The 51785-nt window shown below is 38.1% G+C and overlaps 3 protein-coding genes across 9 annotated transcripts; 1 reads left to right on the top strand and 2 right to left on the bottom strand.

The window, feature by feature from the left end:
* Window positions 1–3044: 3044 nt before the first annotated feature.
* ubxn11 (UBX domain protein 11) lies at window positions 3045–9631 on the bottom strand. 2 transcript variants are annotated; one of them, XM_079468655.1, is made up of 14 exons: window positions 8237–9631; window positions 7834–7868; window positions 7505–7594; window positions 7329–7429; window positions 6865–6919; window positions 6618–6700; window positions 6311–6407; window positions 5733–5950; window positions 5560–5637; window positions 5315–5465; window positions 4467–4570; window positions 4293–4366; window positions 4071–4202; window positions 3045–3886 (listed from the first exon to the last, which is right to left on the bottom strand). In XM_079468655.1, the coding sequence occupies exons 1-14, from the start codon at window positions 8302–8304 to the stop codon at window positions 3718–3720; spliced, it is 1455 nt and encodes a 484-aa protein (XP_079324781.1). In that variant the 5' UTR covers window positions 8305–9631; the 3' UTR covers window positions 3045–3717. The 2 variants fall into 2 exon arrangements, with proteins under 2 accessions (XP_079324781.1, XP_079324782.1); XM_079468656.1 differs by having other exon boundaries at window positions 3046–3886; window positions 7505–7567; window positions 8237–8564.
* On the top strand, window positions 8917–33572 carry atp2c1 (ATPase secretory pathway Ca2+ transporting 1; the record flags this gene model as incomplete). 4 transcript variants are annotated; one of them, XM_079468653.1, is made up of 28 exons in its annotated part: window positions 8972–8988; window positions 12397–12501; window positions 15261–15365; window positions 18964–19080; window positions 21497–21586; window positions 21682–21717; window positions 21846–21907; window positions 22817–22925; window positions 23249–23404; window positions 23669–23737; window positions 23846–23921; window positions 24049–24115; window positions 24201–24325; window positions 25327–25424; window positions 26068–26163; window positions 26249–26338; window positions 27227–27331; window positions 27555–27711; window positions 28014–28184; window positions 28858–28955; window positions 29204–29254; window positions 29339–29505; window positions 29606–29674; window positions 30231–30347; window positions 30436–30583; window positions 31326–31421; window positions 31707–31848; window positions 31992–33572. In XM_079468653.1, the coding sequence occupies 27 exons, from the start codon at window positions 12496–12498 to the stop codon at window positions 32111–32113; spliced, it is 2745 nt and encodes a 914-aa protein (XP_079324779.1). In that variant the 3' UTR covers window positions 32114–33572. The 4 variants fall into 4 exon arrangements, with proteins under 4 accessions (XP_079324777.1, XP_079324779.1, XP_079324778.1 ...); XM_079468652.1 differs by lacking the exon at window positions 12397–12501 and adding an exon at window positions 14332–14374; XM_079468651.1 differs by lacking the exon at window positions 12397–12501 and having other exon boundaries at window positions 8917–8988.
* Window positions 33573–36587: 3015 nt separating this feature from the next.
* Window positions 36588–41071, bottom strand: aste1a (asteroid homolog 1a). 3 transcript variants are annotated; one of them, XM_079469664.1, is made up of 5 exons: window positions 40968–41071; window positions 38942–40166; window positions 38635–38848; window positions 37939–38083; window positions 36607–37783 (listed from the first exon to the last, which is right to left on the bottom strand). In XM_079469664.1, the coding sequence occupies exons 2-5, from the start codon at window positions 39881–39883 to the stop codon at window positions 37348–37350; spliced, it is 1737 nt and encodes a 578-aa protein (XP_079325790.1). In that variant the 5' UTR covers window positions 39884–40166; window positions 40968–41071; the 3' UTR covers window positions 36607–37347. The 3 variants fall into 3 exon arrangements, with proteins under 3 accessions (XP_079325788.1, XP_079325790.1, XP_079325789.1); XM_079469663.1 differs by having other exon boundaries at window positions 36608–37783; window positions 38942–40244; XM_079469662.1 differs by having other exon boundaries at window positions 36588–37783; window positions 38942–41065.
* Window positions 41072–51785: the final 10714 nt, after the last annotated feature.

The raw sequence follows: 51785 nt of genomic DNA on the forward strand, positions 1-51785 counted from the left end.
TTGACTGTCAAAAGTGGAAAAGAAGGGAGGGAGGTCATTCAACCCCAAGCCTTGATTTGAAGGTCACTACTGTGTTCTGTAGACTTAAGTGTAAATGTGTGGCATTTTACAAGTTCTAAATCTTTTTTTTAAATGAAATATGTATGTGGCTTGTTTAATTAAAAAAAATCCCCTATAATTTAGAGGTTTTGTCATTTTGTTGATAGTCATTGTTTCCAAGAAAATGAAAAAATAAAATGGACAAGCCACATACATATTTCATAAAAAAAGATTTAGAGCTTGTAAAATGCCACACATTTACACTCAAGTCATTGAGAATATAAATAAATGCACAAACCTAAATATATTATATACATATCTAAATGAATTGTTTATTTACCTCCATATTGTTCTAAACCTGTACACTTTTAAAGTCAGTCACGTTTGCGCTATGAAAAACATGTTTGGAAGGATAAGGACGAAATAACATGACTCCTTTAAAGTATGTTTACATACATAAAACTCTTTTATTTAAAAAAAAAACATGCTTGCCATGCCATAAAGAGGTGCAGATCTCTCAGGGGACTGCAGCAGTCAGGCTCTGCGAGAGGTGGTGACAGGGAAAGAGTGGAGTCTGTTGCAGTTAGGTATTTAAATATGGGATGAATTTCGACTCAAAATGATTAGCAAATGCACGCACAGTCATCCGTGAACGTGATACACGTTTCATTTGTATTTTACGATTCACAAACAAATGCCTTATGATTTGATTCTGTGAAATTTAGATTTGAATAAACACGAAGCGATTTGTACATATAGAGGCAGATTTGTGATTGCAATGTTTTATTTTGTGTTCATGTATATTGATTTTGCGCAAACCAATGAGAAGTTGTGCATTTGTGGATCCTGTGACGCGCGTTCATACATCCTGTTCGGTTCATTTGGATTTTGAGACTTTCTTTACGCGGTTTTGCATTGGACAATCCAAACACACGCAACTGCAGATCCATGCGCAACCGTGCAGAAAATAAGAACTACCACTAGATGGCAGGCTTACGGAAACCATAGGTGCTGGTCACATCATTAGAATATCATCAAAAAGTTGATGCATTTCACTATTTCCATTCAAAAAGTGAAACTTGTAAATTGTATGTATTCATTACACGCAGACTGATATATTTCAAATGTTTATTTATTTTAACTGTGATGATTATAACTGACAACTAATTAAAATACCAAATTGATAAGGCGTTTTAATCTCAAAGACAAAGCATTTTCTCATAAAGTTAATAGATGCAGTTATTACAGTTACAGTGCAGTAGATGCAGTACCAGTACACAGTTCTGTAGTGCAGATGATGCAGTGTGTGTATGTATATCTTGCCTGAATCAGAATTTAATCGAATATCATTTACTTTTTCTGTGCTGTGATGCTGACGGAAACCAGACTGATAATTGTCCAGATTGCCATTTGAGTTTAGGAATTTGTTCAGCTGATTGAAGACAACCTTTTCAATGATCTTGCCTATGAAGGAAGATTTGATGGTAGTTAGACGGTAAGTTTTTGTCTAGATTGCTCTTATTTTAGTAAAGGCTTGACAAATGCAGTTTTTAGGGACTCTGGGAAAGTTTCTGAGAGAAATAAAGTATTTATTATTTTTAAAAGATCTGCTTCTAAACAGTTAAACACTTTTTTGAAAAAGGATGTGGGGAGTGTGTCCAGGTTGCATGTTGAGGACTTAAGATGCCAAAGTTTTCTGATCAAACTTTACTAATTTCTTAGATTGTTGTAATAAAGTCAGACTAATGCAATAACTGCATTAACTCATCTACTGCACTGTAACTGTAATAACTGCATCTATTAACTTTATGAGAAAATGCTTTGTCTTTGAGATTAAAACGCCTTATCAATTTGGTATTTTAATTAGTTGTCAGTTATAATCATCACAGTTAAAATAAATAAACATTTGAAATATATCAGTCTGCGTGTAATGAATTCATATAATTTACAAGTTTCACTTTTTGAATGGAAATAGTGAAATGCATCAACTTTTTGATGATATTCTAATGATATGACCAGCACCTATGGTTTCCGTAAGCCTGCCATCTAGTGGTAGTTCTTATTTTCTGCACGGTTGCGCATGGATCTGCAGTTGCGTGTGTGTGGATTGTCCAATGCAAAACCGCGTAAAGAAAGTCTCAAAATCCAAATGAACCGAACAGGATGTATGAACGCGCGTCACAGGATCCACAAATGCACAACTTCTCATTGGTTTGCGCAAAATCAATATACATGAACACAAAATAAAACATTGCAATCACAAATCTGCCTCTATATGTACAAATCGCTTCGTGTTTATTCAAATCTAAATTTCACAGAATCAAATCATAAGGCATTTGTTTGTGAATCGTAAAATACAAATGAAACGTGTATCACGTTCACGGATGACTGTGCGTGCATTTGTTAATCATTTTGAGTCGAAATTCATCCCATATTAGAAGGTATCTGATATGTTGACCGTGATACAATAATATTCTTCCCATGCGATCACAAAAAAGGATTTATGTGATTGTTTTTCAGTTCAGTGCATAACCAGGAGTTGATGGAGCACAATCGTACATCACGGAAGTGTCTTTAGGGTGAGTGGCCAAGAGTTCTGTCCGATTCGAAGACATTTTAATGTGCCCTCTGCTGTCTGGAGGTTAAAGCAGAAACATTAGATCAATTGCAATGGAGGCTGAAAATACATCCCAGGATCCAACTAACGCATATGATGGTATAGTGTATCACCGTTTCTCAATTCCAAAGCGCAAAGAACGGACTTGTCTTCTCGTGGAGACCGGTCTTGCGAGGCAGCCTCGGAAGAACAAACTTAGATGGACGTGCCGCAGTGAATTCTGGGACTTCAAGAGGGTTCCATAAGCTGCCTTTGATGCATCCTTGATATCGCGAAAGACACCCGGGTACTTCCGTGCGTTTTAAAATTGAAAAAATCTGCAACACTTTACGTTTTACTACTACTATGATATGTAGTCTAATTATATAGTCCGGTCAGATTTATTTTTATAATGCTTTATTTATATTGCATCAAAGCAGCTGTACCAAAAAACTAAAACAAAAGAAAATCACATGTTAGCCAAACATAGAATAGGCCTTAATAAAGATATAACCACATGGTTTTTTCATGTTTGTCCACAGAAATAATGAATGGTAGTAAGTGCATTGTCAAACCATGTGCCCACAAGGAGTATTGTGAGGTGAATTGTCATCTTTTGGTCCAGAGACATCACTACCCATCATGAGCATTAATGTATCAATGCATTTTTAAAATGTTTATTACTGTAACATTTAAGGTTTAACTTAAAACCAGCAAGACAAACCTTATAAGCTAGGACATTTATAACAACACTAAAAGTTTACACAGACGTTTGTCTTAAATTGACTGATTTCTAGAAAAAATTTGAACAAATGTCAGAACTTTGACCTCGATCATTCTTTAATATATTCACCCATGTTCAGACATAATAATTGCGTGATCGATTTAGCAAGTTCAATAATCCCACTTCTTATTGCATGATACATAGTTTCCCATACTTGATAATAAGAAAACGCCACATTTGGATTGTCATTGCTGTGGAAATGCACTAATGAGATCATATGCAGTATCATCTGTTTTCATTTAATGGCATGTAATGATTGTTACAATATGAATGATTAAGTGTTTGAATGAAGAAGTACTTAAATGTGGTTCTCTGTGTTTCTTTGCTGTCTGTGAGATGACGCTTGTGGACGTAGAATCAGCACTGCATTTGGAATTAGACCACAAGACAGAAGCGACTGAGTATCATCGTCGTAGCAACGCTTCGGAAATGCGCTGATGATGTCATATGGGGGACCACCAGGTTGTCTATGATGAAAGATGACAAGCGGTACACGGCTTTAAATGACTATTTTCTAATCGAAAATCAGTGCATTCTATGCAAAGAATAGTTCAAACACTTTCGTAGCTGGAGTTTATCCAAATTGGTCCTCCTGTTTTCTGGTTACAAAATTTTACCTTTGCATAATTTATTATGCTAAGCAGTAGCTACCTTTTCATGTCCAGATAACGACGCAGATCTCCAATCGTCTCACTAAAGTGCATTTTCACAATGAATGTCTCCACACCATCTTCTGACTTTATTCGTAATGTGGTGATGTTTTCTCCTGAACAATCTGTCTCGCTGCATCACATAAGAAACATGTCAATTACTCAATCAAGATCTAACCTTTTGTTGTATTTATCATAACTTGACAAATATGATGTTATGAACCTTTCTCTCAGGTCCTGTAAGACAGATGTTTCCACAATGGTCGTCGATTGACTCTTGGCACCATCAGGCAGGCCCTTTACAAAGTGAAGATGAAGTTAAAAAATGAGACTGAAAGATCTTAAACCAAACCAGCTGGTGCAGACTGAGTTGTAAACATTCACGATCCCCTCTCACCTGTAGATGAGCTTTTATAGAGTCACGGATGCTTATCACTTTGCCTGACTTCACCACACACTCTGGGAGCTTTCTGAGAAACTGTTCCACGGACAGTTTTGAACCTAAACACCACAGATGTGAATACAGTATAATGTCAGTTTCACCAAACAAAATGCTTCTATATAGATTTCCTAAACATAGCGACTTGCACAATATAGAATAACACGATGGGCTATTTACGGCGTCCAACTCACACCATTGGTTAAGCTAGTGTTTCTATATCAGGCACATGTAAAATCTTTGTATCTGTCTTTTTATTCACCCTGATGTCACTTAAAACTGTATATGTGTCTCTCTAATGTTGAACACAAAAGAAGGTACTTTTAAGAAATGTCTAAGGGGTTTTATGTCCATACAATGGAAGTCAATGACAGTCAGCGTTGTTTGGTTACCAACATTCTTCAACATATTATCTTTTGTGTTATGCAGAAGACAACGTCATTCAGGTTTTGCACCAGATTTAGCCAATACTGGCTCATTTTTATACGTAATCCCTTTTTTGAAATGACATGAGGGTGAGTAATCAAATAAAAATTATTTGGGGTGAACTATGCCTTTAAATGTGTCTTTTCTTTTTGGAATACCACACATAAGTGTACACAAGTGTGCTGAGAACTCACACATGACTGATAGCCCTTAGCTTTAGAAAAAGCAATGAAAGAGGCAGGCAATCGACATAGACTTTTTAAACCAATCAGAACTTTTTAAGCCAATCGAATGGGGTTTTGGGGGGAAGATGCATGGCCGTGAAGTGGCAAATGTAAAAAAAACAGCTGTGCAAAATGACAACCGTGAGACATTCAAACCTGGTATTTGACTTTGTTTTGGTGACCTAAACCTAGCCGGCTCAGAACCGTCTCCTGACTGCCCGCATGCTCCATCTATAGTTTGTCCTTTTCCAGGAAAGTCTGACCAAGGACGCCTGACTATGAATTCCTCCTCCCGTCTGTCATGAACCTTTTGGTTTATGTGCACAAACAGACAAATAGCCTTTATAGCGCACTAATGATGAGAGATCGAAACTCGCAGAATCCTGTAAATGCGCACACACCTGGAAGGGTACGCCATAAGGAAACCTTTCCTGAAGCTCAGACGGGAAAAATCCATCCATCAAGTCTTGCATGTATTCCTGAAACAATACAGGCAATCTTACAATCGATTTTCTGACATTATTAACGCAGATTATTGTGTCTGTGTTTATGTTGTCAAATCAAGTGATATAACCTGTGTTGTTGGATCCTGGTAGGAGCGGAATGGTCCACTGAACATGATAATTCCGTTTTTGTAGAGCCACAGGGGTGTTGAGGACTGCTGGGTAAGTTTTGCCCCACCTGGCATGGGGGTCACATGGGACTCGCCTTCCCCTGCTAAGATGTTTAGCTCTTGGATGTTCTCCATGATTAGATCATAGTTCACTTCAAACCTTCTTGGAACAGAAGCTCCTGTGAAACGAGATACCCCATAGTTCATCATTTATTCACTCATGTCATTCCAAACCTGTACAGTTTCTTTCTTCTGTGGAACACAAAAGAAGATATTTTGAAGAATGTTTGAACAACACTGACTTCAATTGCATGGACACAAAACCACTATGACCATTCACAACAAAACACTTGTTGTCATATATGAGTTTTGAATAACATGTGGTTGAATAAATGAAAACTATTTTTAACTGTCCTACCCTTGATCATTTCTAGTTTAAAACTATTGCGCAGCCTTAGAAGACTTGAATATTGAATCTTTAGGATATTCTTAAAGTTAGGGCTTATCAGTATACAATCATGAAATTGTAAAACAAAGACCTGTCGATGTGTTGGCTTGTTCAGTCTCGGGAAGCCACGAAACGGCAGGTTCTTCGCAACTTCCAACCCAGATCATTCCATAATCATCCAAAAACTTCTGTGTGGGTTAAAAATACCATGCTGCGTTGTAAAGAGCTTTCTCTACGTCAGGTAAAAGGTGGGTGAGATTCTGCTGTCATTCTAAAACCTTTGTGTAATAATTATACAGGAATGATCTCGGTCTTGCTTTTTTAGCATACCATATATATATTTGTATGTTAGAGGTTGGTAGTTATGTCATCTCAACACACAAAGTAAAGCACCTTACCTCCATTTCCCACACTTGCTTTTGAAGTTTGAGGCATAATTTACTCGATTCTTCATCTTGGATCTCATTATTTATAGATTTCTCTAAAGCCAAAAAACATGAATTGCTGTAAATAATGCTTTTGTTTATTAGAACTACAAAAATGTATCAAATTTTTCTTAATCAAATGTGTTTTTTTTATATTATTGTAGCCTGCAGACATATTGGCTTGGTTTCTAAATGTGTTTGTTTAACATGTTATCATTACCCCTTGCCTCTTGCAAAAGACTCAGTTTGTCTTCCAGAACTGATATTCTTTGGGCCTTTTAACCATAGAACAAGACACCTGTTAATATTATCAGCTGTACACATCGCTACATTTAACATGATGCTAATGATTGTACTTAAAGGGACAGTTCACCCAAAAATAAGATTTCTGTCATCATTTACTCACTCTCGAGTTGTTACAAATATACATTCTTTGTTATGGTGAACACAAAGAAAGATATTTGGAAGAATGCTTGTAACAAAACAGTTCTTGGCCACCATTGACTACCATGGTAGGAAAAACGACAATGGTAGTCAGAAAAACTGTTTGCCTTCCAACATCCTACATAGGATTTTTAAGTTTTGCGTGAACTGTTTCTTTAATATGTAACATTTATTGTCATACTGACCTGAAATATACATCTGACAGTAACACTGAGGAATTAACCAGAGGAAGCATCTTACCTTGCGCTCTATATCCATAGCCTGAGTTTTTACTTTTTTCTCCAGCAGGCTGATCTTCTGCATCATACTGGACATCAGTTCAAAATCACTCGGTGCAGATGCTGTCACAGAGTTTTGATCAAATAAGGTTCAGTTCGACTGCAGAATAGCTCAAATTCTATAGTCATTTGAAATACCTTCTTTGGCTTTCATCTTCTGCATGACCTTTGACCTTGAAGCATCGCTCATGCTGAGGGGCGCTGGTTGGTTTTTGTGATAAAATATCTCTGAATAATGTAGTTTCACAGTCTGAATCCTCGTAAGTGATTTATATCTTTAGGTAATATTTATGTATTACTGATATCATTGCATTCTTTATATTTTCTTTTAATGTTCTGTGCACATTTGAAAGAAAGCCTGCCATTTATATATCTGTAAAGTCGTGTCATGGGATTATAAAGCAGCTCTGACATGTATCTTGTTTTATAGGCTGGTTAAGATACCAAAACTGTGAAGGAAATCTTACCGGCGTCTGACCTTTCTTTGTAAGCCTTTCTCTCCCTATAAAAGCAAGAGAAAAACAGATACGGCATATTATTTACAAGTGTGTCACTCTATAGTATTTTTTCTATCACAAGATAGCAACAAACTAAAACGGCAAAAAAATCCTGTTATTTGGCTACAAAGTCAGTCATTTTATTCAAAGCATCTCTTTGTGTGTGTGTGTGTGTGTGTGTGTGTGTGTGTGTGTGTGTGTGTGTGCAATGCTCTGTTAATCTCATCTTTAAAATGATGAGATCTCATGAATATGCATCGCGTGCAAAGAGAAAGTAGATTCAAATGAGATCATTGCATTTAGGTGCCATGTGAAGTTGACTGTTGTTCATCATATTTATTATAGTGAATTTCTTGAAAGCAATGTGTCTTACCCATCGCTCTGTATGTCAGGTAGAGGAGCTCGTTTGCCCTTTCTTAAAGTAGCAAGCGGTGAGCTCATGTTTCCAATGTGACGCTGATGAAGATCACAGCATCAAGATGCAAAACTCACAAAGAACACAATGCTAATTCCCGACTACAATGTTTTTAAATGAGAAATGTCCTAAATCTGTTTGCCAAGTGATTTGAATTCAACTGCTAAAGCGGGTCTAGTGTACATTTCATCTGTGTTTAACTAAGTTTGGTTGCAGTGTACGGACTGTTTGTTTTATTAGTTGTCATTGGTAACGTGACAAAACGGCACATGTTCAAAGTCCATCCACTAGATAGCGCTGTGCATTACCATATCTTTCGCTGACAAGACCGTCATACCGTTAAAGCATCAATGTTCATATAGGACTTTTTACTATTTGAATTATATTTAAACTGTGTTTATCAACAGTAAATCATTCACCAACAATGTCCTGTACTGGACTGAAGAATTGAAGGCCTTAAAAATGTATAATGAATTAAATCTGACATTAAAAACTCGGTAAAACGATTGCAAATTTCACCTTTCAGATAATTAAACAGGCAAATACATTATTAAAAAAAAAGATTAAAAACAGGTCCCCTATGACAGCTCCCGGATCTCTTTCCGTCGCCCCGCCCCCCCCCCCACGTCGCCTGCGTGATGACGCCATCAGCGTTCGTCAACAGATTCGGCGAAAGCTCACGGAAGATGCAAAAGAAAAAGGACCCGCTGGTAAGTTTCAAGAAATCCAATTTTCCGTTTACCGAGGCTCATCGCCGGCTTCGTAGCGCTCCAGAACCCCCACTGCTAACCTCCGAAGACCCCCGTTTGTTAAGACATTGTTCCACAATACGCGTTGTGTGATCCTATTCCATGAAACCCAGCAAAAGCATCATAATAAAACCCGGTGAGGTGATTTAAACATTAGCAGAGAGCGTGTTGTGTCTGCTCGCGCTTGCCGCGCCACCTTCATTCAAATTAACTGTTTTGACGGAAAGCGACACAAGGGGACACACCGGCTCTTTAAGAAGGTTTAAGGTCAGCCGTCATGTGCTTTTCTGTCAAGTGTCCACATAAACATAGTTAACGTTACCCGCGTGTGAGCGAAGACGACCGTGTTGTAGTATCGCTGTGTTCGTAACTGCGCGTATTAGTTCTATAGATGGATTGCATTTCGGTGAATTTGTTCATGACTGGATGGTTGAAACTTGAAAGTGAGAACGAGAAGTGAACCTTAATAGCGTGTATGAATATAATTCGTCTGTTTTGGTCATTTATAAAAGTTACACACATCCTAACGTTTTACGTGTGCGTAACATCCTGTTTTATCTAGCGCGCCGTCATGGACACATTTTATATCGACGTTTGCTTTGCTATCCGTCATCTACAGCTGTCTCTGTTATCAACTAAACACACAGCACAGTTCAGGTGTTGTAAATAGGCCACCCGAGAGATAACCATCACATCACATAGGAACCTGATGCTGTTCACACATTAATGCAATGCGTTGTTTAAAGTTCACTACCACTGCGTGGTGTACTTGACTTGAAGTCTTTACAAGTATGTGTGCACCAATGAAAACCAACCCTGGAGTAACCGGGTTGATTGTACTTTCTAGACAGATTTTGGAGCATCGCAGGGAATGTTCATGGCCAAAACTGGTTTCATGGCGTCTGGAAACAGACTTAATCATACAAGGATAGGACGTCACGTCAGAGATTTTACTTCCTTGTTACACGTGCAATATCAGTTTGCTGGCATGCATAATATGATCACGTTAGACTGCATTTCTTCCTATTGGTATAATGTTATACATCATTAGCTCATTTGCACATCTGTAGTTAAAATAACAAGCCACTGGTGAAGATTAGGAAGTATAAACACTGACAAGGAAGTGGTTTATATTTGGATTATGATGATTATTCATTATCTCACTAGCAACTAGTGAGAGTATTAAATGCAAGAAAGACTTGTTTAGATTTATTTTATGATGGAAAACTTGCACATCTGGTGTATGTAGGCAATCGGTCTCCTCGAATTAGCATTTCTGCTTGTATTGTGTCATATTCCAGTCCAGTTTTTTGTTGAATTTCTGTTGAATTTCAGTTGAATTAATCACCAAACAGCAATGTGAAATATGCATGAAAGTTGAAGAAAAATCCGGCTTATTTAAGCATTTATAAATGTTTGATCCTAAAATACATGCAATACATCAGTATTGTGTTGTTTAAACATGAATTAAATTTTTTTTTTGCGGTATTCACGATCTGCAAACATTGCATCTTTTTTGTAACTTTGACATGTTTGTTCCATTTCAATTTTCTGCAAATATATGCAAATAAACAAAATCAATTGACATTTGCTATAAATGTTGTCAATAGTTCACAGAATACAACAGAAATTATAATTTTAGTTAAACGCTATATATAGTAAATTCTGAAAAACGTTGGTAGTGGTCTCTTAAAGGGATAGTCCACCCAAAAATGTCCAAACATTCTGTTATCACTTACCTATACTCAGATTGTTCCAAACCTGTATGAATGTCTTTGTTTTGTTGAACACAACAGAATATATTGAGAAGAAAAGTCTTTATAAATCTAGTATCTGGTTATAAAATATCTAGCTTATAAAGCCTTGTAAATAATAGGCCAAAATAATAGACGAGTCAAATTCAATACTGTTTTTTTTCAGAATGGTCGGTGGTTGTGTGAGCAAAGAGGTTAGGGAGAGTTTAGTAGGTGTCAAGCTGATGATGTGCCTGTCGATGAGAAAGCTGTATTTGCTTTTCCATGTATATGTTAAAGTGTTGATGTGTGAAGCAGGCTGTTTTATTCTAGTAGATTTTCTTCTGTCCTGTTGGTTCATTCTCTGTTTTTCACTGACCTGTCTAGTCCATTTGTGGACTGACATCTCTCTGCTATCTAGCAGTTTCAGAGAGCCTCCACCCGCAGGCCTGTCAAGACAGCCAAGAGGAAGATTACAAACCGTTCTCTGTCCCAGAAGCCCCTTCTCTGTCTATATATAACAAGGCATTTAACTCCATGTGAAGCTTCCATTAGCTTTGGTCAACTGTTTGAAGATTAGTTTGTTTGAGAGCTGTGTGTGTTCACTGATACAATGATGTGTTGTTTTGTCTGAAGTGGTTGCCACTGTGTTAAGTGCTGGATAATTCATATAAGCAGAGTTGTTTGAAACTGTTGAATTCATAGTCAGAATAATAATTGTGAGGGGTTGGAAACATTTTTCTAAATAAAATTGCAATTGCAACCTTTAATGTTTGTTTGGAGTTTTTAAGTGGAATCGATCTTTCAGTTTCCCACAGCTGTGCACCCAATGCCTGGATATTTAGTCCCATGTTTACCTTTGGGTTTTGCTCTGTGGGTAGCTCTGTTTTTGTTTCAACAAAACGCTTTTTTGACAATGACAATATCTCTTTGTGTTTGGCCCTGAACTACATTTGAGTGTGGAATTATTCCTTGTCTAAATAGTGATCTCTTCTTTGTTCTAGTGGTGGGGAATCAATTGGGAATTTGCAACTATTTTGGCCTATAACTTCTTGATTCTTTGTTTCATTTAAAAGTAACAAATTACAAATTTTTTAACGAATTTGGTGAATTTGCACAATGTGTGCTAAACCATACAAATAGCATATACAAGTAGCATAAAGCATATGTTTTTATTCTGTGTTTTTATTATACTTATATATTATATGGTCATGAATGATACTATACCTCAAATAGTAAGTTTTTATTTGTGTGTTAAAATGCGTAAAATGTCTTGTGGGCCTACGTGAAAAAAAAACAGGTATAGAGACATACTATTACTATAGAGATGGTTTAGATCAAGCAACTATCAAAAACAAGTGTTTTTACAGAGTAATCTTTTTTGTGGGGATTTCTTATGTATATGTACAGCATAGGACACTGGATGCAGACAGGAGCATGAGGGTATAGAGATGGGGTATCGGGGTATCCTCGGTCAGACTTGAAACCTGGTCCCTGTGAGCCAGCAGCTTATATATACGTGTCTGGCGCATTAACCAATGGGCTACAGCTCTGACAACAGTAATTACTTCAAAATAAATGTGTTATTTAATCGCCATTCATGCCATTCCAAACCTGTAGGACTTGTTTTTCATAGAGCAAAAGTGACTGGTGACTGAGACTTTCAGTCAGTGACATTCTGTTCACCTTTCCTCTTTGTGTTCCTGTGAAGAAAGGTGTACAGGTTTGGAACAACATGGAGGTAAGTTAATAATTACAAAATATATTTTTCTCCTTATAACTTAAAATGAAAAAATATGTTCATAAAAGCGTTATTATTTTGTGCTTATAATGCTTTTTAATCATTTTTATGCATTTACATGTATTTATGTATGCTACATACATATTGTTTTTCAAAGTTGTTTAAAGCTTGTAAAATGGCATACATTTGCATTTTTAAGTGACACAAGTAAATCCTTAAATCAGTGATCACTATAGTTCCATGTGCAAATTCTGTATTGGCCTGCTTACGTGTCTTTAGAGAACATGGTCAGAAGCTCATGTTAGTCATGTAGTGTGTTCATAATGTTGGTTTCATATTTTAACAAAATACTAAAAACAATTCAAGGTCCCAGCATAACTTTTGTTCAGTTTTCGGATTTGTAAATGATGAGGGAACCGGAAAAATAACTTAAACAAACTAGAATTCTATGCACATCTTTGTCCCCTTTTCTCTCCCTCTTTTTCTGTCTCACTCTCAACAGTCATATAAATATCTCTATCACAAAAATGATTTTTTTGTTAAAATGTACAGTTTGAACTGACCTTCAACACAAGGCTTGGAATGAATGTCCTCACTCCCTTGTTTTCCACCTTTGACAGTCAAAAGTCAAAGAATTTTCATATACAAAAAGGAAAATTCAAAGAACCTCAGGTTTGACCAGTCAGAGAAATCCTCCAGGGCCTATTTGTGTTCTGGTTTGTTTAGGAGCATTACGTAATAGTTCATCGAATGACTGAATGGAAAGCTAGGTGTGTTGAGGGCATGGCTTGGTTGAGGGATGTTTTTCAAGCGAACTGTGCAAAAGCTTTTTTACCTATTATCTCAAAGCAGTGTGTTTATAGCACATATGTAAGCTTGCTATTGTTTGTAGAAATGTGAGGTTGATGGAAGACTTGCTAGCGCTTCAGTTTTAACATTGTGCAAGCTCTCATAGATTGAACGTGACCTTGTATCTCACAGAAGGATGCTGATGATACCAAATGGACAGCCCTTAGAGAGGACTGTGTGTGTCTGTATGGCCTTGAACCTGCTGTTGGCCCAGTTCTATTAATGCAGGCACAGTTTGTAGTTGAGACCCGGTTAGAATGACCCAGGAGAAACGGAAACAATTAAATCTTAATTTATTTTCTTATTGTAGATTCGTGTCACATTCACTCGTTTATTGTTTCACCACTATTTTTTTTTTCATTTTAAGAGAGATCTGTAAATCAAATAAAAAGCTATTGTTATTTTACTAAAACAAGGATAAAGAACAGATTCGATTGGTTTAGTTTTATGATCCCTGAAAAAGAAAGTGCATTTTTATTGGGTTGATTTGTCAGTTTGTTTTTTTATTTAATGGCCTATATCTACTAAACATAAAGTCCAAAAACCGGGGTTTGTGATATGATATTTTCCAGGTTATAAGCAGAGAATGAAGTTTATGTGAATGGCCTATGTATCAAAACATTTAAAGTGTGTTGTAACCCTGGCCAGAGACAGCACTCATTCATTAATATAAACACCTATAGACGAGAAAGACCGATTGGCTGATCCGGGTTTAATCTCTTGCCACTTTTAATTACGTCAATCCTCTCAGGCTAAGACTTGCTAGCGCTTTAGTAAGGTACTTCATCTTTACGGTGGCCCTGCTGAGTGATGACATGACACTGAAGTGCGATGTGGCGAGCTTTCTTAACAGTTTGCGCTGGAAACGACACTTAACAACACGATACAGAGTTCGAGAGGTAGTCCAGATTTTCTTTGTTCTGTCGCTGACATTGGCTTTTTCTCCATTTCTGCCTGTCTCTTTCTCTCTTCCTCTTGTAGGAAATCACTCTGAATGATATTCACCAATGACATCCACCTGAGGGTAACTCTTAAAATTCATTCTGAGAGCATCCGGGCCTATGTTTAGAATACACTCTGAGCATATTGTCTGTCTGCTCTGTTTATTTAGTCATGTCTAGTCACAAGATCGCTTGATTTTGTTTAGATTTGCATGTTCCAAAAGATGCATAAACAGCCATCTGTGGTGTTTTGTGTTTGTGTGTGTTTGTTTCCATTGTAGCCTAGTTTGTATAAGGTTTGCCTCTTTGATGGAAGGTCTTCGAATATTAAGCCTGGTGTAATCGAACCAATAATCTACATTTCAATAAGCTTTAAAAATTCGAATTAAATCATTGGGTTTGGAAGCTGAGAATGTTGTTTTTCCCTGGTCTGTCATGTTGGCCTACCCAACCTGTAAGGATTAGGGATAGGATACATTAATATGTTGTTTTTAATGTTGGCTGAACATGATTTTCATGACCATCTACATTTACATTGGATTAAGGCGTCTGATAAAAGACAAAGCAATTTACAAAGAATTCAGGGAGCAATAAGCGATATGTCATACAAGGGACCTACATCAAGCCATCCTATGGGTTTATTGCTGTCAGGTGACTGTTCAGCTCTGAAGTTTGTGTCTTGCTCCTCTGAATTGTTAGTCTGGTCAAAATGGTGCAGGAGTTACATACACTGCCAATATATGTTTATTGATTGCACGTTCAGCATTGCAGGGGTCAAAGTTTCCTCTGGACCTGTAATCCTTTTATGCCGTGTTCACTCATTCTCTTTTGAGAGGAGATTATTTATGAAAGCATTATCTTTGATAATTCATTGATTTCTCCAAAGAGCTAAACTATTTGAATAAATTCTCCATGAGGTCACGTGGATTAAGTTTGAGGATTTGCTAACTTGTTTTTTTTTTCTTTTAGCTTGAAGAGTTTCAACCCCACTGTGAAGATGAGACCATGGTTCCGGTACTGACTTCGAAAAGAGCCAGTGAACTACCCGTAAATGAGGTTGCATGTGTACTACAGGTACGCCCGCTTGTCTTTGTTTATTTGGGAAGGAATTAGCCACTCTCTTTCTGTCTCCACCAATCCTAATTTAAATTTACCCCCAGTGTGCTTTCAAACTGTTGTTTGAGAAGTTACAAACTGCTCATTAATTCATTCATATTGACACGGTGTCCTTTTTAATAGAGAATAAGTTATTAAGTAGTAGAATACATTTTATACTATTTATGGAGACATTGACGTTTAATTAGGGTAAAATTAAATATAATTACACCACAACCATTGTATTCCTGGTTTTGATTGGTTGCCACACATTTCAAAGGCTGTTGATTCATTTTCAAATTAAAGCAGTCACTTTGATAGCACTGCAGTCACTTATGCCACATTCCCTTAGTCTGCCACTGGGTCTCTTGGGCTGTTTTTAAAATGGATACTCACATTGACTGGGACTGGTGAGAGATGGACAGATTTTTCAGCTAAACAGCATTTGAATATTTACCACCTGTTTTAGAACCAGGACAAGGGTTACAACAGGGCTGTTTAAGATTGTTGTTACAAGAACATTACAGATGTTGATCCAGGATCATGCCCTACAGCCTTTTTCCAAAGTTTCCCTCAAAAGTCTACAAACAATACCCCATAATGACAATGCGAAAGAAGTTTGTTTGAAATCTTTACAAATTTATTAAAAATAAAAATAGAGAAAAAGCATATGTACATAAGTATACACAGCCTTTGCGCAATACTTTGTTGAAGCACCTTTGACACCAATTACAGTCTTTTTGAGTATGATGCTACAAGCTTGTCACACCTATTTTTGGGCAGTTTCTTCCATTCATCTTTGCAAGATCTCTCAAGCTCTACAGGTTGGATGGGGAGCGTCAGTGCACAGCCATTTTCAGATCTCTCCAGAGATGTTCAATCGGGTTCAAGTCTTGGCTCTGGCTGGGCCACTCAAGGACATTCACAGAGTTGTCCTGTAGCCCCTCCTTTGTTATCTTCGCTGTGTGCTTAGGGTCATTGTCCTGTTCGAAGAGGAACCCGTCTGAAGTCCAGAGCACTCTGGAGCAGGTTTTCATCGAGGATGTCTCTGTACATTGCTGCATTTATCTTTCCCTCGATCCTGACTTGTCTCCCAGTTCCTGCCGCTGAAAAATATCCCCACCATGGCAACCACCATGCTTCACTGTAGGGATGGTATTGATCAAGGTGATGAGCGGTGCCTGGTTTCCTCCAGACATGACGCTTGCCATTCAGGCCAAAGAGTCCAATCTTTGTTTCATCAGACCGGAGAATTTTGTTTCTCATGGTCTGAGAGTCCTGCAGGGGCCTTTTGGCAAACTGTCATTTGCCTATTACTGAGGAGTGGCTTCCGTCTGGCCACTCTGCCATACAGGCCTGATTGGTGGAGTGCTGCAGAGATGGTTGTTCTTCTGGAAGGTTCTCCTCTCTCCACAGAGACATGCTGGAGCTCTGTCACAGTGACCATCGGGTTCTTGGACACCTCCCGGACTAAGGCCCTTCTCCCCCGATAGCTCAGTTTGGCCAGGTGGCCAGCTCTTGGAAGAGTCCTGATGGTTCCAAACTTCTTCCATTTAAGGATGATGGAGGCCACTGTGCTCATTGGGACTTTCAATGCTGCAGAGATTTTTCTGTACCCTTCCCCAGATCTGTGCCTCGATGCGATCTACAGACAATTCCTTGGACTTCATGGCTTGGTTTGTGCTCTGACACGAACTGTTAACTTTGGGACCTTATATATACAGGTGTGTGCCTTTCCAAATCACGTCCAATCAACTGAATGTAACACAGGTGGACTCCAATCAAGTTGTAGAAACATCTCAAGGAAGATCAGTGAAACAGGATGGACCTGAGCTCAATTTTGAGTGTCATGGAAAAGGCTGTGTTTACTTATGTACATGTGCTTTTCGTTTTTTATTTTTAATAAATTTGCCAAGATTTCAAACAAACTTCTTTCATGTTGTCATTATGGGGTATTGTTTGTAGAATTTTGAGGAAAATCATGAATTGAATCCGTTTTGGAACAAGGCTGTAACATGACAAAATGTGGACAAAGTGATGCGCCTACCAGCATAAATAAACATGTAGGATTAATTTACAGCGCAACACCAAATCATTGGTATTTATTAATATGTAGAATGGTTTAACAACGCAAATACACTATCATATTCCTGTAGCAGTATAAAATAAACAGGTAGAATGATTTTGTAGCAGGATAGGTAGGATGACCTGGTAGGATAATCTGACGGGAAGGATGAAAATTCAATACACCTGCAACATTTTTCTACTGCTTAAAAGCTATGGTTTATCTACGCGCTATACCTGAAGAAAGAAGTCACTGCAACACTGGTTCGTGTGCACGTGGCCTGGGTGCGTGTTTGTTTTGGACTTGACTTTTAAGCAGTAGAAAAATTGTACCAAGCCTACTTTACACATATTAACTAGAACTAGTTTACTTTTCTGGTACAATTTGAATGTTTAAGATTGATAGGATTGTTGATACATTTACATTTATTCATTTGGCAGACGCTTTTATCCAAAGCGACTTACAAGTAGTTTTTTACAGTGGCACATTACTGCAGAGCAATCAGGGGTAAGGTGCCCTGCTCAAGGGAACTTCAGTCATGACCCACTGAGATTAGAACTGGCAACCTTCTGATCACAAGCCCAACACTCTTACCATTAGGCCACAGCTGACCCCATCCATCCAGGACTAGCCACAGCCTGTTCTGTAAAATGTCTAGGATCACACAATGTCTTTTGCACTTACTAGGGCTGGGCATTCTAACAAAGAAAATCCTCACAATGGCGGGGCTGTACCGGTGTTCGAATTGTCCTACCATGTAAGATTTTACTACCGCAGCGCGAAACTTAATATAATCTAAACCACATCAACAAGATAAATAGGTAGGACGATTTCACAATGCAAAATACCCTGTCAGCTACTATACATTATATAAAAACAACATTTTCTGAGACTGAAACGAAAGACAAAAAGTCGAAAAGTTTCAGCATGTAGGTCCACATCTCTGTTCTCCTTCAACCCACTGACACGACCATCTGCTCCCAAAAGACCTTTATTCATCCACTATCATCAGCATTCAGCCAGAGTCAAGTAAAACTCTCAAGCGATGAATAATACACCGAAGTTATTACTATTTTAATAGAAAACAAATAGAATACGATCTTTACTGGTGAGCCATGTTTTGTGACTGCAAAGCCGAGAGCCTGTATGGTTTCCTGGTGTGTTGTAAAGTAATACAGTATAGTGAGGTTGACCCCTGTTTTTTAGAACTGTCCAGGCTGTAAGTCTGTAGGAGGTGATGCAATCGAGTTTTTGTGCTCTCTCTTTGTCATGATACACTACTCGGGTCTCAAGGTCTTTTACCAGGCAGGTAAGAGAAACGGACTGTTTCTGGTGACTAAAAGCACCCTTTCCAAAGTCCAAGTTCCAGGACATTGGCTTTATTAGTTGTTTCCATGGATCCAGCATTCTTACTTGTTAGCAGTTCATGTCAGTTGTCATGGTTACGCATCTGATAAGTGTTATTTTGGGATGGCTGCATTTTTCTGACTTAATTCTCTCCCTCTCTGGTAGGCTGACCTGCAGTTTGGTCTCAGCCAGGTGGAGGTTGAACAACGCCGGGCCTTCCACGGATGGAACGAGTTTGACATCAGTGAAGATGAACCTCTCTGGAAAAAATATATCTCGCAGGTATTTTACTGAATAGCCAAAAGCACAAACAACATAAACATTTTTTGATCATTTTTTATATCTCACTCTCTGCAGTCAAAACTGTGTTCAGTTAGTTACTTTTTAGAGTTTGGACAAATTGTCGCATTGACCTTTGTGGGTTCCCCACAGCATTGGATACGTTACATCCGTGTTCTTCTAAAAACTGCATAATATGTGTAAAAATCCTCCAGCTGTAAGTCATAGGACGAAACTAGAAGGACAAGTATGTTATGTAATGACACTTAAGCCAGCTGTAAATGTCACTTGTGTGGTTCTCTTTATTTAATTACTGTGTGCGTTGGCCATTTCTCTCATTAGTCCAGTACCTTTTATTTGCATAGTACTTTCCACAATACCCACTGTTTAAAACAGCTTAACAAAAATTCTTGCTATAGGTTTGTGAATGTCTTGAGAGTCCTTGTTGAGCAGTTTCAATAGAAAACCTTGTGGGAGTGTTTTTGTCTTTAGGGCTCTGGTAAGTAATCCAAAGGTGAAAAAACAGATTTGCTCATACCAGTTCGACTGTGGCTATGCCGGTGTGATGTCTAGCTAAATATCATTTTGTTCTAAACCTTATCTATACAAATAGTCTGAGCTATAGGTTGGAGGATTTACTGTTTTTAAAGGGACAGCTCACACAAAGAGAAAATTCTGTCATCATTTATTCAATTCAAAATGTTCCAGATGTCTTTTTTCTGATGAACACAGATAAAGATATTTGGATGAATGCTTGTAACCAAACAGTTCTTGGCCACCATCGACTACCATAGCAGGAAAAAAGTGCCCCAGAACTGTTTGCTTTCCTACATTCTTCAAAACAAGAACTATTCTTTTAATGTCATGAATTTGTTGCTGTGGTGCATTTGCATGCAGTGTCATGGCTTTTTTAATACTTTTTACTGAAGTATTGTGGTAAAGATTCTATGGAAGGCTTAGTTTTTTTTATTCACCTGTACCTCACGGAGGCTGTTGAGAGCATGAAGGGTTTGTTAAGTCAGGGTGGTTGGCTTGTTTTTTGGGTGAATAAAAAACATCTGAATCCTTTCACTTCCAGTGTGTTCAAGGCTTCTAAGAGTGCCACGTTAAGAGCAACAAGCAGTCGGGCCTTTAATCTGTCACTTCACATTCGCTTTGTGCTTGGGGATGTGCCTACCTCTCTCTTTCACTCTTTCTGTTTTGTCCCTTTTTTCTCACATTAAGTCACCCCTCCTTTACAGCTATACACTCAACAGAACCAAAATGCATCGGATGAGTTTTTTTTGTCAGGCACGACCACCAATCCTGCTGTAGTATAATCTTCTTTATTTCTTTTGCATTCATTCAAATTCTCAGCAGCATTTTTCACCGGCATAAATCCAGATGTCTCGCAGTAGACATGAGAGAACATCAAAGCACTTTCAGCATACAGTAAATCAAACCCAGCTTGTTGTGCTTTTTCAAGTGCAATCTGCCTGTTATTTTGCAGCCCCGGTCTGCTTTCAACAAGGTTGCTGTATCGCTTGCTGCAAAGAAACAATGATCTTATCTTGTGCGGCGATGTTAATTGCCGGTTAGGCAGACAGGGTGATCCGCAGGGCTGTCAGATCGTGCTGTAGATTAAAGCATCATTCCTGGTATGTGGCCAATCAAAGAAAGTAATTGACCCTGCTGTCTTTTTTATTCTCACTTTGTAGCGCTTCACACGTGTGTCATTATTCATTTCTGGTGCTGCTGGTTATCAGGTGACTTTGAGACCTTGAAATATGCCTTTTAAAAAGAAAACAAAATTGATGTTCTGAGTTGGACAAACAAGCTTTTCAAGAATATGCCACCAGCCAATGGGTGTGACGTTTTTCTGTGTAAGGCACGTCTTAGATGAGGCTGGCTAGTATTTCTCAGTATTTCTGTAATATATTTAAAAATATATTTTTATATACATTATATAATTAATTTTATATTATAATCATTTATATCATATTAATTAATCATGTTTTCAGATTATTTTCTTCATAGAGTAACTATTCAACTGAACAGCCATTGTTACAAAAGAGGTTCTTTATATTTTATACATTTATGAATATTCTCAGTGCTAGCTTTGTATAAACATTAAATAATAGCCTTATACCGAAGGAAATTTCTTAAGGCAGGCCAGAATTTCTAAACACTGTAGGCGATACTGCAAATCGAGTTGACCTTTGGCTCTCTGCCATTTCTAGAGCTAGCACAATACATGCATGTCTGTGACGTCTGAAATCAGACTGAGACAGAAATCGATAACTGTTGCTATCGTGTATAGCTAACATTACTCTGCTTCATAGAAACCCAGACCTTCATCTTGAGATGTGGGACAGGATGAACCGTAAACAACATTGTAGTCCATCTCTCTAAGTTTTTCTTTCTTTCTCTTGTTTTCTAGTTTAAGGACCCACTCATCCTGTTGCTGTTGGCTTCCGCTGTTATCAGCGTGTTAATGCGGCAGTTTGATGATGCCGTCAGTATCACCGTGGTAAGTTTGTCCTGTACATCTCCGTTGTCATCTTGTAGACATTGTTTTGAGCAGTGAAACAGACCATTTACACTCTTGAATTGTTCTTTTCCCAGGCCATTATTATCGTCGTTACAGTTGCCTTTATACAGGTAAAACCAACAGATTACGGTGATGACTTCACTGATGACATCACTTTGTAGCTCGTATTCTTGCATATGTATGTGTGTATGTAAGTGTGGTGGTGATTTACTGTCATCTTTGTTCTGACGTGTTTCAGGAGTACCGCTCAGAAAAATCCCTGGAGGAACTGGGGAAACTTGTGCCTCCAGAATGCCACTGGTTAGTTTCTCTTTCTTTGTCCGCTTCATTAATAATAAATGATGTCAGAGGCCTGTTGCATGAGGTCATCTCAGGTATATGTATTAGAGCTTTACCCCATCAAACGCATAAAAGACAGACTTTCAGTTGACATGGAAAGAGTGAGAATGAGAGGCATAATTTCCACATCAAACAGGCAAAGTCTCATATTTGCACTTCAAAACTGAGCTGAGCTGCTACCCAGACGCCCGGAGAACCTTCAGCTTATAGCATTGCCTATTACCCTGCTTTTCTCTGTCACTCCTGTTTAAAACATCTTGCATGCCGTTCCAACCAGTTGAGTGCATTTCGCAAAATGCAACATGTAGACTCAATACAAAGTTGATGATTAAAATACAGCTATGTGAAGTGGGATCTTTGTGGGCGGGGCTACCCTGCACAATACACAATGAAAATAGAAAATGACTGACCCAGATTATATGGAAGGGAGAGCTTTTATTGCTTGACATTTACGGCTGGTTAGGACACTGTGTTAGAAGGCATAGGAGTTTGTTTCAGTGCATAGCCAGTTTGAAGTCTTTTATCATATTGCCATTGTCACTGTTTTGTAAAACCTCAAGTTGTGCGCTTAACAATACTTGGTCAAAAATGTGTAGTGCACAAGTTCTTATAATTTACTGCTTTAAATCAATAGCAGTGTTTCATACTCTGATGCTAAATAGTCCATTTAACAGTCGAAATATTGTTTACTAGTGGTTCTCAAATGGAATGTTGCCAAGACTATTGGTGGCACTTTTTTCAAAAGTATTCCTTCTCTGACCAGTCCGCAGGTCATGAATATCAAGGTCGGTGTGTTCACACGACGACTCTGGCCTAATTTCAAACACTCAGCAGTGTGCCTTTTTTATCCCTCTGTCACCTCTCTTTTAGTGTTCGAGAAGGGCATCTGGAGCACCTTCTGGCACGAGAACTTGTCCCTGGAGATACCGTCTGTCTGTCTGTGGGAGAGAGAGTCCCGGCCGACCTGCGACTGTTCGAGGTGTGAACAGAAATAGATACATCGTGACATATTTTCTTCTCTGTAGAATAGAATAACAGCTAAAAAAAAAGCTTAACACTATTTACATTAACACATTTGGCAGACACCTTTATCCAAAGCAACTTACATTGTATTATATTATACATTTGTATCTGAGTATGTGCAATCCCTGTTATCGAACCCATGACCTTGGTGTTGCTAGCGCCATGCTCTAATCACAGAGCCACAGGAAAGAACACTATACTAGAGTTCGTGTGCCATGTCCTGAAATCGCAGCATCATTGTAATGACCTCTAAGTGAAGCTGACCCATCTGCTCTGCAGGCAGTGGATCTGTCGGTTGATGAGTCCAGTCTGACAGGAGAGACCTCCCCCTGTACCAAGACTTCAGCCCCTCAACCGTCTGCCACCAATGGCGACATCATGTCCCGCAATAACGTTGCCTTCATGGGTACTTTGGTGCGCTGTGGGAAGGCCAAGGTACTGCTGGATCTACGGCTCTGTCATTTACAAATGCTCATAATATTCAAATTGTATAATCCCCTTTTTGGTTTTGTTTTTTTATTAAATGTAAAGATTTTTGTAAGAACTTTATCAAACCATTTGGTAGTTATTCACAATAAACTGTATTATGTTAACATTAGTTGCAGTATTTAAAATATCAATAATATTTGTGATTCCGAGTAAGTTCATTATAAAAAATAAAGTTTGACTGTCTGTAATAATCTTGCTTTTGAATGACAGGGAATTGTCATTGGCACTGGAGAAAATTCAGAGTTCGGAGAGGTTTTCAAGATGATGCAAGCGGAGGAGGTAATCAAGCATAAAGGAAAAAACTAAAATGTTTGAAATCCAAGAGTTTGATCTAAAAATAAAAACTTCTTTGCTGCATATCTAAATGTTTGTTGCTTTTTTCAACAGGCTCCTAAAACTCCCTTACAGAAAAGCATGGATTTGCTGGGAAAACAGCTCTCCCTCTATTCCTTCGGCATTATCGGTAACAGACATCTTGTTAAAATTGCACTTTCATGAGTTAGTGATGCATGCCATCTTATTAAATAGGCAAAGCCTCATGACCGTCCTGTCGTCTTATCCACGTTGTCACTAACACAATTTATTTGTAGGGGTGATCATGATGGTTGGATGGTTGCAGGGGAAGAACATTCTAGACATGTTCACCATAGGCGTCAGGTATGTCTTAAATACATGTAGCAAACACATGATTTAACCTCAGTTTCTGTCTTTGTAAATGCAGCATTATTTATCTTTTTCTCAGTTTGGCTGTGGCAGCTATCCCAGAAGGCCTACCAATCGTGGTGACGGTGACGTTAGCACTGGGCGTGATGAGGATGGTGAAGAAAAGAGCAATCGTGAAGAAGCTGCCTATAGTGGAAACGCTGAGTATGGGCCTATCTCATTCTTGAATCTCTGTTTTTGAAACATTTTTTTTGTAAAACAATAGAGGTCATTTTTGCACAAAAAATAAACCAGTTGAACAAAAAGTAACAAGTAATCTGTGATCTGAAAAAACAGCTTTTAGCTGTGCTGCACAGAGACTTGTTCCTGTTTGTCAGCTGATGGGAGAACCAAAAAGTGACTTTGGTGGTTTTTGCCATTAGTGGCATTACATAAGCATTGATCATGTGATAAGCAGTCAGCTTGCAGTCAAATGACTGACCACAGTCCCACTGAACTGAGCACTTATACCATACAGAGTAAATGCATTTAATCACTCTAAAATGTTACTCAAACCCACAGGAACATTAAAGGAGGAGAAGGAGTTTTTAGTGCTTTGGTTAGAAACATTAACCACCGCATGATCAAGTCAATGGCTCTTTACTAAATACTTGGTTAATGTAACACTTTTGCTAAGTGGAATTAAGCATTTACTCAATTGAAGTGAAAATGTATTCTCATGTTGTTTTATACCCACGTCAAATTCGAACTCATGTTTATATTTTATTTACATTTATTGAAATCCCATTCTAACCTCTCCTTTGTATACAGTATATTAAAGAGAATGTCAAGCAACAAAATAACAAACAAAGGTCCTTAAAAGAATTTTATGATATTTTTGAGTCTACTTGATTATGAATCATGCTGACTCAATAATGATTCAAGTAAAATAATTAGCAAAGTTTTATAGTAAGTCTTTCAAAATGTTACATGTAAAAGAGAAGATTTTGTTTGGGTTTTACGGGGTAATGTACATGAAATTAGATTTATATTCCTCAGTTTGATTCCATTTATTCTGCTGCCCTGAGCCTTTTACAGAGCTGAGCTTTACTGGATCTCTGCTCATTTGCTTATTGCTTTCTAGAAATGGTACTGATTTGATTAAAATGAACACAGAAATGGTTGATCATGCACGTTAACCTGATATCCGTCACTCTTCTCTTCAGGCTGCTGCAATGTCATCTGCTCAGATAAGACTGGCACGCTTACCAAAAATGAGATGACAGTCACTCATCTGTTCACTTCAGATGGACTGCACGTTGAGGTAAGGTCCTCATAGGGACATCCAGGGAACCTCTTAAATGTTCAAATTTCAGCCCAATTTCTACCATCATTCCTTCTCTTTATGAAAACACGAGTGCATTTAGGCCCAATTATCATGAAAGCTCTCACCAAAAACCGGAGTTTTAATAGCAACTCTGGAAAGAAGCCTCTTGAGTCTTTTCTGTGACACTGGAGGAATGTCTCAGAGGTGTGATGATATCAGTGCAGAGGTCTGTATTTATTGCTGTGCCATCAGACCGCTCAAATAAAGTTTGTAGAATCAGGCTGAAGAATAGATTAAACTTTTTTAAACTTAACTCCCAGGTCTGTTACATAATGATTTCTTTCACATCCCTGTAGGCTTCTCCTAACAGAACTCTTCTAGAAGAACGCTAAAATCAGCCAGTGGTTGTGTCTTTTCAAGTGCATATTTGTGTGTTTAAAGTCGACATGGATTAAAAAAGGCGGGTTGTGCTAAAGAAAAAGCTAACTTCCATTGGAAATTCATTTCTTTATCAAGATGTCTCTCAAACAACATCTCCCCTTCAACCACACGTCATATAGAAACAATTCCTCGTTATCCAATTGAATTGTCAAGAATCAAATCAGATGTTGTTTCATGTCCTGATTTGGCTTTTTCACAGGTCACCGGTGTGGGTTACAACAATGCCGGTGAGGTCCTGCTGGACGGAGAGCTGGTGCACGGTTTCTCCAACACCTCCATCAGCAAGATTGTGGAGGTGAGGGTTGAACAGAGAACCTTATGGCTTGTAGTCGAGTTCTAGAACTGCTGTGACACATTGCATTTTGTCTGAATTTTCACAGGCTGGCTGCGTGTGCAGCGATGCAGTGATCAGGAACAACACCCTGATGGGACGTCCCACCGAAGGTGCCCTCATCGCCCTGGCTATGAAGGTACTGTTTTCTAATGACTGCACTCTTCAGACAAAAACACACAGCTTTTCTTGCCAATTGTTGTTCTATTATATGCTGCATACAAATATAGTACCAAATACTAATATGATACAACGGTTGGCCCCACCCACTTGTGGCAACAGTAAATAGGAATACTCTATACATGACTGTCTGGCGCTCTGTCATCTCATTTTGGAAAACAGAGTGTCAGAATCGGCTCTTCTCGTCCATGCTAATTTACATGAGCAGACACGCTTTCACACCCCATAGAACAGGTTACCGTGGCAACAGCATCCCCCTCAAGGGTCCCGGTTGTGTTAACGTCTGGTGCGCTAATAACGTTCTTGTCACCGCAGGGACATTTGCATGAGGATTAAACAGAAAAATGTAATGCAGCTTCAAAGACTGGAAAACAAAAACATTTGACTTTTCTGATATTAGGGGTGATTGCATGTGCAAAACCCACCCCCACGATGTGCAGCTGCTAAGGATATTGCTAAATTGACATATTCCTTAAGTCTTTATGCATGTGCTGTATATGTTTTGATTATAGATATGGCCAGGGTTTCCCTTTAATTCAAAGACTGTTAAATGTTTGTTGTATGTTTTTTTACTGCCCAGCATGCAAACAGTGTGTCTGGAAGAGTGTGGAACAAATTATTAAGTTTAATTTAGCTTGGAATGCATTACAAACAATGCCAAAGGGAAAATAAAGTATTTGAAAAAGGCGGGATGAACGTTATAATTTGTCATAAAAATACCGGATAAATGATAATCGGTGTAGACACAAGTAATAATAATTTGTTATGTTTCACCAAGTACGAGCTTTGAGATTCAGAAAACTGTAGTTGAGTGTTCTGATGCACGTTTGTTTTCTGTTATCTACAGATGGGTTTGGAGGGCCTGCAAAAGGAGTTTGTGCGGTTGGAAGAAATTCCTTTCTCCTCGGAGCAGAAATGGATGGCTGTGAGGGCTGTCCACCGTACTCAGCAGGTGAGCTGGGTTGCATGCCAAACAAAAATCTTTAGGTAGGGAGTGGAGTGAAAAGCACAAGGCGCTTGAAGATAAAAGGTGCTTTGCAACATCAGATTTCTGTTGCATTGTCAACTCGTGCCCTTTCCATCAATTGACATTGCTTCACTGCGACACATGCGCAAGGTTGACCTTAAACTTGTCTATGACACTAATGTTATTTTCTAATAAATCTGATTTAAAGGACAAGCCGGCTGTGTTTTACGTGAAGGGCGCCTACGAGCAGATCATTCGTTTCTGCACTACCTACAACAGTAAAGGTGTTACTCTGCCTTTGACCCATCAGCAGAGAGAACTCTATCAGCAGCAGAAGAGCTACATGGGCACCGCTGGTCTTAGAGGTACAGGAAATTGTTATTTTGATTGTTACCACTCTTGTTATGGAATGCTCTTTTACTGGGGTTTCCTCACTTTACCAGCTTCTCAAACTAAGGCTTGATGCCTTCGAGTAACTGGCCTGCCATGTTCAAATCGCTCTTAACTTCTAATAAAATGAGCACATTATCATCCTCAGTTGCAACCTGTTATTTCTTTTCCAGCTCATATTTACATCCCTCTGTTAGCTTTCTCGAATTAAAAATGCTAAATGAAGGACACTAACCATTTCGACAGCAGCTGATTCTCTCTTCCTTTCTTGTGGTAGTGCTTGCGTTCGCGTCGGGGTCTGAAATGGGCGCTCTCACCTTCCTGGGACTGGTGGGCATCATTGACCCGCCCAGGCCGGGAGTGAAGGAGGCTGTGGCGACGCTCATCAGCTCTGGTGTGGCAGTGAAGATGATCACGGGGGACTCCAAAGAAACTGCTGTGTCAATTGGTATGACATTCAGCCATGTTGTTTCTGTCTCTTTACAAAGCATTCCCAGCAGTAATATCTGCTTAGTTAGTTAGAATACAAGTTACGGGTGTGTTTTAGCCTCATATTGAAGCAAGTTTAATGTCCGTGAATTTAGTATAGTTTATAAGATAAATAATTATAATAAGCGATTTGGCAAGGCTTTGGTTCATTTTTGGCAATTCAATTTTAAGGATATAATTACCGTATCTTTCATTTTTTAAAGGTAATTTAAGGGATACTCCACCCAAAAATTCTCAACCTCAAGTTGTTTCTAGGGAAGTTAAATTATTTTGGCCTCCAAATTTAAAAGCACACGTTTGATTTAACACATCAGATGTTACTTTACCACGTCAGATGCCATCCACAAATCCAAAATACCAGAATAAGGTCTAAGAATGCATCCGAGTTAATGCAGATTGTCAAACCTTTGGCTTGTGGGACAACAGTCTTTCTCTAGAGAACAGAGTTTCCTGTTCAGCTAAGACATGAGTACCAGAACTTATTTGGGAGTACCAAAGGTTTTCTTTAAAAATCATGCGCAAAGTGCAAAATTGCCAGCACTGTGTATTGCTAGGTACGGGCCACATCAAGCAATGATAACTAGACATCCAGTCTAACTTCAAACGTACTTCATTCTCTCTTTCCACCACAGCCAGTCGACTGGGTCTGTGCAACAAAGGTTCCCAATCCTTGTCTGGAGATGAAGTGGACAAGATGGACATCCATGAGCTGTCTCAGATAGTTTCCATGGTACAGACACACTTTCATATGCTTTTAGCTACCACCCAGCAATACAGTCTATAAGGCTCACAGTTGGGTAGTGGACATGTTTCAAGAACACAAGCCTTACAATACCTCGCTTGATTTCATTGGCTGCTACTCATGAGATTAATATATTTATATGCATTAGGTCTGTGAGCCAGTGTCATGCTGTTACAGGAAGTGAGTTGAGGCATGAAATTATGTTTAGGGGTTAAATCTGTACATTTTCTTTACAGATAGTGGTATTCTACAGAGCCAGCCCGAGACACAAGTTAAAGATAGTTAAGGTGAGTCCACCAGATTATTTGAAATTAAACATGCTATGGTCTACCCAATTTTTTCAGTACTTTAAGAGTTTATTCTGTCTTCAGTCTTTACAGAGCATCGGTGCTGTCGTTGCCATGACGGGAGATGGCGTTAATGATGCGGTCGCTCTAAAGGCGGCAGACATCGGCGTAGCTATGGGTCAAACCGGTACTGATGTCTGCAAAGAAGCTGCTGACATGATCCTTGTGGACGACGACTTCCAAACTATTTTGTGAGCACAGGGTTGCGTGTGTTTGGCTTTATCGAGTCTAATCAAACTTTTGGTTTGACATCCAATGATTACGTTTTCAAGCTTTTGTTTCTTCCTCCAGGGCTGCCATTGAAGAGGGAAAAGGGATTTACAACAACATTAAGAACTTTGTGCGTTTTCAGCTGAGCACGTAAGTTGGCAAGCTTTGTCTTGTCAGAAAATATTTTTTTTAACTTTGTGCGCACGTGGCTTGATGAGTTGGGCCGAGTTAAGGTGTAGATAATTTACATTTTACGGGGACATGGTGACCTCACTTTGACGGCTCGCACGCAGAGTGTGATGTAAGCATCTTTAAAATTGGAAAGGTTTAAAAACTGGAGCTTTGTTAATTTACGTCTGTTCGCTTTGAGGCCATTTATATTGTTGTTGACTCTTAGCAGAACTTTCAGCAGATGTCTATTTAAATACACTGCACTTGGAAAACAGAATGCAAATTTTGATGACTCATCTTTCACTTGTCTCTAAAATGAGCGCTAATACGGCCTGACTCTACATTAACTACGAGCAAATCATGACTGCGATGTGAACTAAACATAAAAATATTAAGGGTTATTACTTATGTTTGGGCCTCTCCAAAAACATGTTCATATCTGCTACAAACATAAGACTTTTAATCAAGAGTTAATTTTCACCTTGAAGGCCAGGTCATAAATAATATTGAGTTGATCAATGAATGCCTTCCTCAGGAGCATCGCAGCGCTCACCCTCATCTCCCTGGCAACACTTATGAACTTCCCCAACCCTTTAAATGCCATGCAAATCCTCTGGATCAACATCATCATGGACGGCCCGCCGGCTCAAAGGTAATGCACTGGTTACAAACAGGTTTATCGCCGCACCACAATATCAGCTTAAGAGAATAACACGTGAACTGTAATTTCGTCATTCTAGTTTGGGCGTAGAGCCCGTTGATGGGGATGTGATCAGGAAACCCCCGCGAAACGTGCGGGACAGCATCCTCACTCGCAGCCTGATAGTGAAGGTCCTGGTGTCGTCTTTCATCATCGTGTGCGGGACTCTGTTTGTGTTCTGGAGAGAGGTGAGCTCTTCCTGCCCATCTGTGAACATTTGTGTTCTGATTTGTTTTTCGTGTGTGTTCCATTTAAATTCAAAACAGGTATTTAGGTAAATGAGAAGAGGAGAAATGGTTCAATTTAGTTTTTTTCAGTGGCATCATGCAGCTCTGTGTGTATATCAGCTTTGTGTGATTCTATGAGAGTTTACAGAGAGGTACACAAGTTGTATTCGCTTTAGCAATGGCAATTATTTTAAATAACTTATTATGTTTTAAAGTATGACACCATACGGTACAAGGGAAGAAGAAATTGATTTCAGTTGACCAATGTTACAACATCTTACTGGTCAGAATCATTGTAAAAACGTAATGTAATGTTACTTTCTCTGGGTAAAATACAATTAGAACCAATCTGAAATACGGAGAACATAATGAAATGCATTAAGTCTGATATTTGCTTATATGAGAGCAATGCCAGAAGCTCGTAACGGTAAAAGCATGTCCTAGATTTTTACCCACTCTACTTCCCCTCAGGGGCTTGTAATTTAATGAACCTGTGCACTTCAAACTAAATTTGATTTATCAGTGTGTATCTGTGTGTTTGATAAAATAGTTTGCATTGAGATGGTTGATGTATTTTGTTTATGAAGTATAACCTTTGGCACTTAAGCACACTTTTATTTTGTTGTAGGCTTGTGGTCCTGTATGTTTGCCTCACGTAAGATCAAAAGTCATGATTTAATTGGAAATATGTGTTTATTTTAAGCTGCGGGACAATGAGATCACTCCAAGGGACACCACCATGACGTTCACCTGTTTCGTGTTTTTTGACATGTTCAACGCTCTCAGTTCCCGATCACAGGTGAAGACGCTTGAGCATTCACATTATTCTGTTTTGACACAGGTGGTATGTCACTGTCACAAAAAGAGAACCAATCACCCTTAACACCGCTGTGACACAGAGTCTAAATTTGTCCAGATTGTTTGTAAATACCTGAAACACTTGGGTTGAGCAGGATTTTAAACACTACCCACTGCTGTAGGAATCAGTCTTCCTGTTTATAAAGTTGAAATGTGCAGTTTGCTGTATTTGACAAACTGCAATATCAGAAATTTATCAGAGTCCACTGTTGGTTTTCTTCTGCAGACACGGATGGTGTACGAGATGGGCTTATGCAGTAACAGAATGTTCTGCTACGCTGTGCTGGGCTCCATCATGGGCCAACTTCTGGTCATCTACTTCCCTCCTCTACAGAGAGTCTTCCAAACTGAGAGCCTTAGCATTTTAGGTAGGCGATAAACTAGAAAACCTACTTTGATTTTACTCTGGTGATGCGGTAGTGCCAGTTGGTCGAATGTTTTGTAAATGTCACAGATATTTTTACACTTTTTGGAGAATGCATAATGACATAAGTATACCATCTACCCGCAGATCTGCTGTTCCTGGTCGGCCTCACGTCTTCTGTGTGCGTGGTGTCCGAGGTTATAAAAAAATTAGAAAGAATCAGAGGTGGGGAGAGAACGACAGACACTGACGATTTCCACGAAGTATGACGCACATTGTGTCTTTTACATGAGATGTCGGGCTGAGCTGGAGGGATTTGGTTTTGGCATTTCGTCCAGGGTAGTTTCATACAGTACAAAACAACTCTTGGTGAGCGGTCTGGTCTGACCTGGATCTGCAGTTCCTTTTATAAGGTCATGACCGAGATGGAGATGATTTTGGAGGAATGTGGAAGCCCTGCCTGAGATGCTGTCTTCGACTCTCCACTCACCTCATGGAGATGCTTTGGTACGCTGCTTTATGACTACTAAGTTCCATGGCATCTTGAACGAACTTTATTTATGAGATACTGTATCTGTCCATACAGTGTCTGTCTTGACTTCATGATTGAAGGGATGTATTATGATTTATTTTTTAAATGTTATAATTATTATTATTAAAATGATTTTGTCTTTTAAATTTCTTTACTTTCTGGTTAGAGGTATGTGGATCAATATGGATAATGCCTTTTTGCATTCCAGAATCCAAATGATTTTGATTGGATATAAGAACAGGGTAAGCCTGTGTTCTCCTAAACCATGAATGAACTTTTCACCGGTGAAACAACCACTTAAAATCATGTTGGGGTCATGTGTGAACTACAACACATTTGATATGCTAAACGGTCACGTATTCTACACTGTCGCTTGGCAAACTGCCGTGTTCACTTTATTTTGCCATATTTTGCATCAATAGAAAAACAGCTTAAAGGTCTTTCTTTCTGATCTTTGAAGATGACTTGGTGTTGAAACAAAACAAACAAAGGATGCCATTTTATGATAGCCTCCAAGGTACATGCACTATTATCTCGATGCCCTTATATTAGACGTTTTAAGTTTAACACAACTGGCTTGTAGAAATACATATTTATCTGTATTTACTCACTACTTAGGTTAATACACTGGTATCAGGGATGGCCTACGGTAGATTTTTGCCTTTTCTTTGGCTTTTCCTATACTGTTATTTATTTCCTCACCAGTTTGGTGAGCTTTAATACACCGTGATATGTTTTATTAAACTTTACAAGCCTGTTTGGTAAAATGTTGGAATACAGAATTGTTTTACTTATCAACCACCCCCCCCAAAATCTGCCGGCCAGCATTGTTATGGGCTCTTCTCCCAAGACCGGTGGCTTGTTACTGGGATGTAGGTAAAGAGTCTTTGCGGTATATGACAATAATACTTCTCTGTATTGCAGATAGTGGTTCCTTATGGTCAGATTGTCATTGTGGATTTAATTAATGTAACTCCGATCATGTTTACAGCATTGCTTTTGAAAGCAAACTCAGTAACGCACTGACATTAAGCAGTATAATGAAAAGAAAATGAAGGGTGACAGGTGAAAATCTTAATATTTTGATTTCTATTTTTAAGATTGTATTTATTTTATTGTGGTTTGCACAGCTGAAACCAGTAATCTGTTGTGGTCATTTCAGAACACAAGTGTACAATAAAATTTTTACAGGTTTATTTGATGATGGTCTGATTTATTTTATATATATATATATATATATATATGCTTCTCCACAAAATAAAAAAATACATTCCGGTCCAAAAGTTCACACTTTGTCACACATGCTCTCTATTTTCAAAAGGTAGACACAGAGAAAAGGGAAAATAAAGTCCTTAAATACTGGAAGTTCAATAAATCAACTCAAATCAATTCTTGATTTTTTGAGTTTTATGGGTGTATAAACCCTAAATAATCTGCTTCATGTTATATTTAGGGAATATAACTTTTTAACCTCAGCCCAGATTCATCTTAGTAGCTGACCTGAAGGAGCAACAATGTTCTCTTAATGCAAACCATATTTACCGGACAAACTGTAGTAAAGTTGGTTCTGATGACAAAACAAATGTTTGAATGTACTATCGTGAGAAAAATGATGACTTGGAATGACTAGTAGATTCACTTGTAATGTAGTTCATAAGATTTTCAATCATTTTGTAATCATAAATAAATCAAGTAAACATCCTTTCATAACGATGCATTTCAACATGTGGCTTTCAGCATTTCCTGTAAAAGTTTTCAACAGTAAACCATTTATTTGTGGTCTCCCCCTTCTCAGCTTTGAATTGTTTCTACAACCCTGAGCACATAATTATTTAAATACTTTTATAAAGTGAACTGTTCGAAGATAACTACTCAAAGCATCTCCTTTCAGACTTCTTACAGGTATGATGGGCATTACGAGCGTTGGCCTTGTATCTGGTACGGATGGTGTATTAACAGGTGTGTCTTTTGGTCTTCCCCCTTTTCCATGATAAACATACTTGATATGACTTCATACATTAGATTCTCAAAGCAACGGCACAGTTTATTTACAAACAGATTCTGTGTTTTGGCGAGGGCTTTGTGCCTGCATTTGGCCGCCTTTGATTTTCGTAATGACGTCTTCATCCAGCAAGCTCGGAACTTCTTTTTCCAACTGTTGGAATAGCAGCTTAGTGTTGGAGCCCTTCACCAGCAGAGTCTCGGCCGTGATGCCACTCTTAAGCTCTTGAACAACCCGGTGCACCAGCATTCCACAGCATAACCTAGACACCATCGACATCTATTATGCTAAAGTGTTTAGTAGTAGCACTAGAAACTGAGTTGACTTTTGGTTATGGACATACTGTCCTTTAATCTAAACAGAAATGATGCACAATGCAAGTCATGACATAAACAAAACAAAGTACTAAGTGAAAAAAATCAAAAGGTTCTTCGTTGCGATGTCATAGAAGAAGCATTTTGGTTCCTTAAAGGAGCATTTCTTTCACGATTTCCTCTATAAATAACATTTTGTGTTTTTTTATGGAACAATATGTGTACATTCAAAACAGATATTTTATGACATCATGTCACACTTCTATCTATGTGACTCAAAATGACACTCAATTTGACTTTTACAAAGACATCTAATCTTTGGAGAAGCTCTCTTGAGACATTTGTGGAAGTTGCTTCACATCGATTATGTAACCTTTCCTTTTAGATCATTTTAGAGGCGGAACCATAGTTTTTGCAGGACTGTTTTGGGTTTTAATGTTGGATATCTTCCTTTGCAGTTTCAAATTGTTGACATTTGGATACAGGAAATTGACGTATAGTGACATGAGTACCTGTTTGTGTGTTGCAGCTGAGCCTTCCGTGATCTATCCCCAGTAGGAGACTCCAAAGCGTGTCACGAACACCACAAGTAACAGGTCAGGTGGGATGTTTCTTAAAGTGCCTGATGGCACACCCAAGGTTTCCAGGAACACCTGAAGTAGTAAGTTATGTGGTTTCTAGAGAACTTAGACGATATAAAGGTTGCAGATGTTTTGACATCAAACTTGACTTAACACAACTTTCACCTCTTGTAATGTTTGCAGCTGAAGTCCTTCTTTCACTTTTATCCGTACAGCTTCAACTTCAGAACTTACAAAATGTTATCTTTCTCTGTCGAAATCCGTGACACAACACTCGTCTGTGTCAGTAGATGCTTTGGAAGTTAAAATGTGTTTATCAGCCGTTTGTTGTTCTCAGAACAGTAGTAAACCGTAAATCACCTGTTGAATGTGACGAGACGTTTCGTTGCTACTTGGGCGCTCAAAATCTTGGGAGCTATTTATCATTGGACTAAACCGGACACTTCCACTGTTTCGCCAAAGCGGTGATCTCCAAATCGGCCTCTTCAATGCATTGAACCAATGACACCTTCAGTTTATCAAGGGTCTGCATGAACACGTTTTTTAGTGGAAAGCATTCTCCCTTATTTCCCAAGGACAATTTACTGGTCTTTTTTCCTTTGTCCTGATCTCGGTTTATAATGGTTTCAAATTTGTAGTCAGTGTGGTCTCCCCCACCATCGAGTACAACATATGTGCGAATATCACAGTCTTTAAGGTTGGGTAAAAAATGTTCTGATCTGCAAAAGCATCATAATCTCTACTCTTTTGATCCTGGTCATTTTTAGGGTAAAGGGTGTAATTTAAGTTACATCCATCAATTATGAGTCGATTGTCTCTAAACAGAAAGTCTGTTAAAATGGCAGTCTTGTTGTAAACTTATCAGAATTTCGAATGAATTTGTTAAAAAGTACGAGGCACCTGTAGGCTTAGGTTTGATTAATGAGACGGTGCGTCACATGTTTTTATAAAACCATTGAGAAAGTTAAAAAGGCTTCCTGCAGAAATGAAACATTGGCTCTCATGAATATTAATCTATATATAACCTACATTCATTTTACTATTACCATAGGAATGTAGTAGTATCAGTTGGTCTGAAGTTTTGTAAATCAAAACCTTTCCTCCGGGTAAAAGACAGATATTTTTACACTTTTTGGATAATGCATAATGACCTTAGATTACCATATACCCCAGAGATCTTCTGTGTGCGTGGTGTGTGAGGTATTAAAGAAATTAGAAAGACTCAGTCAGAGGTGGGGAGAGTTGTTTGGTTACCAACATTCTTCAAAATATCTTCTTTTGTGTTTTGCAGAAGAAAGAAAGTCAAACAGGTTTAAAATGACAAGAGGGTGAATAATGATGACAGAATCTTACTTTAATAATTTCATAAACGCTCTCAGTTTTATAAATTAATTACACTCGACCGGTAAACATTGTCAAATTAATACTTATTTTTCATTTAAATTCGGATAATTGCATGAATCCAGACATTAACACGTTATATATGAACACTGGGGATATAAACACTAAATAATCTGGTAAAAGGTTTCAGAATGTCAAAGACTTTCAAGCCCAGTTTTATCTTGGTAGCTCACACAAAGAAGCAACAAAACCCAACTATGGTTGAATCAACTATCAGTCTTGATAATATGATCTGAAATATAAAGCAGGTCACATGACTAAAAATCACAATGTTAGGTAACCTTTTGATTAAGCCAGTCAAGTCATAATGAATAGAAATGTAAAAGCTTTTGTTAAAGCTGGGTGAATGAAGTTGTATTTCTGTTGCCGTTACAGTTTCTGTGTTTGTCTAATGTTTTGTGTACGTAAGGTTACGTACTTGGTTTTATTGTGCATCCTGTATGTTTCAAGATTACCCGGTTAACTGCATTCAGATTATAATGACAAGAGTTAACAAGGTAAGTGATTTTTCCACACTGGTTTCCTTATTCTTGTACTCATGCTTTTAACATGTCCTTTAAAAGTGTTTACTGTAAATGTATTTGTTTAGAGCGCCCCTAAAATCCCACATTAGATATTTCTTACAACCCTGACCACAAGTATTGTGTAAATCCTGTTCGGAAAGTCAAGATATCTACTCAAAGCATCTCCTCTCAGATTTCTTAGAGGGATGTTTAGTGTTGCGTTCTTTGGCTTTGTGTCTGGTACGGATGTGGTAGGACAAATCAGTCGTGTCTGCTTTGTGACCTTTGGCCTTCCTTTCTTCTCCATTGACTTCTTCATCATTGCAGTCTTCAGTATCTTCATACATCAGATCTTCTAAGCAGCTGCTAAGTTTATCTGCCGACCGATTTTTGGATCTTTGGTCGCTTTGTGTACTGCCAAGAGATCTGTGTACGTCTCCGGCACTGATTCTCTTCAGATCGTCTTCATCCAGCACACTCAGAACAGCATCATTCAACTGTCGGAATAGGTGCTCAGCTTTGGAGCCACTCACCAGCATTGACTCGGGTTTGATGCCTCTCTTAAGTTCATGAAAGACCTGGTGCACCAGAGATCCACGGAACAACCTAAAACCCAGAAATGTTTTATTACGCTAAAGTTTTTAGTTTAGTATTATAAACCGACAATTGTTTGTGTTTTTTTAGTGTATACTTGAGGACAGTATGCTGTCTTAGCTGTACAAAATGCAAATTATGTTTTAAGAAATCAAATGATGCTGTACCGTGCACACTCGGGTTCAGGAAGTGGAAGACACAGTAAACAATTCAGACAGAGGCCCCACTTCAGACAGGACTGCCATTGGCTGTAGAGATGAGACACTTCACGGTCCAAAGGGATCTTTCCCCGACATTGTAGCCTTAGTGTGTCTAAACCCCCCAACCCCAAAAAAGAACAAATACTTAATCACAAGAAATACAATAAAATATACTCTGGAAGTAATAAAAATGAGGCATCTGAGGTAAAAGGTAAAGCTTTTTTCACATCCTGTAAGCACTTAGAAATTAAAATTCTTTCATCATTTATTCACGTTTGTGTCATTCTAAACCTGTTTGACGTTCTTTCGCAAAACACAAAAGAAGATATTTAAAAAGATTTGGGTGACCCATTGAATTTAATTGTATACACTTTTGCCCACACATGGACATTGTGAAAAGCGCTATATAAATTAAATTGAATTGAATTTTCTTAAAATATCTTCTATTCCACATAAGAAAGTTCCACAGGTAGAATTTTATTTTGAGGTAAACTATCCCTTTAATGAATATATTAGTTGCCCTAAAGCCTTTCCTTTATGAGTGGAATAACCATTAATAGTTTTGCAGGACTGATAGGTTTCCATTTGAGATATTTGTGATTTTCTTTATTATTGAACATCATCTTTGGCCAATGTGATATTGATGATTAAAGACATGAGTACCTGTTTTGGTTTTGGGCTTGTTACTGAGCCTTCCATGAACCATCCCCAGTAGGAGACCCCAAAGGTGCAGCTGGTTCGGCTGAGGCTGTGCATTCACTAGCCAGAAGCGTGTCACGAACACCTGCAGCTGCAAGTGATGCGGGATACCTCTGAAAGGGACTGACAGCACGCCAAAAGCCTCCAAGAACACCTGAAGTCGCAAGGTATGTGGTTCCTAGAGACAAACGTTTAAACAATGAAGAGTTGAAGTGACAAATCCAAACTGTTAATAGAGATGATGTCAAGCTTGTCACAAAACACTTTTTACCTTCCATAATGTTTCCAGTTGAAGTCCTTCTTTAACGTTTGTCCCTATAGCTTCAACTTCAGAACTGGTTAGATGTAATTCTTCTCTGTCAAACTCTTGGACATAACACTTGTCTGTGCCAGTAGATGCTTTAGCAGCAAAAACGTGTTTGTCTGCCATTTGTTGTTCTCCCAACAGTATTAAACCGTATATCACCTGACGTATGGGACGAGATGTTTCGCTGCAACTGGGGCGCTTGAAATTTTCAACCTGAGGTTTGAACAATACCCTTTTCAATACCAACACATCAACAATGACGGAGACCATCTTTCCCTCAAATATATGCCTTACGGTCCACGTTGGCAGAGCTCTCAGTGGGCCTGAACAGGGTGTCAGTGTTTTCGAGTGAAAGAATTGGGCAAGAGAACCTATCTTGAGCTCGTACTCTTTGATGCCCTTAAACAGTGCTTCTTGAACTTCAACCTTGTTGTGTGGTATAAGCTCGAGAAACTCATCGATGGAGGCTTCGGGCCCTGGGAACTGAGATAACCAGCAAAGCAAGCCGTCAACATGGGCGAAATTGCCACCATGCACTGAATGGCCTTCCCAACTGAGAGAGGCGACGTTTTGCAGGTTCGTGTAATCGTTGCCTAAAATGCACGCAGAGACCGGGAGAAGCTCCTTGTTCATGTTGTTGAAATACGCACATAGTCTTTCCACTGTATAATGTTTGGTTGGGATGTATTTTTTGTTTAGTCTGTTCACTCTTATGTTTTTCCACTGGAAAGATACCCAAAGGAAAAGTCCCGCTGGGAGGTCGAATATGAAGAAGTCGCTATCGTTGGATAGTACCGGACAATTCCACTGTTTCGCCAAAGCAGCGATCTCCCAATCAGCCTCTTCCAGACATTGAACGAATGGCACCTTGAGTTCCTGAAGCGTCTGTATGAACACATTTTTCATAAGAAGGGGTGGGCACGTCCCCCTCCGCCCCAAAGACAGGTTGTGGGCATTTCGTATTCTTCGATTAATTTCTGCCTTGTGGGTCTCAAATTTTTTGCCGGTGTGGTCTGCTCCTCCATCGAGTACAACGTATGGGCGAATATCACAGGCTTTAAGGTTCTTGAAAAATTGTTTGATCGAATCTTTAAAGGCATCGTAATCTCCTCCGTGAATAAGATCCAGTTGAAAGTAGTAGTATAGGTTGTAGTACAAGTTACTTCCGTCGATTATGAGTTGACTGTCTCTGAAAGGCAAATGCTTTAAAATGTTTTTGTTACTCTCAATGTAGCTCTTCAAGCCGTGGACTCCCATCCTGAGTATTCTGTAGGATGTAATTCATGTAAAAAAAAGTATTTCATCTGAGGTTTAGCTTCTTAGTTGGATTAGAATATTTAAGTCCCTTTTATAAAAATGCTTTAAAAAGAAACTAAGATGTGTGCAAAACAATGGCACGCACATATTTTAAGATATGTTAGGGCAAGTTATTTTTAGTTGAGACATCTCGAACATTCGTGTAAGTCTGCGACAGGCCTTGTCTGTGAAACCAGGCCAATATTATATGAATATGTAGTATTAGTAGGACAATTTTATATTTAGACACACGCAAGGCACATTATTTGATCTCTGTTTATATATCGTTTTGATATGTTTCCATATTTTCATCCGCCATGGTTCTTGTTAAAATGTTTTCTGTTAAGCTGATTTGCAACAAAGCACACCGTGAATGAAACGAAAGATCTGTTCATCTCGTAACATCATAACACAACATGAACATAACATTACAACTTGAAAAAAACTTGAATACAATGAAGTACAAATCTACTGCACATTTCTCAGAACATACCTACTGTAAAGTGTTTTCTTAGTCCATGCTTACTGTATAGTGTTAATATTGTATTCTGTATTTATGCACACTATATATGCACTTCTGGTTAGACAAAACTACATTTTGTTACACTGTACTTGTATATGTGTAATCACAATAAAGTTGAATCTAATCTAATCTGATATATTGGACGTGATTTGAATATTGAAAAATACTTACCGAATTTTCAGAAAAGAACGTATAAAAACAGATCGTCACTTGCATGAGCTGCATATATTTGCATTGTGAGCTGAGTATAGATCTTCTCCTGTATAAACGCGTATGGAAAGCGAAACTTACAGTCATGTGAGCCGAGGCTCAGAATCGAAACGTAATAAACACGTCACGGTGTCATTGATATCATCGCGTGATAGCGAGTGTCGATATTCCAAATGTTGCACCAGACACGTTTCATGTAGACTTTCGATTATATTGAAATTGAAACACATGTATTCTTGAATATGTATAAGTACACGTGGGTCTGTTGTATGTTGCCTTTTAATGGGCAGCTAGAATATTCGTCTTTAAAGATTTATGAAGATATTGTTGATCACATCCATACAATGTATTCAGATATTTGGTGGTAATAAGCTATGACGATGTAATGAAACCAAGAAGGAATAAATGATTTTCTATGGGCAGTTTATAGTTTTACCTCAAAGAATTATAGGATTATTGTCATTACCGAACATCTTTATTAGTGTTGTAATTGCTATTTTTGCAAAAAGCAGATTTCATCAGCTTCTTGCAGGGCTTTCATAACTTTAGAAAAGTTATGGATAAGTTATAGGACTGTCACGTGATGGTTGGCTGGTGCTCATACACGATATAAAGTTAATTGAAGTAAATATGAAATCATTTATGATAATAAATAGCAATACTTTAGTTATGTAGTGGTCTGCCCTTCCCATCAATCTGTTTGCAATGGTGGAAAAGGGAACATGGCGTCTGTAGTATCGTTTTCGTTTTTTTGAATGACAAATATGCATAGGTATTAAAAACAGGTCGCAGTGCCGATTTGGTTCAGTGAAAAGAAGGGCTGCGGTCACCTGCAGGTAAGAATGTCTTTGATCCATGTATGTTATGCATATAATAAATGAGATAAAGAATGACAACACGTCAGGTTAAATGTGTGATTTATTTACTTGAATATACGATTACTGAATTTATACTACATGTTTGCCTTCAAAGTATCATTTGGAAATCTGTCTGTTGTGTTTCTCTACTGAAACCATAACTGAGATGTACGATGTACAGCATATTGAATCACTCCAAAGCGGAATAATAATGATGTTTTAGAACCTTGAAGGCTTGAATGATAATTGTTTGGTCTCATTCTCACTCAAGAAATATGTTAAACACAATATCTGTTCTTGCTGTGCAGCTTAAAATGCATTACAGGACCACCGCATGTTCCTTTTTGTTTACATTTGTTCAAATGTAACTACAATTCTAAATAGAAATCATATTTCCATCCCTTTTGGGGTCACAGGGAGGGCTCGAGTCCTCTGCGAGGAATACTGTACAATTGATTTGTCCATTATAGTGAATATATTTAATAGACTTAAACGTATGTACAATTTGACGTGTATACGAAATGTAAGTGTAGTTGAACACTGTGTCAAAGTGTAAATGTAATGAGACTCACATTTAATGACACTGGATTTTTGCTTCAAAATATGATTCTGTTTGCTACAATCCAAAATATACATTCTTGGGAAATATTCAGAGGAGTAAAAGGTGCAATGTCTAAAAATAAAAAACAATTAGAGAAATAAACGTGCACCTCGAAATATTCCAAATAATCCATCCAATCCATCCATGATTTAGTTACAAAGACTTAAAATTGTAACACTTTCTTTTTATTTTCTTTGACAGATTACCGGCTGGCTGACTATCATCAGCTTCACTGGTTATATATATTGGTATTACAAAAGCTTGGAGCAATGCTGACTCTTTTACTGATTTTGGCAATGTTTTGCCAAGGTAAGCAGCATCTTGTCCTTTCTTGAATGATAACAATAATAACATTTTAAATTATAATTTTTGGGTGAACTATTACTATTAGAGATTAAAACATTCTTTATATAGACGACAATATAAACAAACGTTACTGTGCATGCATGCGTTCGTGGGCTGCAGATAACTTCTGATACACATTCACAAACAATAGAGGGCCTGTAGATTATTTCTGATAACAATAACAGGAAAACAAGAAGAACCGTTACTTGGCTAAACTTGTCACACCAATATTTTGAAATTAAACTCTGATACCAAGCTCAAGCGCTAAATGTCAATGCACCCTGCGGTTTGTTTAAAGGCGGGCTTCTCATGCTTAACACGGTCAACTTGTTAAAAAACAAGTTGGACGTATGACGTAGTATTTCTGCGCTTGATACACTCCCCCAGCATTTTGTTTCGGAAAGTTTTTTCTGGATACCTGTTTCGTAACAGGGATCCTATTCCTTTTATTGGGCACTTCTCCTTGGAAAAGCACGCCCAAGGCAAAAGAAATAGCTCGACAACCGACCAGCGATAGGAAGACCCGCTTATCCAGATTGGCTGCGCTGTGTGCCCGCAGCTGCAGCTCGTTACTCTTGCAATAGTGAGAGAAGATGAGCTGTGTTTGTTTGTTCACGGCATTTCAGTGATGGATGTTATGTAAACGGTGAATATAATGCTGGATTGGAGATCATTTGAAACTGAAAGATGGCGAAAACATGCCGTACATGAACTGCACGCGATTAGTCAAACTGAATCATATGTCTGTGTTTTGTTGGCAATCGGAGTGTACGAGCATAATGTAAACAACATGAAGGCATAATGCAATGATATTGTGTGCTCGTGCTGTTATTCTGTCCCCCCGTCCAGCAGCTCGTCTAGCAGCTCGTCTTATTCCGGAAATAATCGTACAGCTGTATCTCTTTTATCATTTTGATCAAAATATATACTCTTCGAAGATACGACATATGTAATACTACTGTACTCAAGATTAATATAATATTGGCAGAAACTGACAATCCCACCTTTAAATCGACCAAACTACAGGACCCATCAAATTGTATATTTCATCAAATAAACATAATTCAAATGAAAATTCAACAAATCCTTTATTTAATACAATTATTATACAGTGAAACAATAATACAAATGAATATCAATATAAATAAAATAAAAAAATTATATAATTAGACACTAGCCAAACACAAACCGGAAGTTAACAGGGGTCAGGCACGCGCACGTCCAATAAGATTCAAAAGTCTGAGACCATATTGAAATCTGTGCCTCAGACTTTTGGACACCGCTTCATATACTGTAATACTGTGCATTAAAAACATTAATACTTCTTGATTTGACAGGCCAGTCATTGGTGGACTCAGGGCTTGAATTCATCACCGCATTCCCGGAGAACGTTGCCTACTTCTATCCATTCTATGCACGAAATTCTCTCAACATCACAGCTCTGTACAATGACACTGAAGTCAATATCTACTTCAAAGGCCTACTACAACAAACGGTTATACTGCAACAGGGACAGACTGAGGTTTATTATCTGCTTTCATATGTTGAAGAACATAAGTTAGAAGTATCTCAGAAAACCATCCGAGTGAACAGCTCCAATTACGTTGTGGTGCTGTCAATAAGTATGCAAGGAAGTAGTGTGCAGACCAATGTCGTTTATCCTACTGAAACTCTTGGTACGTTTTATTCTATCCCCCGACTAAACTATAATGAAATGCTTATCAAATTCTCTGCAGCAACAGGAAGTATCAGCACAAGATACAGTTTTTTTAGGCTGCTAATAATCAATGCGAAAGACGTCACAAATGTTATAGAAATCGCCACGAAACAGCAGCAAAACCAACTATTTGTACTCCAACCCTACACTTTACTCCAGCTACAGCTCAATGATTCAGATGTCTCAGTAGAGTCTTTATATAAAATGGTGGTGATACTGTCCCACCCATGTTTAGAAGCGACGTCATGCAAATGCAACATGGTGTTGAACCAACTTCGTCCTGATGCCTACTGGGGTCAAAGTTTTATTCTGCCCTTCCTTAACCCTCCAACATGGCTGCATAAGACTGTAAGCACCATTCAGACGGGAAATACGCAAGATGCTGGGACTCTGGAGCCAATCCCATCAGAAACCAAAATCGTCAACACGATGTATCCTGCTTCGCTCCGGCTTATCAGCCCGGGCCTCATCTTCGAAGTAATTCCAGTAACAATGTTCGCCGCCTGCTACCTGGTGCACTTTAGCGTGGCGTATGGCAACGTGTCAGTAATAGCTGAAACACTCAGTAGGTCAGAGGTGTATGTAGATAGAAGCTTTCTGTCATCCAATAACTGGATCACTATTGCTAACACCGGGTACTCAATTGTATCAGTTCCTCTTAACGGCAGACATGTCATTTGGCATCCAACCTCAAAAATTGCAGTCTACATGTTTCGCACGATGACAAGCACAATTGTGTATGGAGGCCCGGCTGTTGTGTTAGCTGATAAACCAGGTAAACTTTATATCCATTGATGCTTGCTTTTCAAAAGGTGGCTATATTGCATTATTCTTACATATACATACACTTATATATATATATATATATATATATAATAGTTTTGGGGTGAATCGTGCAATTTCTCCATCATAAATGGGTGCAAATGCAAACACTTTACAATAAGGTTGCATTTGTTAACATTAGTAAATGCATTAACTAACATAAACTAACTATGAGTGTTTATGAATCTTTGTTAATGGTAGCTCATTGTGCATTCACCTATGTTTACATTTTAAAATTATGTAAAAAAGTATTAAAGTAAATGTTGAAATTCATTTGAAAACAGATGAATAAATAGGCTACTGTTGAAATATTGCTGACTGTTAGTTCGGTTGAGCTGTTGTTTTAACTAGAGATGCACCAATATATATGGATCAAAAACCAAAAGCAATTTTTTAACACGCGATAGCTTAAAAACAGCTGATGATCAGGGCAGATGTATCCTTTCACTCAAAAGAGGGCAAGAAAATGCAATGAAATCGTGCTCTGTCCTGTATATAGAAAATGTTAAGAAACATCATCAATTTTATGTTCAATATAAATAGTCATTATATGAATGAATAGCATTCAGCAAGTTCATAAAAATGTATTTAACATTCAGAATTGGTATCGGTAGATATCACTCGGCTCGGCTTTCGGTATCGGTAGAAAAATTGGTGCGTCTCTAGTATTAACCAATACAACGCTATTGTAAAGTGTTACTAGAATTGCAATGACTCAGAAAACGTTCTCAACCAATTGTGTGTTTTGGGTGGCCTACCTGTTTCCTGACCTATGGCAGTGGTTTATCTCATTTTTAACCGATTCTGTTTGCTGGCCAAAAATACACTTCACATTTATGTACTGATACACTTACAGTACATGTAATGACATGAATATTGTGTTGTGTGTGCATTTAGACCCTGATGGCTGTTTAATCCCTCCTGAGATTACAGTCGCGCCAACACCCATGAGTTGGCCTGAATCCCACCAGTACTGTACGTCCACAAGCGATGAGTTGATCAGTCCATCCACTGTGATGGCTCGCTCTGCTCTGACTGAGTTTCTGACAAATGCAGAAGATACTGAGCACTGGATCGGGCTGCGTCGCAGTCTTCTTACATTAGACTGGTACTGGCAAAAAAGGAACGACAGTGAAGACATGATGGACACGCAGTGGGGCGTCGCAGAACCAAGTCTTCCTTTTATGGGCATGTGTGCTTCCGTATTATCAGATATGACTTTGAAAAGTGAGCGCTGCTGTACTCCGTTGAAGGCCATCTGCTACAAAAAGCCTAATTACTTCCTATAGGATAGTGCAGATGAGAAACCATAATGTTACATTTCGATGTCTGTATATTTTAATATACACATATATAATATATATATATATATATAGATATAGATATAATTATATGATGTTAACCTATTTGAACTAACAAAAAATAGCTCTAGTTTGTACTTGTATATAGATGTGAAATGGTATCTGCGGAGTTGTTTATGACCTACGGTCACAAGTTTCAAAAGTGCAAAACAATTGCTATAACCACATATTTTGCATGTAGGCTGCATTTTATTAACTGTGTAAATGGTAACACTTCAGTTTAGGGGGCATTCCTCACTATTAACTAGTCTATTATTTGCAGATTGGCCGTTTATAAGAACTCATATTCTGCATGACCATACTCTACATCCCTTATCCCACCCAATACCTAACAACTACCTTACAAACTATAAAATAAGCAACACATTAACAGTTTATTGGGGAAAATTGGTAGTTAATGGTTTGATAATAGCGAGAAATGCCCCCTGAAGTGTGACCCGTGTATGTATTTGATAGGATATAAATAATTTCAATTATGTATACAATTGTAATTAAATAATTTAAATATAGTGGATAATAAATGTTCTAGTGGATAATAAATGTTCGAATGTGAATAATGTCAATGAGAAGGCCTGTGAAACCATGTAGACTGTAGCATGTGCTATAGGTATGACTCTCATGTCATCAACTCATCATGCAAAGTGTTGTGGGGGCACAAATTGTGCTTTGAATAGATATTGGGCATGTAAGTAGGGAAACACATACAATTTAGTCATTTTGTTCAGAGAGGAGTAGAGCTGTGGTCTCGTGGCATCAGGTAAGTCTTGCCGGCACCTCACTTCATGCACTTTTTAACATTTTATGAAATAAAGGGATTATGAAATAAGATTAAATGGAAAAATGGGGGTTTGTATATAAAAGCTTAATATGAGTTGGTTTGGAATCTTGGACAAAAGCTTCCATTCAAATTCATGGGTTCCGGTAAATGTGTTTATCGTGCATGTTATGTATTGTTAGTTGTATTTTGATTGTATGCAGAGGCCAAAGGTCAATTTTTAGTCAAGAATGGAAAATAAAGTACTAACTAACTAACCAACAAACTAAAAAGAAAATGAATGAGGCAATGGGTAGTTAGATGTTTGGAAAGCTATGTAGGAGAAAGATAATTTTTTATTATTGCATATAAAGCCATTTCCCCTTGCTTTTAGAGAAATTTAAAGTGATAATCATATTTTGTGACACTATAGAAATGCTTTTTAATTCAATTTTAAAATATATATATATATGTTTAACTGAATATAAGCAAAGTTTGTGATAAAGCAGATTGTTATGGTTGTAATGCCTTAAAACATGCCTCAAACGGTTACATTAAAAGATCTAAAACATATCAGGGGAAAAATAGGATTCTAGGACTTTAAAAACAATAGTTTTTGTTGTTGAAATTGTTTTAAATAACACCCTAAATCAATACATTTGATAAAAACAAAAATAAAGTATCAAACATTTTCATACTGAGAGATATGGATATAAATAGCCTGTTTTTTCTGTTATGTTCCACATTAATTTACTCGGTAGTTCACCCCAAAAACTGAATGAAAAATCTGTGATACTTTACTCACTCTCTGGTCATTTCAAACCCATATGAATTACTGAAGAATGTTGCTAACCAAACAACGACGGCACCCATTGACTTTATATGGACACAAAAACAATGGGTACCGCCTTTGTTCGGTTACCAACATTGTTCAAAATATCCTCTTTGGTTTTCTGTTAAAGAAAGTGTGTCATTCAGGCTTAAAATGACATGAGGGTGAGTAAATGATGAGACAATTTTCCTCTTTGCATAAACTATCACTTGAGTATATTGACTGATTCAGCTTGACTTTAATCTTGCACTTCCACAAAGGTTATTTTCAAAGGTTCTGGTCATTTAAAAGAGTCCCCTGAACAGTTTCACAGAATGTAGCTTGCTTTTGATATTATAGATTTTAGACCTCTAAAAAACATGCAAATTGTCTAAATACGCTGTCGGTTCCTGTTTATGGTTATTTTACTGCCTACTGCATGAGTGAATTTTGACTTAAATTCTTGTGATCCCGAAAATGACATTGAAAATTACACTATTTATTACTAAATATGGAGCAAATATTTTTATATCACAGTGATTGTATTCCTCAACACTTTTCTGTCCAGAGGATGATTTCAAATGGATCAATAGATATGTATCCTGCTTCAGTCTTCTTTTTACAGCTCGGCTAATTAAAACACATTATCATCCTTTAGTAAGCTGCGCTGTTCTGCAAAACTACAGGGTGCTTAGTGATGCTGTCTGTTGTGGTATTCATGTCACTGGTTTACCAGGGTAAGTTATCTCTTACATTTGTATCTGATCTTGATTTTGTCCACAGGGTATTCAGAAGGTGAGTAGTTATTAAATTCAACTAAAACAACGGTTTCATATTATATTGCTGAGGTTAGCTCAGCATGCAAAAAAGAGATCAACATAAACTGATGATTTTGCAGGGCTGTCAGTGGTGAGCTACGGAAAAGATTTCGTCACAACGTTCCCAGAGAACATCGCCTACTACTACCCCAACGATGCCATGACCACGCTGAAAATTACTGCTTTCCAGAATAACACCCTGGTCACAGTAACTGTCAATGAAACCTTGGTATATAACACAACACTGCATTCAGGAGACATTCAAAATGTGCAATTTCCGATGTCTTTCAAGGAACAAGACTTGACACGTTTCCTTCATTGTGTGAGAGTTGTCGGCACCAGGAGTATCGTGGTGCTTTGGAGAACCCAGCGAGCAGACAGCATACAGTCTATTGTTGTTCAGCCACTAGAAAATCTCGACAATTTGTATTCAATACCCACGTTGAATTACGGAAAGGTCACAGGCTTGGGTAACACAGTGGATCAGTTTTCTCTGATTTCTGTTTACAGACCATACAAGTCATTCAGACTGATCATTATCAATGCTGAAAACATAAGGAACGATGTCTCTGTGAACATTACTGATGGCTTTTCCTCGATTCATTCTGTGAGCCTGAACCCTTACGAAGTTTACCAGATATATATCAACAGTTCAGTTACTGTAAATTCTGTAGGAAAGGTGGCTGTGCTGCTCACCCACCCATGTATGGAAACACCAGGGTGTGGATGCAACATGGTGGTGAGCCAGGTTCTAACCTCAAATCTGTGGGGTGACAAATTTGTAATCCCAGCGTTTGGCCTCACAAATGCAAATTGGCTAGATGCACAGTCACGCGTAATCCCCTCGCACTACGATGATGGGGAATCCTCATTTTTTAATGCAAAGAAAACAACACCCTACTGGATTGTTAGTCCAGGCTCTATCATTGAAGTAATCCCCATTACTATGTTTGCAGCCTGCTACCTGGTGCAGTTCAATTCGACAAAAGGTCAAGTTTTTGTGATAGTTGAGAAAGGCCACGAGGGTGGTGTGCATATAGACCATGACCAGCTGGATTCCTCTGACTGGGAAGACATCCACAATTCAAAGTATTGCTCGGTTTCAATATCCCTTACTGGTACACATGTCATTTGGCATTCAAGTTTGACGATTGGAGTCTACATGTTTGAGAGAATGAACGGGGGAATTCTTTACGGAGGCATGGCTATAACTTTAAGTAATGAGCCAGGTAAACAGCCTCATGTGATGTTATCCATTTTATGCATTGTGGAAAGTAGATACATTGTGTGTGACAAAGTATGTTTGTGTTCACACAGACCGACATGGATGTCTGAATGAACCTGCAAAGTTTATTCCCGGTACTCATCCAATGACCTGGCCCGAGTCTCATTCATACTGCTTGAATGAAACATACCAGCTGGTCACACCCAACAGTGCGGATGCCCAGACGCAGATGCTCCAATGGCTGTTGAGAAGCAATATTTCCAATGATGTCTGGATCGGACTGAGACGCAGTTTGCTCACTTTAGACTGGTACTGGCAGGCAGGACATGAGAGCATTCACAACGTAAGCTACACAGAGTGGGCCGTTAGACATCCAGGTGATCCATGGAAAGCCATGTGTGCTTCTGGGTGCCTTGATAATAAAAAATTCTTCTGGAAGAGTGTGGCATGTTGTAGGAAAATGATACCTGTCTGCTACAAAGAGAGCACCTACTTTCAGGATTTGGCCTTTGAAACTCTAGTTGACTTGCGTCTAGATTTTTAGCTAATCTGACCTTTTTTGCCATTTGCCTCATTTTCTTGATGTCGTTTCTTTTCTGATCTTTTGTTTATCAACTATATTATTATTAATAGCCGTTGCCTACTAAGTCATTCCCTTGAAAAGTAAAGTAATGGATTACTCTTATTTTTCTGTAATTTAATTATAGTCACTTCTGATATAATTGAACTAAATACTATGTAATATATTCAATACTGGAAACGACATCAAAATTCTAAATCTAACTTTAAAATGCATATATGCTTTAATATATCCTTCTTAAATTTGTATACTTTGGTCAGTTAAAAATATTAATTTATGACGTTTTATTTAATTGTTTGAATGAATTAAACAAGCCTTTCATGTCTATCTTTGAATCAATTCTAATCAAGGTTGATGTAGGATATAGAAAGTAATTAGTAATAAGTAATTAAATACTTTTTGAAGAGAGATATTTGTGCAGTAATCTAATTTACTTATTAAATATGTAATGAGCAACTAATAGTTCATTACTTTTTCAGAGTAACTTACCCAACACTGCATGGCACACATGTTAAAATGAAAGAACGTAGGTCAACTATATTGTAAGATAAGTGAAAGTACAAATATAGTTTTTGTCAACCTACCTAGTTTACTAATTTGTAAAGTGTGACAAATAGTTTTTAATAAATAGATACATATAAAGAACATTTGTCCCAACAGATATGTCTGCGCTCTGACACACATTACAGTTGATGCATTTGTAATTGCCATTGTAAGAATTTTACCAGTAAGACATAGTTTGACAAACAATATGGAAACATTGGAGAAAAACAACTGCCAATTTACATGAGACATAACCAAAAATATTACATTTAAGGTACGATAAAGGTAAGATGCTCCATTTACACAGGGCATTGGGGTATATTGGACCGCAACCCAACACAAAAA

The sequence above is a fragment of the Barbatula barbatula genome (genome assembly GCF_947034865.1).
Source record: "Barbatula barbatula genome assembly, chromosome: 12".
Classification (NCBI taxonomy): Eukaryota; Metazoa; Chordata; class Actinopteri; order Cypriniformes; family Nemacheilidae; genus Barbatula; species Barbatula barbatula.

Bases quoted from the DNA above. Each gene is read 5' to 3' on its own strand.
- ubxn11 (XM_079468655.1), bottom strand. From the start codon at position 8,304: ATGAGCTCACCGCTTGCTACTTTAAGAAAGGGCAAACGAGCTCCTCTA. The intron at 7,595-7,833 runs GTAAGATTTCCT...TACATTATTCAG, and splicing joins CAAAGAAAGGTCAGACGCCG to AGATATTTTATCACAAAAAC. The intron at 5,951-6,310 runs GTCTTTGTTTTA...CTCGTTTCACAG, and splicing joins ACAAGCCAACACATCGACAG to GAGCTTCTGTTCCAAGAAGG.
- aste1a (XM_079469662.1), bottom strand. From the start codon at position 40,234: ATGGGAGTCCACGGCTTGAAGAGCTACATTGAGAGTAACAAAAACATT. The intron at 38,849-38,941 runs GTAAAAAGTGTT...GTTTGTCTCTAG, and splicing joins AACTGGAAACATTATGGAAG to GAACCACATACCTTGCGACT. The intron at 38,084-38,634 runs GTACTCATGTCT...TGGGGGGTTTAG, and splicing joins CAAGCCCAAAACCAAAACAG to ACACACTAAGGCTACAATGT.